This window comes from Globicephala melas, chromosome 2, assembly GCF_963455315.2.
Source record: "Globicephala melas chromosome 2, mGloMel1.2, whole genome shotgun sequence".
Lineage (NCBI taxonomy): Eukaryota > Metazoa > Chordata > Mammalia > Artiodactyla > Delphinidae > Globicephala > Globicephala melas.
Genome location: NC_083315.2, coordinates 103,642,615 through 103,702,750, shown reverse-complemented (window position 1 = coordinate 103,702,750; position 60,136 = coordinate 103,642,615). Strand labels below are relative to the sequence as shown.

At 55.7% G+C, this 60,136-nt stretch overlaps 4 protein-coding genes across 24 annotated transcripts; 3 read left to right on the top strand and 1 right to left on the bottom strand.

The window, feature by feature from the left end:
* The first annotated feature begins 3,384 nt into the window (after window positions 1-3,384).
* On the top strand, window positions 3,385-12,100 carry JPH4 (junctophilin 4). Of its 2 annotated transcripts, XM_030854600.2 has the most exons (6): window positions 3,400-4,087; window positions 4,617-5,167; window positions 5,910-6,681; window positions 9,755-9,873; window positions 10,229-10,761; window positions 11,691-12,100. In XM_030854600.2, the coding sequence occupies exons 2-6, from the start codon at window positions 4,789-4,791 to the stop codon at window positions 11,772-11,774; spliced, it is 1,887 nt and encodes a 628-aa protein (XP_030710460.1). In that variant the 5' UTR covers window positions 3,400-4,087; window positions 4,617-4,788; the 3' UTR covers window positions 11,775-12,100. The 2 variants fall into 2 exon arrangements, with proteins under 2 accessions (XP_060150615.1, XP_030710460.1); XM_060294632.1 differs by lacking the exon at window positions 11,691-12,100 and having other exon boundaries at window positions 3,385-4,087; window positions 10,229-11,081.
* A 143-nt stretch (window positions 12,101-12,243) lies between these two features.
* On the top strand, window positions 12,244-23,471 carry AP1G2 (adaptor related protein complex 1 subunit gamma 2). 9 transcript variants are annotated; one of them, XM_060294637.2, is made up of 22 exons: window positions 12,244-13,858; window positions 14,134-14,344; window positions 14,761-14,885; window positions 15,029-15,170; window positions 15,297-15,393; window positions 15,567-15,643; window positions 15,762-15,857; window positions 16,263-16,343; window positions 16,637-16,735; window positions 16,911-16,966; window positions 17,137-17,250; window positions 17,436-17,576; window positions 17,661-17,715; window positions 17,796-17,918; window positions 19,514-19,603; window positions 19,693-19,820; window positions 20,304-20,408; window positions 20,737-20,860; window positions 20,942-21,077; window positions 21,765-21,928; window positions 22,153-22,251; window positions 22,338-23,469. In XM_060294637.2, exons 2-22 carry the CDS (start codon window positions 14,135-14,137, stop codon window positions 22,437-22,439), a joined length of 2,364 nt encoding a protein of 787 aa, XP_060150620.1. In that variant the 5' UTR covers window positions 12,244-13,858; window position 14,134; the 3' UTR covers window positions 22,440-23,469. The 9 variants fall into 9 exon arrangements, with proteins under 9 accessions (XP_060150620.1, XP_069901049.1, XP_069901050.1 ...); XM_070044948.1 differs by lacking the exon at window positions 16,263-16,343 and having other exon boundaries at window positions 22,338-23,470; XM_070044949.1 differs by lacking the exons at window positions 12,244-13,858; window positions 14,761-14,885 and having other exon boundaries at window positions 14,217-14,344; window positions 22,338-23,470.
* On the bottom strand, window positions 19,956-25,849 carry THTPA (thiamine triphosphatase). Of its 3 annotated transcripts, none has more exons than XR_009563076.2 (4): window positions 25,489-25,849; window positions 24,569-25,120; window positions 21,723-23,456; window positions 19,956-20,601 (listed from the first exon to the last, which is right to left on the bottom strand). XR_009563076.2 is itself a non-coding variant. In XM_030854601.3 (3 exons), the coding sequence occupies exons 2-3, from the start codon at window positions 25,113-25,115 to the stop codon at window positions 23,344-23,346; spliced, it is 660 nt and encodes a 219-aa protein (XP_030710461.1). In that variant the 5' UTR covers window positions 25,116-25,120; window positions 25,489-25,849; the 3' UTR covers window positions 19,956-23,343. The 3 variants fall into 3 exon arrangements, 1 of the variants encoding a protein (XP_030710461.1); XR_009563075.2 differs by having other exon boundaries at window positions 19,956-21,967; window positions 22,101-23,456; XM_030854601.3 differs by having other exon boundaries at window positions 19,956-23,456.
* Window positions 25,850-28,208: 2,359 nt separating this feature from the next.
* Window positions 28,209-56,874, top strand: ZFHX2 (zinc finger homeobox 2). 10 transcript variants are annotated; one of them, XM_060294626.1, is made up of 12 exons: window positions 28,209-28,521; window positions 36,422-36,484; window positions 41,632-41,763; window positions 43,231-45,314; window positions 45,501-46,018; window positions 46,577-46,817; window positions 48,151-48,225; window positions 48,652-48,710; window positions 50,170-50,370; window positions 50,800-50,926; window positions 51,100-54,555; window positions 54,816-56,874. In XM_060294626.1, exons 4-12 carry the CDS (start codon window positions 43,280-43,282, stop codon window positions 55,793-55,795), a joined length of 7,692 nt encoding a protein of 2,563 aa, XP_060150609.1. In that variant the 5' UTR covers window positions 28,209-28,521; window positions 36,422-36,484; window positions 41,632-41,763; window positions 43,231-43,279; the 3' UTR covers window positions 55,796-56,874. The 10 variants fall into 10 exon arrangements, with proteins under 10 accessions (XP_060150609.1, XP_060150605.1, XP_060150610.1 ...); XM_060294622.1 differs by having other exon boundaries at window positions 36,422-40,007; window positions 40,401-41,763; XM_060294621.1 differs by lacking the exon at window positions 28,209-28,521 and adding an exon at window positions 40,401-40,614 and having other exon boundaries at window positions 35,103-40,007.
* Window positions 56,875-60,136: the final 3,262 nt, after the last annotated feature.

Below are 60,136 nucleotides of genomic sequence, written 5' to 3'. Positions count from 1 at the left end.
CAAGCCCTGCTGCGCAGCCCAAAAACAAAGATGTTAATTTTTAATAGCAAAAACTGTGCAAATGGCATAAAAGTGCTATGCTAGAATGGTTAAACAAATTATGCTGCATCCAAACAGTGGAATATTATGCGGCCATTAAAAATTCAAGGATGTTTTAATGACATGAAAAAATGCTTACAGTGTAATGCAAAGCAAATAAGTAGGATACAAAATTGTCTATGAATCATTTAGCTGATTATGTTAAATAAAAAATGCGTAGAAGAGAAGACGATATGAAAATACGCTCAAGTGTTTGTCAGGCGGTAAGACTATGCGTGATTTTTACCCTTGACATTGTGCTTTATTTTCCTATTTCTACAATCAGCATGTTTTACTTTTAGAAATAGGCCCCCAAATTGCATTTGTTAAAATAATACTCACTTGGGAGTCTGATAGATATTCAACTCCAAACGCTGCCATATATTAGCTGTGCAACATTGAGCAAATTAACCTCTGGGTCCCAGATTCCTCACCTATAAGACTGGCATAATGCCACCTATTTTTCAAGCCCCATTTACTGGGCATTTACTATGTACAAGGCACTAGACCAGGTGCTTTTCCCTCTGTATATAATCACACGTGCTATTCATACATGATCATTTCAATCCTCACCATAAGCTGGGGGATAGGTTAGGGTGTTCCCATTTTAGAGATACACAAACTGCAGCTTGGAAAAGTTAGGGAATGTGCTCAGGTTTACCCAGCTAGCAGGCAGTAGAGTCAGGATTCAGACTGAGGTCTGTCCATCTTTGCAAGCCCAGCTCTTGGCCTCCAGCCTGGGCTGCTCACCGCTAGGTTTTGTTGTGAGGATTGAATGAAGGAATGCAGGTGGAGGACCACCCACAGTGCAGCTCCAAGACCAGAGCTGCTTCACTTCATGTTGCTTTCCTTTTCTATGACCCCCAGGCATTGGTAAATTGTGGCAGAACAAACCAGTGCATCCTCCGAAAGGAAAAAAAAAAAAAAAGCATCTTTACCCTAAAAGAAGGGATTATAGGACCTGTAGGGACAGACCAGAGAGTGGTTGGAAAACTGCCTCTCTCAGGGCAATATGGGGGGGCTAAGACTTGTGAGCCCCACAAGTGCCAGGGTAGTTTTGCCAGTGACTTCTTCAGGGTGTCATCAGACCTATACCTTGATTTGCAGCTTAGAATTCAGTACCGACCCACCCTACCAACAAGCATCGCTCCCCACCCTCCACTTACTCTGCCATCCTTCTTCCCTAAAGAACAGGGCACACATCTCCTCAGGTCCATAGCTTTGTTTTTCTTTTCTCGTTTCCTCACAGCCCCCCCCACCCCCACTTTGTCTTTTTGGAGAAAAGGGGAATCTTAGGGTCTGAATAGTACAAGGCACTGTGTGGAGAAGAAAGGCCTGAATATCTAGGGGTGAGTGATGCGATGCAGCTGGGCCTGCCCCAGTACTCCTTCTGGATTCCTCTTCAATGCCTCTTTCCCTAGGGAGCCAGCCGAAGTTAGGTTCCACCCTATTCTCTATTTCTACCCCTGTCGTAACACAAACTACTCTAGCGTTGCTTGTTAGTTGTCTGTCTTCTCTACTAGACAGTGAGCTCCGTGAGAGCAGGCACTGCAGTGTTCACCGCTAGATCTGTAGCCCAGGGCAATGTGCCTGGTACACAGTAAACTATATAAATGTTTGATGAATGGAGAAAGGAAGGAAGGAAGGGAAGGAGGAAGGAAGAACCTCTCCACCACCACCCTTGTCCCAAGTAGACCCACAGTTGCCCTGTTCCACGCTAGGACATGTTCCATGTGCTGCGACCACATCCTTAGAAGATGTGGTCCCAGCCCTAAAGGCTTAAAATTTACATGTTTCTCAAACCTCATATCCACCTTTAGAAAAACAAAGTGCAAGGGAAATTCCTGTTTATTCCAAACCTCATGCTCTTTATTTTACCACCATAATCAAAAATAGATCTCCTGAGTTTAAGAGAGGTTCCCAAGTACAAGGAATTCTGGGAAGAATTACAGGGTTCAAAAGGTCTGAAGTCTGTTCTAATCCTAGCTCTGCCACCTCTACTGTGTGACCTCGGGTGAGTGATCTCCCCTCCTGGGCCTCAGTTCTCTTCCAGTAAAATGATGGGGTGGACCAGACCTGGTATGAAAATAAACACACTTCAGAGAATTCCTTGGCAGTCCAGTGGTTAGGACTCGGCACTCTCACTGCTGGGGCCCTGGGTTCAATCCCTGGTCTGGGAACTGAGATCCTGCCAGCGGCCAAAAAAGAAAGAAATAAAGAGAGAGAGAAAAAGAAACAAAGAAATGAAGAGGGGGAGAGAGAGAGAGAGAGAGAGAGAAAGAAAAGAAGGAAAGGAAGGAAGAAAGAAAGAAAAGGACCTGAGTGCATTTGACTACCTACCCTGTTGTAATTGGATGGTGTCCTCCTTCCTAAATGCTTAGGGGCAGGGTAGATGCAGCATCTAAGTAAGCTGAGGGGAGGGAAGACAGTATGTGCCTACTTCTGTCTGTAAACGGGAAGGCCCAGGATGTGCTGCCCCTCGGGTGAATGGTCAGGGAGCGGTGGAAGGCTGAAGAGGGCCTTGCCACGATAAGGCCCTCCCCAGATGTGTCTTTGCCTCTAGGTTTGCAAAAGAGACGACTCCAAAGCCCCAGCATCTTGATGGCGCTGCCAAACATGACCCCCTGTTCCCCATTCAAACCCAATACACCCCCTCATGTCTGCCCACCTCTGTCAGAGGGAGAACCCAGGGAGAAAGCGCTGGTGGGGGGCAGAAGGTGGTGCAGCCTGGAAAAGCACTGTGGGTCCGGGCTTCCTGGAAGGGTCCCATTTCAAGCTTGCTCAGAAAGCACAAGTGGGGAGCCTCCTGGTCCCCTGCAGCAGTTTCTTAGGGAGGACAGTGGACTTGGTGGACACAGGCGTCCAGGCCCAAAGGCTTCCTGGCTTCAGTCCAAGCAGCTGGCAGGTTCATCCTTCTCCCCAGGGCCCCGGAAACACCACTTCCGGCCCTCCAGCCCCTGCTTGGGCTCTTCCTGGCTAGATAGATGTCTCTGCCCAAGCCCGCCTTCCCTGTGCAGAGCTTTCTCCCTCCCTCACAACCCTTATTTTGCTCTCTCAGTCTCCATATCTATTTCTTCTCCCTCCTTCTCCTCCTCCCCTGCCTCTCTTCTCCTTGCCATCCCTCACCAGCCCCAGAATGGGTCTCCCTCCCTTTCTCCCTCTCCAACAGTATCTCCCCCTGCCTTAGCTCTCACCCCTGCACCTCTTTCTTTGTATTCCTCTCGCCCTCTCCCGGCCTCGCCAGCATCTCTCCTCCCCCCGCTGGCTTCGACCTCCCCCAGCCTCCCCATCTTCAGCTCAGTCTCCTCCCCCTGGCTCCTCTCCCCTCCCCTCAGCCTCACCCCACTCCCTGCCAGCATCCCAGGGTTTCTTTCCACCCTGGGGGTCTCTGTGCCTCTCATCCTCCTCTCTACTTGCCTCCTCCCTCATCGCAGGTTGAGCAGGCACCCATCCTTTTCTGCCCAGGCATCCCCGCCCCCCAACGCTGTCACCGCCACTGTCTCTTCTTCCTCGTCTTCTCCTCTCCCCACCCTCTCCTCTCCTCTCTTCTCCCTGCCCCTTTAAATCTGCCTGGCCCAGCCTCCCCCGTGATGCTGGGATGGAGCAAACATTGATTTGCGCTGGGATGGAATCAGAATTTTGATTTTTTTTTTCCTCTCCCAACCATAAGAAGAAGAAAATAATAAAAACACCCCCTCTTGATAGCCCCCTCTCTCTTCCCATCCAGCTCCCAGCTCCTCTTCCTGACCTCCATCCAAGGCAGATTTTTTTCCCCTACACTATTCTCATCTCCCCCTACCCCTGCCACCACCTCGCGCGCCCCCCACTGCCTGCTCCTCCGGCTGGGGAGAGAGGGGACTCTCTCCTGCGGCTCCCCCACCTGGGCTCTCCGGGTTGGAGCAGTCTCTCCGGAAGGGGAGGGGGCTTGTCTTGCCTGGGCGAGGTGGGAGTGGAGGTGTCCTGCCATGGATGCTGTGCCTGGGAGGCAGCCTGAGCCCCAGTCCACATGGTGAGTAACCTGCCCCCTCCCTTCTGCCCGTCTGCCCATCCGCACCCTCGCCTTTCCCCTGCAGAGCCTCCCCCATCCTTTCCCCCACCATATCCTCTGCCCACCTTGCTCCGATCTCCCCCCTATGTTTTCAACCCACCCACACCCCCGACCTTTGCCAGGGAAGCCAAAGAACCGGGGTAGAGGGGTCCTGACAGCAGCCAGGGAAGCGGGTGGCTTACGATTCTGCCCAGCCCCCTCCCAGGACACCCCCCCCCCCGCAACTGTCATCCTCACTCGATGCTTTGGGGTTCCAGGTTGGAGAAGTGGCACTCCTGCTTGGGGTTAGGACCCCAAGCCCTGGGAGGGGCCCTCTACAAGAACGGAGGATGGGGGAGCCCCGTGCCTCCAAAGCTTGGGAGCTGCTGGAAGATGCTGCTGAAGGGTGGGGGGTTGGGGGGCGGTGCTGAGGCTCCGGAGCCACTGGGCCAGGGAGCGACGGGCAAAGAGGAGGGGCCTCGCTCGCCACTTCCCCCCTCTTTCTCCGCAGCCACTCAGGATGAGGGTCCGGCCCTGCCTGCCCGCGCTGGGCGCCCCCTGCCTGGCCCCGGTCTAACTGCCCCCGCCCCCAGGCCTCGCCCGGCTCCCAGGCCCCCAGCCGGCTTCTCCAGCCCCAGGATGCGCTGAGCCACCGGGGGGCTGAGGCCGCGCCAACTACATGCATGTCCCCCGGGGGCAAGTTCGACTTTGACGACGGGGGCTGCTACGTGGGGGGCTGGGAGGCGGGGCGGGCACATGGCTACGGCGTGTGCACGGGGCCCGGCGCCCAGGGCGAGTACAGCGGCTGCTGGGCGCAGGGCTTCGAGTCACTGGGCGTCTTCACGGGGCCCGGCGGACACAGCTACCAGGGCCACTGGCAGCAGGGCAAGCGCGAAGGGCTGGGCGTGGAGCGCAAGAGCCGCTGGACGTACCGCGGCGAGTGGCTGGGCGGGCTGAAGGGGCGCAGCGGTGTGTGGGAGAGCGTGTCCGGCCTGCGCTACGCCGGGCTCTGGAAGGACGGCTTCCAGGACGGCTACGGCACCGAGACCTACTCCGACGGAGGTGCGGGGCCCTGCCCACTACTGTCTGTCTGCTCGTCCGCGTGCGCCTCCCCGCTGGCCTGCCCCGCGTATGCCTTCCCCAGCCATACAACCCCCGGTGCCCCGCTGTTATCCTACACGCCTCCCCTATCAATATGCGCCCCTGCGCCCATCTTTCTGCCCTCTCCTCCCATCATCACACACGCCTTCCTTATTTGTCTGTCCCCTGCCTGATTTTCCCTCTCCCCAATCTGCCTGCCCTCACCCCTTCCCTGTCTGCCTGAGCCTCACACCCCGCATCTACCTAACCCTCACACACACCCTGTCTGCCTGTCCCACACACCTCCCCTCTCCACCTGCCTGTCCCTAACACCTCTGCTCTGCCTGTCCCCTCACATTTCCTCAGTCAGCCCTTGACAATTCTCTTTGCTTGTCATATGCCATCTATACACCCCCGTCAACCTGTCCCTCACACCCTCTGGACTGTCTGTCCTTCACACACCCCAGCCTGTCTGTCCCTCCCCCTTTCCCCTGTCTACCTGCACGGCCCTAATCCACGGATCTCCCACTCCCTGCCTGTCTTCCCTCTGCTCTTCCACACCTTCCGACCCCACCTGGCCTGTCCCCGGCTCCTAGTGCCCTTCCCCGACCTCCACGCCAGTTGCTCCCACCCGACTCTTAGGCTTCCAGGGGCGCATGGGGCTGGGGGTGGCAAGGAGCGGCGGGTCCTGACTCTTTCTCTCCCTCCTACCCGCCCCGCGCAGGCACCTACCAGGGCCAGTGGCAGGCTGGGAAGCGCCACGGCTACGGGGTGCGCCAGAGTGTGCCCTACCATCAGGCGGCGCTGCTGCGCTCGCCCCGCCGCACCTCCCTGGACTCGGGCCACAGCGATCCCCCGACGCCGCCCCCGCCCCTGCCCCTGACCGGCGACGAAGGAGGCAGCCCGGCCTCCGGCTCCCGGGGAGGCTTCGTGCTGGCCGGGCCTGGGGATGCTGACAGCGCGGCCTGCCGAAAGCGCACCCCCGCGGCCGGCGGGTTCTTCCGCCGCTCGCTGCTGCTCAGCGGGCTTCGGGCGGGCGGGCGCCGAAGCTCCTTGGGCAGCAAGAGGGGCTCCCTGCGCAGCGAGGTGAGCAGCGAGGTGGGCAGCACGGGACCCCCAGGCTCCGAGGCCAGCGGGCCCCCGGCCCCGGCGCCGCCCGCCCTCATCGAGGGCTCGGCCACTGAGGTGTATGCGGGCGAATGGCGCGCCGACCGGCGCAGCGGCTACGGCGTGAGCCAGCGCTCCAACGGGCTGCGCTACGAGGGCGAGTGGCTGGGCAACCGGCGGCACGGCTACGGGCGCACCACCCGCCCCGACGGCTCCCGCGAGGAGGGCAAGTACAAGCGCAACCGGCTGGTGCACGGGGGGCGCGTGCGCAGCCTTCTTCCTCTGGCCCTTCGGCGGGGCAAAGTCAAGGAGAAGGTGGACAGGGCCGTCGAGGGCGCCCGTCGAGCCGTGAGCGCTGCCCGCCAGCGCCAGGAGATCGCCGCTGCCAGGTGGGCACCCGGTGCAGAGGCCGTAGCGGGGTTAAAGGGAGAAGGTACCCTGGGGATAAGGAAGGGGGCGATGCCTAAAGGAGGGAGGACCAAGACACAAGGCCTAGGGCCCGGTGGGGAAGAGCAGGCCTAGGGCCAGGCATTTGTAGCCCTGGGTATTTGAGGTGTTTATATCTGAGGCTACAGGTGGACGTGGGTGTAACTGTGGGTGGCTGGGTATTTGAGGAAAGCCCTGTTAGACTGTAAGCGTGTCTCAGTGTCTTTTGTGGGGATGTGTGTCGTTGTGTGTGGGAGTAGCAATGAGCGCTGCCTTGTGCCGGCCCAGGAAACCTCTTGGAACTCAGACATGTCGCTAGTCTTCCTCTTCTTGTAGCTGATCCGGCCTCCAGGACTCTGCTGCTGGGAGCAGCAGCCCCCAGCAGAGAGACAGGGAGCGTACATTAGTAACCACATCCAAGCCAGCCCACAGTCTGCTATCATTTCAGCCTTAGGCCTTGGGAAGGTCTAGTTTGTACAGCTGATCTATCCACCTGAAAAGATAGTCCCTCTCAGCTTTGTCTCTTCTGCCTCCCTTAACCCAACGGATAAAGGTTGAAGGGGAGGAGACTTGCCTATAAATGAAATTTTCTTTCTGCAAATCAGATTACATTTCATGCATCAGGAACCTCATTATCTAAAGCAGTGCAGTCCAGTAGGAATATAATGTAAGCCTAGTACATAATTTTGAATCTTCTAGTAGCTGTATGAAAAAATTACAAAGAAACAAATGAAATTAATTTAAATAATATATTTTTATTTAACCCGATATATCCAAAATATTATCATTTCAACCTAAAATCAATATGAAATAATTAAGGAGAGATTTTACATCCCCCCTCCCATTTTTCTTAAGTCTTTGAAATCTAATATGTATTTTGCACTTAGAGTACATCATTCAGTTTAGACTCGCCACATTTTAAGTGCTTAATAGCTGCATATGGCTTGTGACTAAAGAAAACCAAAAATCTATTTGTGAGGAGTTCGTAAGCCCCTGATTTATACAATTTACACATAGGAATTTTTAGATATTGGTTTTTCTTTAAAAGGGAGGGCACAGTTGAAGGATCTTGTTTGAATTTGAGAGTGTTTCAGAGGATGAAAAGTCAAGATACGTCCAAATATGCTTCAGTGAGTTTGTAAAATGGGTGACAAGGGGTGTGTGTGTGTGTGTGTGTGTGTGTGTATGTGAGTGAGTAAACAGGTCATATCCAGAGTAGATGCCTGAACCAGAGAATGTCTATCTGTAGATATATCCAAGTGTCTGGATGGTTAGAGTCCAGGGCCTTAAGCCAGGGAAGGGGGAGGGCAGAGCACCAGGGAGCACTTCAGGCTGGATGGAGAGTGGGCATGTGCAGGAAAAACTGATCTCAGTAGCCAGAAAGATCAGGCAGTGGGAGGAGGCTGGTTGGTCTCCCCAGCAACAGGCCTGGCAAACCTGATTGGCTGCTGGTTGCCATGGAAACAGCAGGGCCCCAGCAGTAGGTGCCTCTGCCAGGTAGCCTGAGCCTGGCCTGATGCCTGAGCACTGACTGGGTCTACTGGCTAGGATTTGATCAACCATACCCTCCAAAGTCAAAAATACAGGACCTTGTCAATGTTGCAGTTTCTTGGCTGCCAACAGAACTCAATGCAACCCAAAACTGTGATCCTCATCCCCTGCCTTAAGCTCTGAGACCAGCTCAGTTTCAGGACAGGGCTAGGCATATAGATCCTGAAAGCCCTAAGACAGAAGAGCAGGGTTATCTGAGATCCCTCCAAGCAGGTTCTAAAGGTCTTGACCCACCAGGTTTGAGGGGAGGAGGCTGACCATATCTCCCAAGGTATATAGAGAGGAAGTAGACCTAAGATGACAGGGGACACCATGACCCTTCTCCCTACCCCCATACGTAGATTGCTTTCTTAGACCAGATACAACAGGCCCAGGGCCAGAGGGAGTCATGGGTCTTGATGCATTCAAGCCCCTGGCAAGTATATCTGATTACCTCTACCTCTGATCCTTTACGCCCCACCTTCAGTCAAGATTACAGAACTAATTTAGTAATTACAAGGCATCGGGGTGGGATAGGGAGGGTTGGAGGGAGACGCAAGAGGGAGGAGATATGGGGATATGTATATGTATAGCTGATTCACTTTGTGATACAGCAGAAACTAACGCACCATTGTAAAGCAATTATACTCCAATAAAGATGTTAAATAATAATAGTAATTACAAGGCATCTATGATTAACAGCAGAAGGTAAAAGGGAAGGGAAAATTGAGGAAACATCTGACATCAGATGGAGAATTGAGAAAAACCAGAGGGGAAAGGATTGATAATGCTTCAAGGTTACCTGTAACTAAGGAGCAGAGCAGGGTTGAAGGGGGGTTGTGGAAGGGAGATGAAGAGCTCACCTCTTAGAAGGTGTAATCACAATGGTGAGAAAGCATGCATGTTAGCAGGGAGAGGGAATAGACAGTAGCAGAAAGGGCAGACCCACCCTTACTCCAGTTCCAGAGCTCAGAAATGAGGAAATGGGGCGGGGGGGCAGTGGCAGTGATCGGGGGCAGGGAGAACGATGTGATAACAGAAGTGGCTGAAGAAAACAAGATGTAAAATTCTCATAACAAGAGGTAGCAACACAGCAAAGAGGCATAGCTTGTGAGCACCAAGCAGGTGCAGCCGCAGAGAGATGTGCTAAGAGAGTGAGGCCTCATTTGTCACTGGGAGGGAGCAGGACAGGGATGGAATAACAGAGTTGAGGGCAGTGGGGAGGGCCTGGCCCTGCAGCTGGAGGAAGGGAAGTGTTACTACTGGATGGAATGGTGGAGGGAGTGAGAGAGGAGCAGGAAGGTGTGATGACAGCAAGCGTGGCCCAGATCTAGGGGAGGAAACCGAAGGCCGGCTGCCCTGCCGGGGAAGGGGAGCAGCTGGCAGAGTGTGAGCAAGGGTGAGGAGTCCAGAGGTGAGCTCAGATCTGGGGGGTGTGATGCAGTGGGGACCTGGGCCAAGGGACTGGAGTAGGTCTGTTAAGACAGTGTCCCTGGAACCCAACAGGGCAGCAGACGCCCTTCTAAAGGCAGTGGCAGCCAGCAGTGTCGCCGAGAAGGCTGTGGAGGCAGCTCGAATGGCCAAACTGATAGCCCAGGACCTGCAGCCCATGTTGGAGGCCCCAGGTGAGGCGTGGGCAGCCTGGGGCAGGGCCGGGGGAGGGGGTGGCTTCCTGGGGAGCTGGGGGGCCTGGGCATGGAGAAAGGGGAAGGGAATCCCTGCAGGGGACGGGGGCGGGAAAGGCCAGGGTATGAGGATCTACGGGGACAGGGGGTGGGGACCAGGCCCAGCTGTTTGAGGAGCGAAGTAGGAATTTATGAAATAGGGTCATAGGACTAGGGGGTTGGGGTCTGGCAATGAGAGGCTGTAAACCTGGGGGTACCAGAGTCCTGGGAGGCGCCCAGGCAGGGGGATACAGCTGTAGCTTCTGCAGCCCAAGGCCAGTTCATCCCCTCTGATTCTTAGCTATCCCTGCCCCAGGCCGCAGACCCAGGCAGGACTCAGAAGGTTCTGACACAGAGCCCTTGGATGAGGACAGCCCTGGGGTGTACGAGAATGGACTGACCCCCTCAGAGGGCTCCCCTGAACTGCCCAGCAGCCCTGCCTCCTCCCGCCAACCCTGGCGACCCCCTGCCTGCCGGAGCCCACTGCCTTCTGGAGGGGACCGAGGTCCCTTCTCCAGCCCCAAAGCTTGGCCTGAGGAGTGGGGGGGCCCCGGTGAGCAGGCAGAAGAACTAGCTGGCTATGAGGCAGAGGATGAGGCTGGGCTGCAGGGACCAGAGCCCAGAGATGGCTCCCCACTCCTCGGAGGCTGCAGCGACAGTTCCGGAAGTCTTCGAGAGGAGGAAGGGGAGGATGAAGAGCCCTTGCTCCAGATGAGGACCCCAGGGCGCTCGGAGCCGGAGCCCACAGCCTTGCCAGTCCTGAGGGGCCTGTCCTCGAGGGGTCCTGAAGCCGGGTGCCTGATGGAAGAGGCTGAGGAGGCTGCTGCGTCCGAGAGGCCCGCCCAGCCGGTGAGAGACCCTCCCCTCCCCGACTCTGCCCTGTGCCCTCTGAGTCTCCCATCCTTCCTGGTCCCTCTTCTCCTCAAAGCCTGGCCTCTCATCCTTTCCAGACTTCTCTCTGATCCCCTGAGGGGCTTTGATTTGCACTTAGCTTCCTTTTTGCCTGCCCCATCTTGGACTATATCCCACCTCAAAAAAATAGAGAATTTGCAAGCTGGAAGGAACCTTAGAGACCTTCACGTCCAACTCCCTCATTTGACACACGGGAGGACTGAGGCACTTACAGTAACTCACCAAGGTTACGAATAATTAACAGTACAGCCAGAACATCTTTGCCTGCTCTCCTTTCATATCATTTCCGGCTCCTGGTTTCCTACTCCACCTCCACCCCCACCTCCACACTTTCTCTCTTTGGTGCCCAGAAATAAAAAAGGAAAAGCTTGTTCCCTCCCTACCCTGACTCTCCCTCCCTCTCCTGGGAAGAAGAGAAATAGGGAAGAAGGCAGAAAACAGGGAGGGGTGGAGTTTCCCCAGTACCCTCCACTCTGATTGGACTCCAGGCCTTCTCCTGTCTCCTAGCAACCACATCCTCACCCCTTCATCCCCTCTCTGCTTCACTGCAGTAAAGGCTGCTGCTGCCAACGTCTGATACTAAGGCCAGGCACCTTCTGCCTGGGCCACGTGCTGCAGGGAGGGGAGTGGAAGGAGAAGGGAGGATGGGCTGACTTGAGGGAGCCAGAGGGAAGGTGGGGCCCTGCCTGGGAGCAGAGGAACGTTTTGCAATCCAAAGCAAAGGTTGGAGATTTCCCTGCTCTGGCCTCTGAGGAGAGGTGCCTGGGACCCTTCTGCTCTGCCACCTCAGCCAGGGCAGGAAGGTGGGACCCGTCGCTGGACCCGGTCCTCAGGCACTGAGACTGCATTTTCCCCCATCTCTCTAGGGAGCTGCCAACCCGTTGGTGGTGGGAGCCGTGGCCCTCCTGGACCTCAGCCTGGCATTCCTGTTCTCCCAGCTCCTCACCTGAGGCTCCTGCCTGGCCTAGTTCTGGCTTTGGTTTGCTGCCTCTTCACTCCTCTGACCTGCCTTTTTCTCTTTTCTTCCTCCTGGTTGTTTTTTCTCTTTTCTTTCTCTTCTCGCTTCCCTTTCTTTTCTGTCCCCCTCTGGTTTTCTCTCTTGTTTTTTCTTTCCCTCTCTCCTTTCAGATTCTCTCATCCCTCCTGGCTCTGTCTCCGTCCTCCTCACTCCCTTCCCCACCCACCTCTTCTCTCTCCCTTCTCTCCTCTCTCTAGATTGTTTACATATGAAGGGCTTTTCTCGCTCAGAGTCGCTCTCTTCTCTGAGACACACAATTCTAAGTCAGACCATTGCCCCACACCCTCCCTGCCTTTTCTTTAGACCTGAACTTGGATGAGGGTTGGGGTTTGGTGTCCTGAGGAGTCTCCCAGAAGCTGAGCAGAAAGGAAGGAGAAAATGGAGAAGGGGTATACTCTAGACGGGAGAAGACTGTATCCTGGGCGAGGCACTGGCCGTGCTGCTGTGACTCCCTGACCCAAGGGGCCTGGCGTCCCTCTGAGGCCTAGTGATAAAGCTGGAGGGGGTGCAGCCTCCATCTCTGACGTTGGAGGATCCTACCTCACCTCCAAGCACTGAGCTGGGTTCTTCCCGAGCTCCATCCTTCCCTGAAGGAGATGAGGGGAAGGAAAAGTAGGATGGCTCCCCAGCATCTTCTCCCTCTTTCTTTCCTCAACAGCCAGCCCCTCATCCAACCCCCTAGGGTGGCATGCCACGTCAAGAGCAACGTGTAAAGGAAAGAGAATGTCCAATGCGGCCAAGCCCACCCTCTCCCACCTTTCTCTCTCCCCCTAAAAGTTTGTTTGGTTGGTCTGGACTCACGTGTGGCCTTTGATTAAATTTCTAAGGGACCTGAAGGAGGCATTTCTACTGCAGAGGGTTAGAGGCACCTGAGCAAGGACCCCACTCCCCAACTCTGGCAGTAGTGGCTGGGAAGGCATTTCTGGAGAACAAACCAGACAAGCTAATAAGAAATCACAGGGCAGCAGAAGCTGTTTAGTAGTCCCTAAGTGGGTTATATCCCTTCCCCCATCATATCAGAATCTTGTGAAATGGGAAACCAACAGAAGGAGGGGATCAAAGGACTCCAGTCTCTCACACACTTTCCAGGCACAGCAGAGGTGAGAGTCAAACCCGGGCGAGAGGTGGGTGGAGAGCCCTGTTTGAGGTTGTGGCTGATCCCTGGTACTAGCTTTTCCCCTGGGGGCAGGAAGCCCTAGGAAGAGGGTACTGTAGGGTCCCCAGAGGATCTTTCCTCCCTCCCCTGCATGAGGCAGAGGCAAGCTGCCTGCCAACCCCCTCCCTCAAGGAATGGCCTTGCCTGGGAATGCCCACCACACACAAACTCTTCTTTTTTTCTAGTCAAACTCTGTTTACTCCTTGGCCTGCCTCCCTCTTCCTCCCCTCTCAACCTTTACTTCTAATTTGTATTTCATGGAATTTGGGATTGAAGTTAAACTACAACAGTGCCACCAACACCAAGTCTTGCAGGAAAAAAAATATACAAAGAAATTTAACAAAAAAAAATATATTAATAAAAAATTTCAAAAAAAGGGGGGGGAAATTGTCCTCTCCTTTGGGTGTGATGGCTTGAAACCAAGCTCTCAGAGGCTCTCCGGGTAAAGGAGCCCTCTTGGGGACCCCCAGGCCTGTTATTACACTCTCGCCGGCCCTAAATAATTAAGAGTTCTTTCCCCTCAACTCCAAACCAGGAAGGCCTGAGCTAGAGGATTCAAGATTGCTCTGCTGGTCGGCTCAGGAGGGGCGGGGTCCCGTGATGGGGGCGGGGAGAGGGAAGGACCAAACCAAGTGCCAACGCTCGACGGGGCTAGTACCAGGAAGCGCTGTGGGGAGAGGAGCGGAGTTGAGACTGAAGCCAGGTGAGGCTGGCGTTAGGGCTGGCGTCCTGGTGTGGGGAAGCTGAGGCCGCCTGAGAAGTGAACGGCGGTTCCGGAGGAAGAAAAAGCGCTGGGCTCTAGAAGGAAGGGAATGGCTAACCTAGAGATGGGAAACCAGGTGTACACGGAGGGAAAAGAGGTGGGGCGGGGGGGGGGGGAAATAGGCGGGGTTCCGGCGCATGCTCGGTAGCAACGGGCGTGGAGTGGGGCGGGGACGCATGCGTAGTGGAGGTCTCCTCCCGCGGTGAGGAGGGGGCGGAATTTGGGGACCCGCGTGGGGAAAGGGCTCAGTTTTAGGGTAGCGGTGGGACCCAAGCCCTCAGGAACTTGGTACAGGGCAAGCCTGTGCAGAAAGGCCAGACGCTTCCAGCCGGAGGGTTAAAGCCCTCTCCGCTCCCGGGCTTTGCCCCCCAGGATGGTGGCGTCCTCGTCCTTGCTGAAGCTTCAGGATCTAATCCAGGAGATTCGTGAGGCCAAGACCCAGGCCCAGGAGCGGGAGGTGATCCAAAAGGAGTGCGCCCACATCCGGGCCTCCTTCCGCGATGGGGACCCTCTGCACAGGCACCGCCAGCTGGCCAAACTGCTCTACGTCCACCTGTTAGGCTACCCCGCCCACTTTGGACAGGTACCGGGCAGGGACGCCTCCCTTCTAAGTTTGATGAGAGAAGCTAGTGGAGCACCGTCTCGGACCCCCCCACCTATTTGTGTCCCGATTTCTCTATTCTACAAAGCTTCTGAGCCCTCACAGTATGCACCGCAGACCTCCTTCCGCAGTATAACCCCAACTGGTCATCAGCTGGGCTGAACCCTTCATTCTCTGGCCAGCGCCATTTAGGGCACTTCCTCCTCTCTTCCCATCCTCCTGTTTCCTTGCAACTACCCACTAGCTGAATCTCCTAGACCTCTCTTCTTGTTGACAGGAGGGTCATGGGATATGCTGCCCTCACAGATTAATCTGGTGTAAAGGAGGAAGATGGAAAAGGGACGTTAGTGCCTCTGGTTTCACCCCTGCCCCTTCCTGGTCTGCCCCCTTCCCTGTAGATGGAGTGCCTGAAACTGATCGCCTCCCCCAGGTTCACAGACAAGAGGGTGGGCTACCTGGGGGCCATGCTTCTACTGGATGAGAGGCAGGATGCCCACCTGCTCATTACCAACAGCATCAAGAAGTGAGAGAGTTCTGGGAAGCGCTTGGAATCAGGGAGATGGGAGAGTGGGGAACTGGGAAATCCCAGGGGGTTGCCTGCTGTAGGTACTGGGAAGGGCTGGCTTTTTCAGAGGCTTGACTGACCATCCTCCCAAAACTGTGCAGTGACCTGAGCCAAGGGATTCAGGCTGTACAAGGCCTGGCCCTGTGCACTCTGAGTGCCACGGGCTCTGCTGAGATGTGCCGGGACTTGGCCACTGAGGTGGAGAAACTGCTCCTGCAGCCTAGCGCCTATGTGCGCAAGAAGGTGAGATGGCAGGTTCTAGGCACTTGCGCCTCCAGAAACTGTCCCCTGTCTGCCACGTGGCAGAGGTGTGGAGGGCAGTCCATCCCAGCAGACCCCTGCCCCTTCTGAGACCCCTGACCTCTGCAGGCTGTTCTGACTGCAGTGCATATGATCCGGAAGGTCCCTGAGCTCTCCAACATCTTCCTCCCACCCTGTGCCCAACTGCTTCATGAACACCACCACGGTAAGGCCATGGGGCTCCTCGTCCCCTGCCTCAGCTCTGGCTGTGGACAGAAGGGAAACGTGGGATGGGAACAGCAGCTCCTAGGAGAAGGGTAGCACGTGCACACAAACACACGCACGCAGTAGACTCCCCTGTACTCCGGCCCACCACTCACTTCCCCCGCCCTGACCCAGGCATCCTGCTGGGCACCATCACGCTGATCACAGAACTCTGCGAACGAAGCCCTGCGGCCCTCAAGCACTTTCGAAAGGTGGGCTGGCGAAGGGGTGGGCCCCGGGCCAGGAAGAAAAGGGCAGTAGGGTTGGAATGGGGCTGAAGATTGAGAGGATTAGGAAGAATCCTCAGACCAGGCACTGCCCTCTCTCCAGATGGTGCCCCAGCTGGTGCACATCCTCCGGACTCTGGTGACGACGGGATACTCCACAGAACACAGCATATCTGGAGTCAGCGACCCCTTCCTGCAGGTGGGCTGACCCTTCCCTGCTATATCCCTAGAACAAAGAGCTTAGTAAGCCCATGGCTAGTGGTCGCTTCCCAGAGAACACTTGGGCTCAGTCAGTGTCTTGGGCGGGAGGGTGGCAGGCACCAGGTTCTGCCAGGACCATTGTGGGGAGGGGGATGCCTGAAGGCCAGAAAATCCAGTTTGGTAACAATATGTTTAAAAAGCCTGTCCTCAAATCCCTTGGCCTCACACACCTCTGAACCCTTCCCAGGGCCCAAGGGACCAGTGGAGGTGGGGGAAGGGCCAGGGAGGTTCTCGGGAACCAGCCAAACCCCTCACAACGCTCTCCTCAGTGCTGGACTTTTCTCCTCAGCCCCACGACTCCTTCCCCTAAGAACCCCCCCCCCAACCTTTAACCCAATTTCAGGTCCAGATACTTCGTCTGCTTCGGATTCTGGGCCGGAACCACGAGGAGAGCAGTGAGACCATGAATGACTTGCTGGCCCAGGTGGGGGTGGGGTTGCCAGTTAAGTGTGTTGCTCTGTGATCCCACTGGCCCTGCGCATCCCTCACACGACCACTCACCATGCGGTGGCCATATGATAACGTCTCCATTTCCCTCTGGACCGGGATCTCCCTGAGGACAGGGACACAGTCTGTCTCAGTGCAGTAGCCCCTGGCACATAGCGGGAGCTCAGGGAACCTTGTTAGCTGTTTGAGGGGTGATATGATGGAGACCTTTCAGAGACCTGAGGAGAGGACGGAGCCCCTTAGAATGCATCTTCTCTCGCATCCACACAGGTAGCCACGAACACAGACACCAGCCGAAATGCGGGCAACGCGGTCCTGTTTGAGACGGTGCTCACCATCATGGACATTCGCTCTGCAGCAGGCCTGCGGGTACCCTTCCGTGTGCCCCTCCCCCCTGGGGCCCCTCCCACCCGCCCCAGCCAGGCAGAAAGGTCCTGTTCACTGGTTTCTCCTCCCCACCCTGGTCATCCTGTGCCACGCAGTCCCCACTCCTGAATGAGCAGGTTGCTCCTTCCCTGACTGTCCCCAACCTCTGCCTCCATAGGTTCTAGCTGTAAACATTCTTGGCCGCTTCCTGCTCAACAGTGACAGGAACATTAGGTAATAGGCCCAGGTGTCTGGCTGGGCTGTGTCACTGAGCCCTGGGTCCTCTGCCCTCCTTCTTCCAGAGTCTCCGGATTCACCAGCCTCTTATTCCTATACCCAGGGCAGGACGGGGTGGGGGAGGGCTGACGGCCATGGCATGACAGGGCCTCTCCTGCTCTGGCCAGGTACGTAGCCCTGACGTCCTTGCTGAGGCTGGTGCAGTCTGATCACAGTGCTGTGCAGCGGCACCGCCCCACCGTGGTGGAATGTCTACGGGAACCTGATGTGTCCCTCAGCCGGTGAGCAGGACAGAGGAACGAGAGGGCGGGGCAGAGGGCCCAGCACCTGGTGGCCAAGACCCAGGCCAGCTCAGAGCAGCTGGAGAAAGGGGACTAAGGAGACAGGTGCCTGGGGAAGCGGGGGCCTGAGGCATGTCATAGGGTGACCTGGGTTACCTTGTATAAACACACCTCTCTCCTGCCAGGCGGGCCTTGGAACTGAGCCTGGCTCTGGTGAATAGCTCCAACGTGCAAGCCATGACACAGGAGCTGCAGGGTTTTCTGGAGTCCTGCCCCCCTGATCTACAGGCCGACTGTGCCTCAGGCATCCTGCTGGCAGCAGAGAGGTGAGGGGATGGGTGCCCAGGAGGCAGAGAGGGTGGAATCCAGGGACCGTCAGCACCAGGACTGAAGAGCCATATGTCCCCTAGGTTTGCCCCAACCAAGCGGTGGCACATAGACACCACCCTACGTGTGCTGATGACGGTGAGGCGGGGGCTGGACTGAGAGCTGGGCGGGAGCATGCAGGGTTCACCACACTGACTCAGCCACGTTCACCCCTCCAGGCAGGCACCCATGTGCGCGATGACGCAGTGGCCAACCTGACCCAGCTGATTGGGGGCGCCCAGGAGCTCCATGCCTACTCTGTGCGCCGTCTCTACAGCGCCCTGGCTGAGGACATCTCCCAGGTACTGCTCCCACCACCAGGCCTGGGGCTGCCCAGCCCTTCCTGGGCCACCTGCTCCATATATCTGATTCCCAACTGTTTTTCCCTCAGGGTCACAGCTCTCTACTTAGCAGAGGAGACACTCAAAGACAGAGCCCTGTTTGTAGTTAGAACACCTGGACTTCTGTCCTGGCTCTGACACCTACTGTCTGTGCAACCACAGATGACTCATTTACCTTCATGCTAGGTCCACTCCGCATTCTACCCTGCCTATCTCCCGGAGCTGCCTTGATCAAATGAGATAGATAAAAGCTCTTTCTGCATGTATTAGGTTTTTTTTTTTTTTTTTTTAATGTGGGATCTTAGTTCCCAACCAGGGATCGAACCCGTGCCCCCTGCATTGGAAGCATGGCATCTTAACCACTGGACTGCCAGGGAAGTCCCCCATAGGTATTTTTTTGGCTGCGTTGGGTCTTTGTTGCTGCGCGTGGGCTTTCTCTCTAGTTGCAGCGAGCGGGGGCTACTCTTCGTTGCGGTGTGCGGCTTCTCATTGCAGTGGCTTCTCTTGTTGTGGAGCAGGGCTCTAGGGCACACAGGCTTCCGTAGTTGTGGCATGCGGGCTCAGTAGTTGTGGTTCATGGACTCTAGAGCGCAGGCTCAGTAGTTGTGGCGCACGGGCTCAGTTGCTCCGCGGCATGTGGGATCTTCCCGGGCCAGGGCTCGAGCCCATGTCCCCTACATTGGCATGCAGATTCTTAACCGGTGTGCCCCGGTTTTATTATTACCTTGAATGCTGAGTGAATTCACAGATGCCAACCAGTATAGCCCCCTTTCCATATTACTTTAGTAGGCTAGGCAGAAACCACCCACCCCTTTCTCAAGGGAGGACCCCCCGTCACTTCTCCCCATCCTTGCTGCACCCCTTGTGGTTAGGCCATGTAGGTTTGTTTTTGTTTTTGCATTACTTTCAGAATTTTATTCTAGGATACTTTTTTAAATTGAAATATAGTTGATTTACAATATTGTGTTAGTTTTAGGTGTACAACAAAGTGATTCAGTTATACATACATATTTTAAGATTACTTTCCATTATAGGTTATTACAAGATATTGAATATAGTTCCCTGTGCTATACAGTAAATCCTTGCTTATTTATTTTACATATAGTAGTTTGTATCTGTTAATCCCATACTCCTTATTTATCCTTCCCACTCCCCCTTCCCCTTTGGTAACCATAAGTTTGTTTTCTATGTCTGTGAGTCTGTTTCTGTTTTGTATATAGATTCATTTTTATTACTTTTTAGACTCCACATACAAGTGATATCATACAATGTTTGTCTTTCTATGTCTGGCTTAATTTAGTACGATAATCTGTAGGTCCATCCTAGGCCATGTAGTTCTGAAACTTGGCCACCAGAGGGCAGAGGAAGCCCAGGAGCCAGGACAGAGCTGGGAGCGAATTAACAAAACTGCTCATAACTGCTCCCTGTGCTGAGGCCCCTCCCTTTCCCCACCCCTCCAAACTCCACCATCTCTGCACTGCCTAAAGGATGTCATGGGGTCTGGAAGTGAGGAGGGGACATAGACACAGGCCCATCATGTTTCTCATCCCATGCAGCAACCGCTGGTGCAGGTGGCAACCTGGTGCATCGGGGAATATGGGGACCTCCTGCTGGAAGGGAGCTGTGAGGAAACTGAGCCCCTGCAGGTAGGTCCTGCATTGAGGATACACTGAGGAGGGACATACCAGGGGAGGCAGGGCTGGCCCCAGGGTCACTCCCTGTGTCCCCCTGGAAGGTGGAGGAAGAGGAGGTGTTGGCACTGCTGGAAAGGGTGCTGCAGTCCCATATGTCCCTGCCGGCCACCCGAGGATATGCCCTCACAGCCCTCGTGAAGCTCAGCACCCGGCTCCGTGGGGACAACAAGTAAGAGTGGGTCCCAACCCCTCCCACAGAGCCTCTTCTTGGTGCCTCCATTGAGAGATGTCCCTTCACTGTGCCCCCCAGTTTCTGAGTTTCTGTCCAGGCCCACACCCCGATCCCCACTCCTCCGTCCTTAGCTTCTTCCTTTTTTTTTTTCTTTTTGCAATATGCGGGCCTTTCACTGTTGTGGCCTTTCCCGCTGCGGAGCACAGGCTCCGGACGCGCAGGCCCAGCGGCCATGGCCCACGGGCCCAGCTGCTCCGCGGCATGCGGGATCCTCCCGGACCGGGGCACGAACCCGCGTCCCCTGCATTGGCAGGCGTACTCTCAACCACTGCGCCACCAGGGAAGCCCAGCTTCTTCCTTTTGAGCCAAGAATCATGGGTATCTCCGTGGTCTGTGGGGCCTCTTCCTTTCTTGCCGCATCCTGAAGGTGAAGGGCATGGCAGACGAGCCTTCCCACTCACGCACCACCCTGCGGCCCAGCCGCATCCGCCAGGTTGTGTCCATCTACAGCAGCTGCCTGGACGTGGAGTTGCAGCAGCGGGCGGTGGAGTATAACACCCTCTTCAGGAAGTATGACCACATGAGGTGTGTGCGCCACTCTGCCGCAGTGTGGGACCCAACCCCTGGCCCGCTCCCCACTGTCCCTTTCTGGGTGGAGGGGTCTCATCCTCACCTGTGTCCTTCCTCATCCAGTCAGAGCCTCCTACTCACAGTTCACTGAAGCTAAGTTGGCTTCCCACCATCCTTGTTCATCTGAAGGCCAGCAAGACTGTGCCACCTTAGGAAATCAGAGGGGCACTTCTGACCCACCATGTGCCCAGGACTCCCCGTGTTCTTACCCCTCCTCCCACGTGCCTCTTGCGCAAAGCCCAGGGTCTACCCAGAGGGATACACCTGCATTCCATCCTCCCAGGGCTGCCATCCTGGAAAAGATACCTCTTGTGGAGCGAGGTAGCTCTCAGGTTGATGAGGAAGCAAAGGAAAGCAAAGAAACAGCCCAGCTTTCGGAAGCAGCCCCTGTCCCCACAGAACCCGAGGTGAGGAGGCCGGGAGTCCCAGGGGGAAGAGCATGGTCCAGCTTCCATACCCAGCCCTGACACTTCTGCCCTCTCCCCTAGGCCTCAAAGCTCTTGGATCTGTTAGATCTCCTGGATGGCCCTTCTGGGGACGCCCAGCACCCTCCCCCTCTGGATCCCACCCCAGGAGGCACTTTGATACACCTCCTCAACCTTCCCTGTGCTCCCCCACCCCCTGGTAAGCCTCAGCAAAGGGGAGATGTCTTAAAGAAGGGGCGGTGGAAACAGGCTGCTTCCCCTTCTAAGCCAAGGACAGGTTGATACCCTCTTCCCTGCTGTGTACCCCCATCACATCCCCATCTTAGTAAAAGGCTTCATTACATCATGCCAGTCTCCTCCTGGACACCCTCCAGTATCTTCCCTTTGTTCCAGACTTCTTACCCTGGCCTGCGGGCCCTGCTTCCTCCCTGCCCACCTCACATGCTTTCCCACTACCCGCTCCACTGGCCCCCTCTCAGCTCCTCAGGCCCTCTCACCTCAAGCCCTTGGCGTTCCTATTCTTTTCACATGGAATGTCCTTTCCCCAGCACATCAATATGACTGGCTCATTCTCAACCTTCAGGCCTCAGCTAAACTGTCAGATGCCTTCCCCTACCTCTCCTATTTCAGTTAGTTCCCCCCAGTTATCCTGGCATAGTTTGCTTCCTTCAGAGCACCAATTACAGTCTGTGATTGTCTTTCTTGTTTATTGTTTCTCTCCCCCCGACTAGGCTGTTAGCTCCATCAGAGGCCGCATCTTCTCCACTCTGTCACTAGCATCTCGAGCAGGGCCCTGCACCCAATGGGTGCTCGTTCAATTTTTACTGAATGAGTGAACCGTTACCTTCAGCCCATACGCTGAGCCACTTCTTTCTCCCTGCTGTAGCTCCCATCCCACATCTCAGAGTGTTTGAGCGCGAAGGACTACAGCTGGATCTTTCTTTCGTTCGACCCCCTGGAACCCCTACTTTGCTGTTGATCACTGTCACTGCCACCAACACCTCAGGGGGTGATGTCACCCACTTCATCTGCCAGGCCGCTGTGCCCAAGGTTTGTAGAAGACTGGGATTCAGAGGTGGCCTTGGTACTCTAGGAGAAAAGGCCACTAAGTAGAGGAGGTGGATGGGGGAGAGGATGAGATGAGAAGGGAGTGACTTGCAGAGACAGGCACGTGGGGAGTTATGGGAAGAGGGTTGAAAACTGTTGGGTGTGGAGGGGTTACCTGAGCCCAGCCAGCTCCCTGCGGTGTGCTCCATCCAACCTCCTGTGTTCAGAGTTTCCAGCTGCAGCTACAGGCTCCCAGTGGGGACACAGTTCCAGCTCAGGGTGGCCTTCCGATGACCCAGCTCCTCAGAATCCTCAATCCTAAGAAGGTGAGCTCCAGGAGCCCCTCGAGGCTAAGACCCAGTGAAGGGGGAGTCACTGGCGCTTACCCTGGTCTCTGCTCTCCTATTCCTAGGCCCCCTTGCGGCTGAAGCTGCGCCTCACCTACAACCACTTTGGCCAGTCGGTGCAGGAAATCTTTGAGGTGAACAACTTGCCTGTGGAGACGTGGCAGTAACTCGGCCTCCACTCACAGCCTGAAACCCTCCTGCGTCCCCAAGCCCAGGGGAGCCGCTATCTGAGGACAGCCAGCAGGTGGCACTCTGGTCCTGTACTTGCCACTGGGGTGGGGGGGCTGCCCCCAACCCTACAAATAGTGAAAGCCCAATAAAGCCTGAGGGGGGAAGCCATATTTGAGGTAGAAAACGTGTGTGAAGCACAGCCAGGGAAGAGCCTTCTTACACAGGAAGTAGGTATCTTGCCCTAAGCCTTTGGAACTGGTTTCAACAAAGAAAGGTTTTCTTTTTACCCCTTTCCAGGCTGGGGGGCAAATGTGCCCCTAAACTTCCACAGGAGGCACTCTACCCTCTGGGCCAGAGCAGGGCACAGGGGCAACATCAAACCAGAATTTCTAGATTTCTAACAGGGACTCCCACCCATTTCCCCAGCCTTCTGCTATTCCCCGTACCCCAGGGCAGGGAAATCCCTGCTGCCTCCCCTCATCTCTAACTCAGCTGTAAGGCGGTTTAGGAGCCGCTGGCAGAATCAATGGCATCGACCAAGGGAGGGAGGGTGGCAAGGGATTTTCCTGTGCTTAACTACTGATCACGGCTAAGTGGAAATCCTATAAACACGAGCGGAAATCAATGGAGGCTGCTTAGCGGCCAGGGGAGAGGGGCGGCCCACAGATTGCATCTGACGGATGAGGGAGAGGGGGCAGCCAGGGAGGGCTCCAGGAAGGATAGCTGAGGGTAGGGGGAAGGAACAGGCGGAGCTGGAGAGAGAGGAGTCACCGCGGGAAGGGGAGCCAGAGAGGAAGAGGCACAGTGAGCCCAGGAATGAACCTCATTCGACCCGGAGCTTTCTTCCCCATCGGGCAAGTGACACCCTAGCCCAGTGTCACGTCTGGATCTTCCAGTCCCCTAAGGCTTCTCTGTGGAGCTGTACACTTCTAGCAGGCGCTGATAGTCCTGAGGCCGGAAGCGCTGTAGGTACACAATCAGCTTGGCAGGTGCCGTCTCCTGCGCCAGCACACCTACAGGCAAAAGGAGAATGAGCAGAGAACCAGACAGAGCCGAAAATGCTTTGACTCTCCCTGCCCACGCAGCTGGACCCCAAAGTTGTTTCCAAGGCAGCACTGGGATTCCGAACACCGTCCAACCAGCTTCTCTAACTTGCCAGCCCACTCCCTGATTAGCCTAGGGAAGCGGGGCCTAAGAGGGCCACTTGAGGCAGCAGTGGGCCTGGGAAGCCAAGCATGAGCCTCTCCTCCAGCAAGAAGTGGTGAAAGGCACTCAGGCACCATGAAGACAGAGGGTGCCTCAATAGCGACTCATTTCAATTACTGCGTCTGCCCCCCAATCAAGATTAAAGCCTATCCAGCCAGGCCAAAGCTCATTAGCTTGGTAATGAAGCACATGCAGAGATGCACACAGAGAGAGAAACCAAGGGATGTAGGAAGAAGAGACGCAGCTACAGCCATGGGCTGGGATTCACGGGGAATTCTAGCCTGTGTGCTGTGGAGTCACAATAAGCCAGTGTCTGAATGTTAGTGCCTGGCAGCATGCCGGGCAGATAGCAGGGAACTCGCTGTGGGTTTGCTGGGGAGGCAAGAGCAGCGTTCCAGGGGTGTAAGGCCCGACGGCATGCACGACACTATACTCCTGTGGATGAACTGTGTACAAGGGAGCTAAGCCTGGGAATGGAAAAACTAATCTGCTAACGTTTGCCCCACAGTCACATAGACACAACGTTCTCGCCTTTTACTCAAGCCAATAGGACAAATTAAATGAGGATTTAGTTGTAAAAGTGAGAGGACAGGAGTTGGGGGAAGGAAGGATGGATGGAAAGATGGAAGAGGAGAACTGACAAAGAGAACTGAAGGACACTTGCAGTGACTAGAGGTATGAGAACTACATGAGACAACGACTGGGATGGATTAGAGACACATGGAAGGATTCAATCCAGGTTAGACAACTACTGCAAAAGAGGAAACCGGATTTGATAGAGCCCTAAGCAAACCGGGTCCTCTAGAAAATTGCTGAAGTAATTCCCCAGAAATAGCCTCGAGACCCTCCCCACTAACTGGCCCAGCGGGTACACCCAGAAGAGGAGCAAGGGAAGCACAGAAGGGCCTGTCTCCCTCACCAAGCATGCTGCTGAGGCTGTGGATCTTCTCCAGGGCAGCTGGGACTTCGGCCTCCTCTTGCACCAGGGCCTCTACCTCACCCACAGCGTAGCCAAAGTCAGCTGTATCCAGGTCCACCCTGAGCGGCCGCTCCTCTTCATCAGCTCCGCGCGGCACCAGTTTCCAGGCACTACGCTTAGTCACAAAACTAGCTACTTCCTGCAGCCCCAGCGGGCCCAGCACATCAGCCACGCCTCCAGCCCCCGGGACTTCAGCCCTCAGCACCTCACAGAGCTGGGCCACAACTGCAGGCTCAGCTGTGAGTTCCATGTACTTAGTGTGGGGTCCTGAAACACTTGCTGCTCCGGGACATTTGAGCTCCCATCCACTGCCCTCTCGCTGTCGGAGCCAGTAGTCAGCCCGCATGAGGCCCAGCTCAGGGGTGTCATAGTAGCTGTCTCGGAAAGTGACTCGGCGCTCCAGGGTACCCCCCAATTCCTGCAGCCGCTCCTCTGTGCCAGGGCTGGGAACGAACTTTCGCTCCACTTCAATCAGGCCCTGGGCCATGCTACCTGCAATCAGTCAATCAACAAACATTGGCTGAGCTCCCAAAGACCCCTACCCCCGGAAGAAGTTAGGAAGCGCACACACTGTCACAGGGCTCTCTGTTGGGGGCCCTTCCTCCCTGCCTCTGTGACGGATGGCCCCTTCTTGTCTCTGATGTTCTAAGGTTCAGCAATAGGGATAAGTCTCCAGTTAGACCCCTTCCACTGCTGAAAATGCCCTCAATCCAAAGGGCTCTCTAGAAAGCATGTGTAGCGAGTGTCCTTTCAACGCGCCCGCTAGACACCATGCTACCCCGGGAGGACGGCGGCTCACTGCCGGTGGCGACCCCGCCCGATCCCCCCACAGCAACGGCCAGCGGAGCCTCGGGTCTCACCTCAAAGCCCCAGGATCTCCCTCTCGCGGGACCTGGAGAAGGGGGAAGGGAGCCCACGCCACGCCCGCGAGGAATGCCGGGAGCAGTTCCTGGCCCCGGACCTCGGCCCGGTTCTCTGCACACCCGGGAGATCCCGGCACAAGCGGCCATGTTAGGCCCGCTGTGGCGAAGCCGACGGCAGGCCGGGGCCCGACAAGCCTGCTAGCTTATGGGAGGCCGCAACCTCCGCGGTGGGCCGAGAGAGAGGCCATCTCCCTGCGCTCTGCTTCTCTTCCCAGACCCCTGCCGCTCTCGGGGGTGGGGGCGGCCCGGCTCTCAGGCCGCCGGCTGAGTCGGCACCCTGGGGCCCGGGTGCATGATGGGAGTTGTAGTTCCAAAGGGAGACTTTGCTTTCTTGCCCCACCCGTCGCTATGGTGACAGGAAAGCTGCGATTAACGCCAGCGGGACTCGACCTAAAGTTGAGAGAGTCGGATGGAAAAGGAGCTGAGGCCCCAGTCCTGTCTCCAACCCCCTCACCCCGTTGGCGGATGGGCCTGGAATACAAGCCACTCACTCAGACGCTGTCCAGCAAATATTTTATTAACTAGTATGGTGTCCCACTGAATGCAGGCCAGTGGGAATGAGCTAGGAAAAAAAAAAGAAGGATAACTAAGACCAGTACAGCTATTCTAGACTCTGGAGTTTTAAAGGGGAGTTAATACATCCCCATGAATGTTCAGGAGAAGGGTGGATGGGAGACTTTCTGTAAGAGGAGGAAGTGATATTTTGGATGAAAACTAAAGACATGATGGAATTTCAACGGTTGGAGACCAAGATGGTGACAGGAACAGCATGAGCAAAGGCTCAGAAGATGGAGAGCACCTGGCCCATGTGTAAGAGGAAAGAAATGAATCTAGAAATACACTTGAGGGCAGGCTGGAAAAGGTTTTGAGTGTCAGACTGAGGAGTTTGTCCAGCGGCCCCTGAGCAGGCTTTGTCAGGAATAGGAGAAATACTTATGTTCATTTAAAATATAGGAAGACATGAGAATGGCCCTTTGCTTTGGGAGACGAAATAGAGAAGGCTTCTTCTCCTTACTCCCTCCCAGGGCTATGATTAGCTGGAGGCATCAACTGCATGTCTGATTCTTTGAGTAAGGTAGCTTGCTGAAGAACAGTGGCTCTTGTCAGCTCCTGGGCCTGCTCCTAGGATGGGTGCGAAGTGCTAGGTTCTCAATACCTGTCCTCTCCCCAGTATGTTTCTGGAAACACGTGACCCATGGGAGGTACTGTGGAGAGGACACTGGTTTACAGACATGGCATCCTGAACTTGGGATCTCTTTAAGGCGTACCCCGCCACATCCTATGACAGGTACCAATGTGCAGAGAGGGGAGGGACCCCAGCCCCTAATTCCTTTCACTGGCCTGCTTTTCATCTGTCCTTTGCTTATCAGTTTTGTTGCCCAGAGGAAGAAGACTTAATCTCTTCTGTGAGTTATAAAGTCCAGTCCAGTAGGGCCAAGGCAGCAGTTTAAGGAAAAGGAAAGACCAGACTCCAAAGCTAGACAGACCTGGAGTTGAGTCCCATCTTCACTTTACTGGTGTTTGGCATTGGGCTAGCAACTCCACCTCCCTAAACCTCTGTTTTCTCTTTGGTAAAATGTGGACTGTCTCACAGTTAAGTGTGAGGAATTCAGTGACAAACTGTCACATCACAGAGATTCAAAATGTTAGTTTCTTTCTCCTTCCTTTTTTCCTGTGAACTCCAGGATTTTTTTCTTTTAAGAGAAGTAGGCTATAGCAGCTAGTGTGAGGTCTGCAGTCAGACTATCAGGATTTGAATCCTGGAGAGGTCACTTATTGGCCGTGTGACCTTGGGCCAGTTAATTAACTTGTTTGTGCCCTGGTTTCCTCAACTGTAAAATGAGACTAGTTGTGAGGATTAAATAAGTTAATATATGTAAAAGTGCTTGGAACTGTCCCTATGCGGTCAATTAATTTTAGCAGCTATTGTTATTAGAATATAGGAGAGCTTATAGGAGCTGATAAACTGAAGATGAGGATGGGGAGCCAGAACCTCCGCTCCCCCCACCCAACTCTGGGGACTCTGTGACCACGTGGAGGAGACAGAAGCTCCCAGGGACCAAGACTAATTGCTGTGGAAGATAAGGTTCTAGTGCCCAATTGGAAGGGACAGGAACTAATAAAGCAAGAAGAAGGGAGTGAAGAAAGAGAGATAGGCCTCGAGTGGCTCCGGGAAGCTGGCAGAAGCCAGGACTTGCTCTAGAGCTGATTTAAAACAAAATTACAAAACACGTGTGCGATTTCTGCAGGCAGAAGGAAGAGGAGGAGAAGACAGGAAAGTGTTTAAAGGAGCCTGCCCTCTTTGCAGGCACCGGCTTGGACCTGGCCCCACAGTCAAGCAGGTGGCCGGGACCGCTGTCCGCCTGTCCTCGGGCCTCGGGTCCCGCCCACAGTCCAGCCAAGCAGGCGGACACAAGCTCTAGAAACGGGGGGCCGGGGCGGGGGCGGGCGGACTACAACTCCCGGCATACTCCGCGGCGGGCGGGCCGCTGCACCTGCTCAGTGGGGCCGCCCCGGGCGCCTGGGTATTGATTATTCCATTGTGTGGGACGCCTCGGCTCCAGCCAGTGAATGAGGCGGAGGAGTGAGGGCGAGGAGGAGGAGGAGGAGGAGGAGGGCGAGGAGGAGGAGGAGGAGGAGGGCGAGGAGGAGGAGGAGGAGGCAGGGAGCGAGCGAGTGCCCAGGGTGAATCAATGGAAACCCCCTCACGAAGCCGGGAAAACACTTCAGCCGCAGCCAAATAGCATTGATTATTTTCCTTCACTTCCCTCACCGCCGTGAATTTATTTATTTATTTTTTCCATCTCCGTCCCCGACGCCCCGGAGTGAGCGCTGGAGGGAGGGAGGAGGAGGGGAAAAAAAGGAATCAACACATCGGAGAAGTCCCTTCCAAGAGCCACCCCCTCCCCTCCCCGCCTCGCGCTGCTGGGCGGCCGCGGTTCGACTCCCGTCCCTGCTTCCAGCTGAGGTGTAAGTGCATCGATTTCCGATGCTGCTGGGTTGGTTTTTTTTCTCCTCTCCCTCTCTCTTCTTCCCTTCCTTGCTCTTTGGAAGCTTGAGACGGAGGGGAGAGGAGGCGCTCGGAGACTGCCGCTGGAGGGCACGGAGAGGGACGGGAAGGGACTGGGGGAGGGGACCCGGACGGACAGACGGACACACCGAGAGCCTGAGGAGAAGGAGGGACAGGGGTATGGGAGGGAAGGAGAGGGCCTGCGAGCGAGAATGGGGCGAAGAGAGAGATGCCGGGGTGGAGGTAGAGACGGGGAAGGGAAAGGTTTCGAGGCTGGACCAGGAGCCAGCCGGACAGATGGAGGGTAACGAGAGCCTAGACGGGCCGCGCCGAGCTGTGCAGGGAGCGGGGGTCCCGGAGGGAAGGGGAGGCCGGGGAGTGCGGGGGCTCGGAGCTGTCAGTCTGGAGGCGCCTGGGTCTCGGTGGCCCCCCGCCGGCCGCAGGATGGGGGAGGAACGGCGGCTAGCAGGCAGGCAGATGGATGGGCAAGCGCGCTGGGGGGGTGGGAGGGTGGGAGAGGACGTGGATACCCTTAATCTTCGATCTTAGGTTTTGCCAGAAGTTGAGTTGTTTGTTGGTTTGGGGGGGTTGGGTTTTGTTTGTTTTGTTTTGTTTTGGAAAGGTGTGAGTAGTAGGTGAGGGGAGGCCTCTACTCCTATTCAAGGTGAAGTGTGTCTCTCCTGGCCCCCAGCTCTCCATCTGCTCTTGTCTGTCCCTCTCTCTGAATAGCCCTATCAACGAGAACTCGACCACGCGTTTTGCTGCTCCTGTTGCCCCGCTGGTCTCTGTCTATGTGTCCCTACCTCTGGATTTTGACATTCTACACCTCATTCATTCTCCCCACCCATCCATCTCCGAGTCTGTCTGTGTGTCACTATCTCCGGATGTGACCTCCTACCCGGGTGATCCTTTCCCTGTGTGTCCCTGTCACTGTGTGTTACACCTTGGCTGCCTGACTGTTCTACCCACCTAGGACTCCATGCCCTTTCCTTCAGGGTCTGAATGGATATCTCTGGCCTTTTCAGGCCGCTTTGGAGTTTGCTTATCAGTCATGACTGATGTTTGTGGTAGTCACTGGTCAGAGGCCTGGAAGAGTGGAGGGATGGAGCAGATGTGTCTCCCCCAAGGATTCGAGTGCCCTTTCAGCATGGCCAGGATGGCCTCCTCTTCCATCTTCACCCAGGGAGCTTTGGAACTTCCTAGCATTGTTGACTGTCCCCTTTGCCATGTGCCTGTGTCCCCCATCAGGACCTCACCTCTGGTCTCCTGTGTGTCATCTGCCTCTCCAGGAGCTTCCCACCACAAACCTTTTCCTTTCTGACTTGGTTTTCCTCCCTTCCCTCACTTTACCATTATATATCATTTCATTTCCCCATTTTGTTTCACCCCCTTTTTTCCCCATCCCTGTCTCCCATGATCTCCTTTGCCTCTTCTTCACCCTTGTTCCCACAATCTGCACTCCTCCTACCGTTTATCCTTGGTCACCCTAAGTTTCTTGTATTCCTTACCTTCTCACCCAGCATTTTAACTGCAGCAGCGAATGTACCAGAGAGCAAAGGGGCTGGGGGAGTTGGGAAGTATGGTTTGTGAAAGCACATAAACAGGCCAAGAAATCAACTTACTGGACTTCCAGGGGCATAGAACCCCTTCATCAGTCAGGGCCATTATGTTCATTCACTGCCAACTTTGATTTTGTAAAGGGACGTTCTCTGGGATTCTAAGCTCCACCCTGCTTGGTTGCCCCTTATCTTTCAGTTCATTCTAGACATCTGTGGCTCTTTCTCTACCTTCTAATTCATCTTTTTCCTGGGTCCTCACTCTTTATCATATTTGGATTCAGCATGATTCTTTACGAGGCAGTTTTCATTAGTGTGACGGAAGCGATTGATATCTTATGCAAGGGGCCAGGTTCATTCAGCCTGAAGAATGGGAAAGGTGGATAAAGAGTCTGGAGAGTTTACCTTGTTTTACGCCCATTATTGTTTTTCCAGACTTCAGGAGCTTGAAGGGTAAAAGGAGGAGGTAGATATGGGCAGAAAATGGAAAATTTCAGAGGTGAATAGAGTGACAGAAAGGAAGGGGAGGCCGGGTGCAATAAATGCATGGGGTAGAGAAATGCATGACGTGAGGAACGCGCAAAGGACGGGATGAAAATACATGTGGAATGGGGGGGCAGGGGAGGAACCAAGGGGTGATTAATGAAAAATTGGGAGAATGAAATAAAACATGAATTAATAGTGATACAGAAGGAGAGAGGGAGAGAAAGGATAGATTATTCCTCAAGAGGAAGGTCATCAGAAAAAGCAATATGAACTAAATAAATACAGTGGTAAAATGGGGGAAAGGAGGAATGGAAGAATAAGATGAGGTGGGAAAAGAGTATGGTACAAAGAAGGGACATGGAAGGCAAAGGGAGGAGTGCTGAAGCAGATCAGAGCTGCACAGAGCTTGGTAGGGGGAGAGAGGAGAGATGAGATATCAAAGGAAACAAATGCCTCTGGTGTGAGAAGGACACAGCATGATGGATGCAAAGAGAGCACAGCAGGAGGGGCGATTTGGAAAAAAGGCAGAGCAGAAATACCACTGGGCAAAGCCCCAAAAGAGGGAGATGCCAAAGGAGAAGCGAGAGAGCGCAGAGATATCTGGTGAAGAGAAGGAGAGATTTGGCTCATTCCATTGGCCAAATCCCTCACTACCCCCCCCCCCCGGAGGCCTTTGCTTTTCAACCCCAAGCCAGGGCAACGTGAGCAAAGACATGAAAAAGTAGAATTCCCATTTACTTTAGCTGATAGGAACTGGAATCTTTCTAGCCCCCTGAGCACCAAAGACCTCCAGCCTCTGACGTCATAAACTGCTGGTGTTGCCTTGGCAACCTGACAGGGGTCCTCCCTCCATGATGTCAGAGCAGCCGGTGTTACCTTAAGACCCATAGAGGAGCAACTTGCTGCTTTGCTGGGGAGCTGCACACATATGGGGCCGGGGCCAGAGTCAAATCTGTAGGATTCCTGCATCTGGTAGCTTGACCTTGCCGCCCTGGAGCTGTTCTTAGCTCCAAATGAAGTCTTGTTTGTGAGCACCTGAGGTTCACTAGAGCCTGCAGGAGCAAGGGAAAGGGACCTCAGGAGACAGGGGCATTGAGGACAGGATGGTGGGACTGAAAAGCAGGAAAGAAGGAAGAGAGCTGGAAATGGCATTTACAGAATGTGAAAGGAGAAGGGCTCTGTGAGCAGGGAGGGGAGTCCCTGAAAATGTAAGATGAACCTTGCTTTGGGTTTAGGAATGGAGCCGGAAGGTGGAAATGCAGATTAGAGGGGATAGGAGCTGTGTGAGAGCTGTGTGAAGCAGGGATACAGAATAGGGAAGGATTCTGAAATGCCAGAGGGCATGGTGGAACTTGGCTGTGGAGGGAGGGGAAAAAAAAGGGGGACTCTGAGAGAAGCTGTCGGGTGAGAGATCCAGGGTGAGTCCTGATGGCCATATGAGCAGGGGCTGCATCTGTCTAGTTTCCCATCGTTTTCCAGGACCTAGCACAATGTCTGTCACACAGAGGATGCTTAATATCTATTGATCAAGAGGTCAAATTAATAGGGAGAGGCTAAAGAAAAGACTTGCCCACCTTCCTTTCACCCTGCCCCTCAGGCCTAAGTCTGCATAAATGGGCAAGCTGGGAAAGCAGACACTGAAGGAAAAGGCTGGAGGGGAGCAACTGTGAGATCTGAGGCAGAGAGAGGAGAGACTGGGTTAGGGGCCCACTTGGAAGCATCCAGGGCTGACTCTAGGGGCTGATCTGGGGAGTCTTTGCAGAGATAATGGGAGGAAAACATGAATGAACAGTCTTAGGCGCCCAGAAGGAAGATATGGAGGAGGCTAGAGAAAGGAGGTGGTTTCCAGAAAAGGTTGAGAGTTGTTTCTAAAGATAGAGTCGGAGATTTTGAATTGGAAGTAGCATCCTTACCCCACCCCATTCCCAATCGTGAAACCACAATTGAATCTGCCATATATAAATTAAGTACACACACACACACACACACACACACACACACACACGCACGTGCTGATCACAAAGAGTTCATAAATCAATTCCAGGCCCATCCTAAACACCCTGTCCAAATCCAGACACTTACAAGGAAGTCAGCATTGGCCAAGTGGGCCAAAAGGCAGAAAGAGGCACAGACTTGGATGTAAGAAACCCTGTGAGGGATGGCCTTGACATCTGACTACGCAATGCGTTGCTGGAGTCGAGAGACATAAAGTAAAAGAGGGAGAGGCAGGAGATGCGGAGCTCATCACAGCTCTGAGGTCTGAAGGGCGGGGAGTCTAAACACGGAAGCCATAGAGGAGAAAGATGCACCCAATCAGGAATTATAACTTAACCTGTTCCTGTGGCAAATGGATCAAAGGAATCTAGGAAAGAAGCTCGGGATGAGAGGAAGCGAGCTGGGAGCCCTGGGGGAGAGTCTAGCTATAATAAGAAAGGCCAGGGCAGCTGGAGAAGGGGCCAGTGGGCGGGGGCCTGCAGGGAGGACAGCGGCGGCTGGATGCACTGTCAGCCACCGCCATGGACTTGGGCAGCACATATTTTGCAGCAGGCGACAGGCTGTCGACACGGCGGTCCTTTACCTCACTGTTAGAAACTCATTTCATTGATTTTTCCATCTTTCTTCTCTGGCTTCTCAGTCATCCCACCCCTCACTTTTCTAGAGCCCCTTGCCTCACTGTGGAAAGCCCCAGGGGACTGCCTGCCCACCCGTCCTCCCCCCCGCCAGGCTGGTGAGACAGGGTGAAGGATTTAGAGGTGCCTTTCAGCACCCTGAGGTAATCCCATTGGCTCTCAGTATCCCCCTCTTATAAGCACTCGTGCAGACCAGGGCCTCTGTGTCCAGTTGTCTAGGGTGCCCAGTTAAGGGGTAACAGGGCTGAGATCCACCTGCTCTCCTGTCACCAAGCTGTACCACTGCCGTGCACCTGGAAGAAGACACCTTTTCCTAATCCCTCCCAAGACAGCTCGGCACCCCTCAAAATCTCTCTTTCAAAGTCAAATGAGAGAACAGGAGCTGCCTCTGTATTGGGGCAGGAATATGGTATTACACTGAAGCCAGGGTTCCAGCCTTGGAATCACAGCAGGGCCACCCAGTGGTACAGTGTTGGCACAGGGGCCTGTGAAATTAGAGGGCCATAAGTAGCAAGCACTCTCTGTGGAGAGAAGAGGGCATTCATATGCTGTGTCTGGTCCTCTGTGGCATTTTGATGTGCACAGTAGGTGGGACAGGGGTGGGTGAAGAAACGTTTACTTCACGTGTGGACATTTCCCTGGTGCCTCCTCCAGTTACAGCCAACTACCCTCAGCCTCTCCCTTTGGGGCTGGCATTGGGCTAAAGGTCAAGAGTCAGTTGCCAATCATTTGGCTTCTCAGTGAAGGAGGGCAGAGGGTGGGACAGGAGTGTTAGGTTGTGTTTCTCTGAGGAACTGATGGGGTAAACGCCATTTCCATCCTCAGATTTTTCACTCCTTGTTTTGTGGGTGATGCACCCCTACCCCACCCCAGCCCCCAGTCTCAAGCCCAAGGCCCTCTGGCCCACCCTCCTTTTTCTCTGGTCTTGGCAAGGTTGTTTCTCTGGGGCCCAGTGTGTCTTGAGTCTCAAGTGTCTGAGTCTAGATTCTGCTGCTTGCTTTGACTCGTGTGCCTGTCACGCCCCCCCCCCCCATCACAGTTGTCTTCCTTTCTATCCAGCCATTTCCACGTTCTGTACCACTTTTCCTGCTTGGACCACAAACTGCTCCTTCCTCCCATCCCCAGCTTCATCAGGCTATGTGGTTTTCAAAACCTAGAGATAAATCCCGGTGATTTAGGGAAAGGAGTGTGCTTGAGGTTAGGAAGAGGGAAGACCAAGATACTGGTTCAGGATGGACGGGGCAGGGAGGAGTGGGAAAAGCGGAAGCAGGCTGAATAGGACGAGAAAGAGGGAGTCAAAGGTAAAAACCATGTGACTTGGAGCCGGGAGAGAGGTGGAGAGAAGGCCACGGTTTAAATGAAAAAGGAAGGAAGGCGGTAGGCTGAGGCTGCGAGGACTAAGAAACGGAAGAGAAAAAACCCGGAGCCTGACCCCCTGCAGAGAAATGACGGCCGAGAGGAGGAGGGAGGCCGAGCGGTTGTGGAAGAGGCTTAAGGCGGAAAAGGCAGGCGGCCGGCTCAGCCTCCGCGTCAGTCCTGAGTTCAAGCCGTGCCGGCTTTGACCCTTGTGGGAGGAACTGAAGTGGCAAATTAACGACGATAATGAAGTCACTGCACCTTGTTTGTCTTTGCTGGTTTCCCCTTGAGATTTGTCCTTTGGCCAGACGGGGCACCGTGGGGGAGGGGAGGGCCAGCAGCAGGGAAGGGCGGGGGAGGGGCGCGGAGAAGAGGGCGCGGAGGACAGACGGACCCGGGGAAAAAAGAGGGAGGGGGATGAGGAAAGGAGAGAGGAAGCCAGGAATGGAGGAGAGGAGGGACGGGGGACGAGGGAAGAGGAGGGCAGGGGAGAGAGGCGCGGAAAGACGGGAAGGGAAGAGAACAATGGGGAACGGGAGAGGGAAGCCTGGAAGGAGGAGCAGAGGACCGGGAGGGAGAGGAGCGGTGGCACGGGGAAATGGCGAGCCGGAGGGAAAGGACGTGGCCGGGGTGCGGGAGCTGCAGCTGGCGGGGCCGGGGGCGGGGCCTCATCTCCATCTCTAACGGCTGTGAAATGAGGTTAGCTCCATTAGAGGCGGTGAGAGTGTAACGAGATCACACTCATTAGGGCTGGGCCATCCCAGTAATTACCACCACCCCAAACACGCCCGCGCCAGCCGGGCCACCGAGCACAAACAGGCACGCCAGGCACGTGGCAGCACACCCGCACAGGACACCACTTCTCGCTGAACGCGAAGCCCAGGGCCCACGCGGGTGTAACCGAGAGCCTCGGGGAGACCCTTCACTAACCCCGAAGAGGTGCCGGGACAGGGCTACACCCAGGCCCTCAGCCACACACACAATAAAAAGCAATAAACATACACGTACACCCGAACTCGGGGAATAAGACACGTGGACGCGCAATTATCGTTTCCATTTATTGATCACATGCAAAGTGCCAGTCTCAGTAATGATCGTCTCAACGGGCACAACTCCAGGAGGAACTATTCCCCATTCTACTTATGAAGCAACAAGCTTTAAGCAACCCACCCGAGGACATTTACATCATAGGGAATAGAACTAGAATTTGATTCCAGGTGTCTGACCTTAAAGGCTATGTTTTAAAATAATACCATACCGTTTTTTCTTAAGTTCATATGCTATTAAGAATACACATGTGTAGACTTCCAACTTTCAGAGAGGTTATCAGAAATCTGATACCCACCACAACCCCGCCCCCAGCAGAGAGAGAGAGAGAGAGAGAGAGAGAGAGAGAGAGACACACACACACGCGCGCGCGCACGCGCGCGCACACACACACAGAATGGCCAGGGCCCGTGCATAGACTGCAATGCGAATAGCGCCCCCTGGAGTCGCACAAAGCAGTGGCCTGTTCTGGCCCATCTTAACACTAACTGGGAGAAGGCCATCTAACACTTTCAAGCTCAAAGGAGAGCATGACAGCACATATGCTCAAAGCAACACACATAAGAGCAGAGTAACACACTCAGACTCAAGGATCTCATTCAGAATGCTTACCAGCCAGAGCTCAGAAGCTTACAAATTAACTTGAGAGCAGAGCACTGGGGTCAGGCTACCTGAGGCCAATCTCAACTCTATTTTCCAAGTGTTAGACCTTAAAAATTACATAACCCATCTAACTCTTTCTATGTTTGTAAAATGGGAATGAGTAGCTGTATGTATTTTATCAGACTGTAGTGGAGGATTCAGTGATGTGATGCTTCCAGAGGGCTCAGCACAGTGCCTGACACAAGGTAAACATTTAAAGATACTATTATTATTATTATTATTAGTTGTTGTTGTTGTTTTAATAGTATTTAAACAGAGTCATTACCATCACAAGGGTTCATGCAGAATCAGAGAACCAGGATTTATGTATATACACAGACACTTACAATGGTATCCTTCCAAGTAATTCTAGAAGAATCGCACGTAATTCTTTTCAAGCTCAGGGAGATCAAAGGTCTTCCGCAGAGGTCCCCCATGCCAGGATCAGATAGGATCCTGAATCTAAGTTCAAGGGCACAGCTCCCTGTCCCCTGGCTCTGGAGTGCTCATACAGAAGAAGGGTTCAGAGCTGGCTTTGCGTGGTTATCTAAGCCTGGGTCTCTCCAGTGCACCTACAAGATCACACAGCTCCACACTGCTGTCCTAACACTTGTGGCATCATTGAGGGAGATGCACTGGCAAGAGGCTCCACTCCTCTCCACAACATCCTCTCCTCCAGCAGCAGACATACTGCAGCACATCTCAACAAAGCCACACAAACGTGGATGGATGTTCTCTGGTTGTGGTTTTAATGCACAGCTTCCCTTTTAGCCCTGTCTACTCCCTCCCACCCCCATCTTCTTCCTCTCAGCCTCTCCTTTCTCCTCACACCCCACCCAGTTCCCCCCCCACCCACCTTAAGCATCTCGCTTGCTCCATCCCTCTCACTGGGGACAGGCCACCTGCCCAATCTGCTGCCAAAACTGGGAGCCCTCAACGAGATTCAAGATTCTCCAAGATTCGGTATTTACATGTACAGATCGAGATCCAGCTCCCCGCTCCTTCCCTCCCTCTCCCTCCCTTCTTCCTCCATCCTCTTCTCTGCCTTGGCTGTCTTTCTTTACCCTCTATGATACTCCTTTTCCTGCCTGTCTCATTTCCTGCCATTCTTATTTTCTCTCTTTAGGACAAAAATTCTCTTGCACAAAGTAAACACTCCCCAAGTATTGGGGTGCCAGGGAGATGTCTAGGAGAGATAGGTAGAATTAAAATGGAGGAATAGGAGTACCTTTTTTTGTTTTCTTTTTAAATACAGAAGGTAAGCTTTAGAGACAGAGAAAGTGATAGTTTTAATGCAAGGAGAGGCCATAATAGTTCTGATGCAAGTGTGAGCCTGGGCAAAGCTTCCAGTCTCTGGTTTGGGATAATGGGATGTCTCTAGACGCAGCAATCAAGAGGGCCTGGTGAGAAATGAAGTCTGCTGCTGGGCAGACTAGATTTAAATCCTGCCCGCCAAAGAATCTGCCCTCAGTCGAAAAGGGCAGAGATGAGAGGATGAGTCCAGGTCAAGAAGAGGCAAGACAGAAGGAAAGCGTCAGCCTAGCTGCACATACCTTGCTCCCCTCTTGGGGTGGCGAGGGTGGAGAGCCAGAGAGAAGGAAAGAAACTGACCTGATAGACACCAGTATGGGCCCTTTTCACATGTTACCTGTACTAGTCTTCACAACAGCTGGGTAAGGACAGCGGTGGCAGCTATGTGATCTTGTAGGTGTACTGGAGAGACCCAGGCTCAGATAACAGCACAAAGCCAGCTGTAAACCCTTGTCCTGTAAGAGCACTTGGGAGTGAGGGCCAGGGAGTTTCCAGGTGAGAAAACAGAGTGGATAAGTAACTTACCAAGGCTGCACAGCTGGTGAGTGGCGGGGAGCCAGGACTGAACCTGGGTCTAAGTGAATCCATAGCCCATGTTCTTCCACTGCCTTAGAAAAGAAATCTCACCTGGTTAGAGTTTATTTGCTGTTGGTGCCGACTGATTCCCCCTAATGTGGGCACACACACTCCATCTTTCCTGCTTCTCTTCCCCTCCCCTCTGTGGCTGCCTCTTAAAAGCAACAGGTTGAAACCGAAAGGGGAGAAGGGCAGGGCAAAGTTAGTGTGGAAGAGGGCAGGCTGGAGGCAGGGATTTCAGAGAGAAGAAAGAAAAGGTCCCTAAAATGGGCTCCAAGGAAAGAGGATAGATGGAACAATTGGAAAAGTGAAAGGCAAAAATGTCTGGAGGGCTGGGACTTGGAAATCACTGTATGCAAATTGTAAGCAAATGTGCCAGTGCCCTCTGGCCGACTTTCTGGGGTTTGAAGAAAAGAAAGGAGAGGGGTTTTTGTTTTTTATTTTAAGGAGGGGAGTTGGGAGGAGAAAGCCAGTCTGTCCCTGCAGGCCTGTCCTCTCCTCGGTGATGGTCCCTCCATAACCACTAGGGGGCAGTCGTGTCACTTTTCCACTCCAGCTCTGCCAGAGGTGGGAGGGGGCTCCAGCCCAGGGGAGTCCTGGTCTTGCTGGGGCTCCAGCTCCAGAGGAAGTGCCCCTGGCCAGCTTTGCCTCCAGTTCTACAGGCCCCACGGCCTGGCGCCTCCTCGGTGAGGGGCACATTCTTCCTTTGCTCAGGCCTCACTTCTTTGGTCCTTCCTTTGCCCTTGCTCCTTTGGCTCCTGTAATTCTCGGGTTCTGAAGTCTCAGAGTGTTGTCTTTTGCGGTCTCAGAGCCCGCCTTTGCAGCTTTCCACTTCACATCCAAGCCTTTCTGTCCCTCTCATAACGTCTTTCTTTGTAGCTCTCTGGGTCCTACTGTCTGTCCTGAAGCCTCCTGGTTCCCTGGCGTCTTCCTGTTCTAAGTACGGTACATTTCAAGAAGTAGGAATTCTTGTCCAGCTACTTACAGGGTGCTTTTCTGCCCACCTCCCATGGAAGAATATCTCAGTTCAGGGATTATGTTGATGGGGCAACAAGTCCCTAGCTGAGCTTTGAAAGAAGTAGCACTGCCATCCTTTCCTTCTCTCCTTGAGGAATAGCAAGGGACCTGGGTCTGGACAGAGGAAGAGGGCAATACCCCCCAAAAATCTCGTTTCCCCATAGCTTTCTCTCCATTTTCCCTTTCGCCTCACGCTGTGAGGGAAGGAAGCATTAGGGAGGGTGATGGAATGAAGGGGCAGCAAGGGAGCTCTGGAGGCTGAGGGCCATTTTGGAGCCAGATGATTCATCTTAGGGGATGACTACACCCTCAGAACTCTCCACCCTCCCCTGGCTCCAGGCCTGCCTCCTCCCATCCCCCTCGGTGGCAGCAGCCTTGTAATTTAAAGCTCTTTCTGTCGCCTCTAATGTGATCCTCTCGTTTTATTGACTCTCTCTGCCGTCTGTGGCGCCCCTTCACATCAATCTCCGCTCTAATCACACCGCCACCACTGCCTGCTCTGTCTCCCCTAACCCCTCTCCTCGCGGGCCCCCGGCCCTCGCCTCTACCCAGGTCCTTCCTTTTGACTATCCCCCCACCTCCACCCTACACCCGATCCGCCCTCTTCCTCCTTCCCTCCTCCACACGCAGGAATGCCAGGGCCTTTAAGGGCTTGCCTTCTCCCTTTCCCCACGTCTAAGGTGTACCCTGAGGGAGAGGAGATGCCCTTAAGGAAAGCCTGGAACCACAGGAAGAATGACAGTGGTCTGAGGGAGAATATGACTCTGGGCCTGGTCGTGGTGCGTGGGAACCTGTCTCCAGAAAGAGATGAAAACTGAGGTCAAGGTAGGAAGGGCAGAGAAAGGGACACAGATTCAGAGAGGGACAGAAGAAAAGACTGAGGCGGAGGAAAATGGAAGGAGGGGGGGAAAGTGAAAAAATAATTGCTGCAGTTCAAGGTTTGTAATAAATAGTGGGTGATGAGAGAAGCACAGAGAAGAGGGGAGGGGAGTTGGTGGCCGTGGGGGGAGCGGGAAGAGAGGCACTGAGGCAGAGATAAATTTGCAATTGAAATTCTTTCCTGTAGAGGGGGAGGGGAGGGGGAGGGGGGGAAAGAGATTTGCAATTTTAAACAGCTTCAGACCTACCCTCCCTCCGCTGATCCAGGTCTCACCCACTAGCTAGCCCAAAGCTAAGCTCCTTTGGTTTCTAGCTAGGAATCAGCTGTCTTTTTTCCAGTCCTGGGAAGTAAAAGCTTTGGAGAGAGGATTTGGGGCTTAGGTCTTCCTAGCCCTCCTCTGCAGTTTGATCTACAGTTGTGATGCGGGAGCCAGAGAGAAGTTGCTGACGGATGTGAGGTGGGCCAGCACGGGGAGAGCACCCACCAGGTTCAGCCCTCAGTGTCAGGGCCCAGGAGGGGCCGCTCTTGCCCGGTCTCAGTTCTTCCTACCAGGTGAGCCCCCATTATGGGGGTGACAGTGGAATGTCAGGCCCTCACACTCTAGCACATGTATCTCCCCACTTCCCCCGGCACCCCAAGGATTCCATAGGAAGAATACCTTTATCCCACAACTTCAGGGCTTCTGCTTTCTGATTATGTAAGATAACTGCCTCCCCCCCCCCGCCCCGCCCCCCGTCCAATTCCTTTACTTCCCTGTTAGTTCTCCACCCACCTCGGCCCAGGTGCTGATTTGCATTTTCATTAGCATGCAGAGCCAGCCCCTCGCGGAGCGCCTTAATGGCTCCTCCTTCGACTTCACGCCTGGCTGGCCCCCCAGGAGGAGGAGGGAAGTGGGAATGGGGGCCTCCAGGCTGAGTGCGGCCAGACCAAGGACCCATTCCAAATCAGGGAATCTGAAGGTGAGGGTTAGAGGCTGCCCAAGGCGGGAGAGGCCACACCACTTCCTGGCAGCACTCTGGCCTGAGCGCTAAAGGTTTAATCGTTCGATATCTGCTGATAATTGAGAACTGAAGAGGAGTCAGGCCACCTGGGACACTGGGAGAAGCATGGGATGGTGAGGCATGGGGGAACTGGTGAGTTTGAGGGGAGACCAAGGTAAAAAAGCGGGTGGGGCTCGGTAATCCTGGTCAGCTGGAGGCAGCTCGGGAATCCTGACTTCTAGACTTCGGGAGGCTCATTTCGCCAGTACTGTGTCTGCGGGGCAGTCCGGGTAGATGGAGGAGCCCAGGCCACAGCTTTGGGGTCCAGCTCTGTGGCCGCCAGTCCTTTTCTAGTCTCACCGCCTTGGAGCTTGTGACAATCAGCTAATTCAGCCTCTCTTTCTTGGGTGCCTCACCCATAAAATAAGGTTGTCGTGAGATTAAATGAGATAATTGATTAAAGCAGTTAACACAGTGCCAGGGCCATGCTATACGTACCTTAATGTTATTACTGTTACTTTTTTTAATCCCTGGGGAGGAGGAGGGGTGCGGCTCATCTCACACAAGCCATTGTCTTTCAATTGGCCAGAAGCTCTTCCACCTGTGATGAGAGATGGCTATGGAACGCATCTGAGAGCAGCATGGTGTCTGCAGGCCAGAGGAAAGTCACTGTGGCCTCTCTGGCAAGAGGACCTTGACTTTGGGAAACTAACTCTTCAGGGTATGGAAAATCTGAGGGTCTTTCCCAGAGCTGATTTATTCAACAGACATGTATGGGTATGTGGCAAGCATCTTTCTCGGTACCAATGATAGGGCAACCAATAAAGCAGAGTTCCTGCGCCCATGGAACTTAGTTTCTAGAAGGGAGAAATAAGGAAACCAGGAAATATCAGGTAGTGATGAATCTCTGAAGAAAATACCCCTCCCCACCCCCCATCCCCCACCACCCCCCCCCGCCCCCGCCCGCCGCCGGTTGTGTTAGCTTCTGTAGAGAGGCGAGGCCTGTTGGAAGAGGTGCTATCTAAGCAGACACCGAATGACAAGGAGCCACTGGGCAGAAGTCTGGGGGAAGAGCACTGCAGGCAGAGTAAACAGCTCAGGCAAGCTGCTAAGGTGGGAATGAACTTGGTGTGTTTGAGGAACCAAGAAGGTCAGTGGGCTGGAGTTAGCCAGCCAGGTGTGGTGGAGAGTATTAAAGATGTGTCAGAAGTAGGCAGGTGCCAGATCAAATAGGCCTTTTTTGTAGATCAGGGAGCAGAGTTTGGATTTTATTTACAGTGCAGTGAACTCACTGATGGGTTCTCAGCAGAATATAGTATGGTTTACATTTTGAAAGGTGATTATGATGCCTGAAATTTGCTTTAAAACAATACAGGAAAAGGGGAAGTGGGTGAGGATATAGATGAAACAAGATTGGCCATGAGTTAACAGCAAGGTCCTACTGTATAGTACAGGGAACTATATTCAATATCCCGTGATACACCATAATGGAAAAGAATATAAAGAAGAATGTCTCTGTGTGTGTAACTGAGTCACTTTGCTGTAAGCAGAGATTGCCACAAACTGCACTTCAATTAAAGAAAAAAAAAGATTGGCCCTGAGTTTGGAGACTGTTGAAGCTGGGTGATGAGTACAAACGGGTTCCTCATATTGTTTGGTCTATCTTTATGTATGTTTGGCATTTCTCATAATTGAGAATTAAATAAAAGATCATTCTGAGCGGAAGGAGGGGCAGTGGTGGAAGTGGAGGCCAACGTGGAGTCTGTTGCACTCGTTCAGGCAAGCGACAGTAATGGCTTGGGCCAGGCTGGTGCTGACGGAGACGTGGATGAATGGAAGGCGGAGATGCTCGCTTGAGAGAGTGCTGTCGAATTGCCTGCCTGTGGGTGAGAGGGAGGACACTTTGGGTTTCTAGCCTAAGCAACCAGATAAATGGTGGTACCAAGTTTTGAGATCGGGAAGATGGGAAGAAACAAGTTCAGGGCAGAAATAAAGAGTTCTGATTCTGGACATGTTCACTTTGAAGTCTGTTAGACGCTAAGGTAATGAAGCTTCAAGCTGGCAAATGGGTGCTTGAATCCGGCGCTCAGGGAGGAGGGTGGGGCCGGAGGATCCGGAGAATCTACTGCCTGACTGGGTGTCTCCGCTGCCACCTCACAGCTCCGCTCTCTCCGTGTCTCCCCCACAGGGTCCTGGCTGTCACGCTGAAATGAACCCCCAGCTCTCCTCCGTCTGCCATGGCCACCCTTAACTCGTCCTCTACCGCTGGCACCACCCCCTCCCCTGGGCACAATGCCCCGTCCCCGCCTCCGGACACCTCCTCCCCCCGCACCCCCTCTGATCCTGTCACCAAAGATCCCCCTGCGGCCCCCTCCGCCTCTGAGAGCATGAGGTCCTCAGAGCCCGGGGGGCAGCCCCTGGAGCCAGGCTGTGGCCTCGTCCCACCAAAGGAGATAGGGGAGCCCCAAGAGGAGCCTGGCCGTGGTGGCTCCCCGCCAAAGGGCCTGGGGGCGGAAGAGGGGGAGGGAGGAGGAGGGCTCCCTCCTGTGGACCTGAGCGACCACTTAGTCTTCACGGCTGGCGGTGAGGCCTGCCTAGTGGCCAAGCTGTCCCTGCCAGGTGGCAGCGAACTCCCGTTACCAAAGGGCTTCCCCTGGGGTGAGGCAGGCATCAAGGAAGAGCCCAGCCTGCCCCTCCTTGCCCACCCGCCCCCTGTACACCTCACTGCCCTTCACATCCAACATGGCTTTGACCCAATCCAAGGCTTTAGCTCTTCTGACCAAATTCTGTCCCACGATACCTCAGCGCCATCTCCGGCCACCTGTGAGGGAAGGGATGGAGCCTTCTGGAGCTACCAGCTGGCTCCAAACCCACCTGGAGATCCCAAAGATGGCCCCATGGGGAGCAGGGGAGGAGACCCCAGGGCACTCTTCTGGCTCTGCCTCCCGTGCCGCCTGGGTTTCGGCAGGCCCCAGGCCTTTGTGGGTCACACACAGTCTCACGGGGTGAAGCTAACCGCTGCTCAACACCAGGGCCTGCCAGGCAACCCAGCCGTGCTCCGGGAGGGGGACGAGGGCTGCGTGGCCCTCCTGAGCTTCCTGGAACCACAGCTGCCTGCTCACGCCCCTTTAGAAATACCCCTCGACAACAGCAGCACCGTGAACATGGAGACCCACGCGGCTCAGACCGAGGATGGCCCCGCCGCGGCCGAAGCCCAGGCCCCTGTCCTGCCCGTGGAAGAAGACATGGCCCTCAGCCCGCCCTCCCCGCTGACAACCCCAGCCGCCTGGAACCCCAGCCCAAGCCAAGCCAAAGAATCGCCGACGCTGGCAGGCGAGGCAGGGCCAGGTTGGTTCCCCGAGGGGCAAGAGGAGGATGGAGGGCTCTGCCCCTCGCTCAACCAAAGCTCACCCACCTCCAAGGACGGGGGCGTTCTCCCTGCCCCAGTGGGCTCCCCCGAAGACCCCGGTGACCCGCCCCAGCCCTATCGCCCAGCCGACGACTACACCCCGGCCCCTGCGGCCTTCCAGGGCCTCAGCCTGTCCAGCCACATGGCTCTGCTACACTCGCGCAACTCCTGCAAGACGCTCAAGTGTCCCAAGTGCAATTGGCACTACAAGTACCAGCAGACCCTGGATGTGCACATGCGGGAGAAGCACCCTGAGAGCAACAGTCACTGCAGCTACTGCAGCGCTGGGGGCGCCCACCCCCGCCTCGCCCGGGGGGAGAGCTACAACTGTGGCTACAAGCCCTACCGCTGCGACGTCTGCAACTACTCCACTACCACCAAGGGCAACCTCAGCATCCACATGCAGTCTGACAAGCACCTGGCCAACCTGCAGGGCTTCCAGGCGGGGCCGGTGGGGCAGGGGAGCCCCCAAGAGGCAGCGCTCCCGCCCCCCGCGGGGGACAAGGAGCCCAAGACCAAAGCGTCCTGGCAGTGCAAGGTGTGCAGCTACGAGACCAACATCTCCCGCAATCTGCGCATCCACATGACCTCCGAGAAGCACATGCAGAACGTCCTCATGCTGCACCAGGGGCTGCCGCTGGGGCTGCCGCCGGGGATGGTGGGGCCAGGCCCCCCTCCCCCAGCAGGGGCTGCCCCTGCCACCTCCCCTGACCTCTTCCAGTACTTCGGACCGCAGGCCCTAGGGCAGCCTCAGGCTCCCTTGCCTGGCCCCGGGCTGAGGCCAGACAAGCCCCTGGAAGCCCAGCTGCTTCTCAATGGCTTCCACCACCTCGGAGCACCTGCCCGCAAGTTCCCCACAGCTGGTAAGCTCCCTGGGTGTTCTCTTTTCCCTTCCTCGGGGCCAAACTCGTTCCCTGCTTTCTCCCCAGGGCCAGCCCCGCCGCTTAAATAACCCCAGCTCCCTCAGCATCCACCCCTCCCATTCCCACACAGCAAGCTGACCCTTCCCTGTTCCTTCCGGGGGCTACTAACCTGTCTCTGTCCTGTAGCCCCCGGCAGCCCCTCCCCGGATGCCCACCTGCCTCAAAGTCAGCTTCTGGGCCCCTTGTCCGACGGGCTGCCTGCCTCGCCGCCCCCAGATGACAGCCCATCCCTGAAGGTGTTCCGATGCCTCGTGTGCCAGGCCTTCAGCACAGACAGCCTGGAGCTGCTGCTCTACCACTGCAGCGTGGGCCGGAGCCTCCCGGAGGCCGAGTGGAAGGAGGTAGCTGGTGACACCCACCGCTGCAAGCTCTGCTGCTATGGCACCCAGCTCAAGGCCAACTTCCAGCTCCACCTCAAGACCGACAAACATGCTCAGAAGTACCAGCTGGCGGCCCACCTGAGGGAGGGGGGCGGGGCCATGGGCACCCCCTCCCCAGTGCCCCTGGGAGACGGGGCTCCTTATGGGTCTGTCCCCACCCTGCACCTGCGCTGCAACATCTGTGACTTTGAGTCCAACAGCAAGGAGAAGATGCAGCTGCACGCCCGGGGTGCGGCCCACGAAGAGAACATCCAGATCTATAAGGTGAGAGCAGGGCAGGAAGGGTCTGGGATTTGAAGGGCACAGCACAGAGCCTGAGGGGGAGAGGAGAAGGGGATGGGGCTGGAGCAAGGAGATGCAGAGTGGGAAGGTGATGCGAAAACCCAGGGGGGCGGGATTGGAGAAAAAAGGCCAGGGCACCAGGGGAAAAACTATTTGGAGACAGACGTGGAGAAAGACCAAAGGATGGTGGATTCTGACCAAGTGACTCCGGTACTTTATTCAACTTTTCTGGCGTTTGGGACTAGCGGGAGGGTTCTGTGTCTGCTCAGTCCATCTTGTCCCCAGAAGTTCAAGAGGATGGAACCAGATTCCATTCATATACTAGGAGGGAGTCCAGGATTGGTAGTAGGAAGAGGAGGAGACGGTGGAGAAAAGGCAGTCACACTCAGGTGGCCAAAGGAAGGAAGAGGAGAGTCCAAGAGGGAGGAAGGGGTGTCGGGGTGCTGCTGGTCAGGCCCCCCGGGGAGGCAAAGGGGCCCCCAGGACCTGGGGGCGTCCATCTGTCCTTCTGTGCCTGAGCAGCCTCCCTCCCGTTTCCAGTTTCTGCTGGAGATGGAGGGGGCAGCGGCGGGGACGGAGCTGGGGCTGTTCTGCTGCCTGCTGTGCGCCTGGGAGACGCCCTCCCGCCTGGCTGTGCTGCAGCACCTGCGCGCCCCTGCCCACCGCGATGCCCAGGCCCAGCGGCGCCTGCAGCTGCTACAGAGCGGCCCCGCAGCCGACGAGGGGCTCTCAGCTCTTCAGAGCATCCTGAGCTTCAGCCACGGGCAGCTCCGGCCTCCCGGTGAGGAAGAGGGGACTGGAGAAGAAGAGGTGGGCGGGGAGGGCAGCGAGGGCGGGAGCTGGGGGCCCAGGAGAAAGTGGCACGGGGACGAGAAATGGGGCCGTGCACAGTCCAGAGCAAGCGGAAAGGCGCTGGGAAGGCTGCTGAAACTGGCTTTTAGGAACACTGGGGCAGCCGAGGGAAGTGGGGGACAAGAGGCTGTTGGAGGAGGAGGCAGAGAAGAGCAGGGATTTTGCTGGGTGGAGAGGTAGAGCAGGAAGGGAGGTGAGAAGGAACCACCCAGTTTTTCCGAGTGGTGACTGTGTGCTGGCAAAGCTTGGGGTGGGCGGGAGGCGGGGCGTGTGTGGGGTGTGGCAGCAGCTGGTCAGAAGGAGAGGAAGGGAGAAAAACAGAGATAGAATCAGCTTTGGGCTGGGCCAGGACTTGTCAGAAGGAGGTGGGAGCTGGGGGCATGGCCCGAAGGCAGCAGGATGGGAAGCCCTTGATGAGCTCCCCAGCCTCTTCCTGTCTCCTAGGAGGTCTTCAGTCCGAAGGCTGGGCTTAGGGTCCCCCTTAGGCAGCTGAGGTTGTACGAGAGAGACTGGGCAGAGCCCGCCAGGCACCATTGACCCAGAGGGTGCAGAAGAGCCTGGAAGGGGCTGTGAGAGCTGGGCACGGGTGTCCGGGCTTTGCAGAGGCTGGCGGTGGGCAAGGGTGAGGGCAGGGGCAGCAGGAACCAGGAACAGGCAGCATTGACTGGTGCTAATTGAATTGCCAATACACTGGCTGGAGTTAAGTGCCGGAGGGGCCCAGATCAATAGCTAACGATCCTGGAGCAGGACTGAATGGAGTTAAGGAACTTTAGCACTTTAATTAGGCCGCCACTGAAAATAAATTCCTACACATCTGTCAATTCTTGCTTGAGTGGTAATCTCCTCTCCCAGCTAGACCTGCCGCCTCCTGCTCGCTGCAGCGGCTTCCCTTCAACCTCACCTGCCCTCTTCAGCGCCCCTCACTGTACATTTCTGGGCTCCCTTCTTCCAGGATCAGTCAAGACAAGGAGCTGAGTTTGGTCCTGTTTCTATCGCCTGCTGCTGGACCTGTTCCCTCATCTTTAATGACGGGGCTAGACTCACAGAGATGATTTCTTAGGCTCTACCAGTTCCAACACTGTAATTTCCCCCCTCATCCTCTGTATTTCTTTTTGGCGGCTTTTTGTCCTCTCCTGCCTATTGACTCATCTATCCATCTTCTCCCTTTACTGCCTGGCTGCTTGTCCTGCTTCTTCTGCCCTATGTCCTCCCTCCTCTGATGCTTCATCCTTTTAAATTGACTCTCTCTTCATCCTACACAGGGAAGGCTCCTGTCACCCCCTTAGCTGAGCCACCCACCCCTGAGAAAGAGGCCCAGAATAAGACAGAACAATTGGGTGAGTTGCTCATCTGATCCATTTCTTTCTCCATCCCTTGCCCTCCTCACCCCCCAGTCCTAATATTATACATTCTGAGATGCTCATGGGACCTTGCGGTAATCCAGACACCCAGCAAGGCCTCCTGTGCAGAAGGAGCTAAAGGGATCAAAAGAAAGGGCTCATCAGAGGGAAGGGAGGCGGAGCCACAGAAAGCTGGGTGCTTTTGCCCTCTGGCCATCGCGCTAACCCGGGCTCAGCCCTGCCAAGCTCCACTCCCTGTACTGAGCGCAGTTCTGTGCTTCCCTGCCCTTTCTCCCTTTCCCCAGAGCCCACCCCTACCTTGGAAGCCCTCTGCTACAAATCAGGTCATCTTAAGGGCCGGGGGTCTGCGAAAGGAAGAGGGAGGGGCTGTCAGAGTCTCTTAATCTCTCCTTTCATCTTCAGCTTCTGAAGAGGCAGAGAACAAGACTGGCCCTCCTGGAGACAGTGCCGGCCAGACCACGGTCAGAACCGGGGTAACTGGGAAGATCTTGGGGGAGGGTGTCTAATTTTACTGAGATCTGCTCATATCCTAAAGGCTGAACTTCTAATTAGTAGGTCTTTACAGACAAGAGATTTCAGACCAAAGGCAGATCTAATTTTATCATGCTTGTGACTTACGTCACTCCAAATACATTTCAGAAATTGCACCTAGGTCCAGTTACCGGATGTGAGCACCAGCTGAGCCGGCCCTGAGGGGTGGAGCACAGAGGGAGACAGAATGAAAAGAGAAAGGCAAAAATAAAACACTAGCTGCTGCCCAGCTCTTTATTCCTGTTGGGAGCAGAAAGATGTGAAGTTCATCTTCTACAGAGAACCCCGAGCCTGGGTGGAACTGCCCTGGCACCTCCTTCCTCAGGCTAGAGGAACTGACCCAGATGATCCACGCAGACAGGAAGCTCTGCAAGTCTCCGAGTGGCTGACCTAGGCAGGGCCCAAGAGTAGCTTAGCTCTGTGGCCTGAAAGGGTTCATTCTGAGGGGATTCCCAGCCTTTGGTCTTGAGGTGCCACCCTGTGCCTCCCAGCTCTCCAAACCGGACTGCAGTATGCCGTGTGTATCACGACTGCAAACTGCTGAAGTGACGGCTTATGTCCTCAGCTCCCCTGCCTCCTAACTCCTGTTCCAGCTATCTGCTCCCAGGGCTCCGGGTGCGTTAGGATGAGTGTCCGAATACCTTTCCTTTACGGCCACCCCCTCCCTGACATGCGGGCCTGGACCAGTGGCACAGGCGACAGGAGAGGAAGTGCAGGCTGACAGAAATGCAGGCTGCAGGTCAGGCAGTCAGGTGACTGAGGCGGAAGTAGGGGGGCCTTCACGCCCCACCCTCTGGAGGTACGGGCGGGAATGCGCCAACAGCGCCAGGCCAGAATTTTCCAGGGCCACTGGGGGAGCTGTGGTGTTTGTTTACATTAAAAAGGGAAGGGGAGAAAAAGGCAGGCAAAGAAAGTGGGAAGGAGGGAGAAAGAGCCGGCTTCCGAGCAGACAGGTAGGGAGCGTCCCGCTTAGTCCAGGGACCTTGGAGAAGCAGAGTGGCAGGGATTCAGGAGCCTCTGGGTCCAGGAAGTGCCAGAAGCAAGGGGAGCTATTTCACGGAGGAGCACAGGCAGGGTGGGGGCAGGTAAGAAAAGAAAACTAAATCAGAGGAGGTAGGTACAGGGCCGTCCTGTCGGCTGGAGAACGGAGTAGGGCAGCAGCGACAGGGGAAGAGAGAGGCCAGGATGGAGGGAGAGGGCAGGACAGAGAAGGCGGGCCAGCCGGGGCAGCCCAGCCTAGGCCTTTGTCCCCGTCCAAGTGAAGCGAGGGAGGAGCCAGCTTTCAGGACTGGGACTCCTCCTCCAGCAGGGGTAGGACCAGGCTGTGTCCGGGTGAGTGGTGAGTCCCGCCCCTCCCTGACACCTCCCCCCACCGCCTGTGTGCCCCAGGTGTTCTGCTGTCCATACTGCAGTTTCCTGAGCCCAGAGTCCGAGCAGGTGAGGGCGCACGCGCTCTCCCAGCACGCAGTGCAGCCCAAGTACCGGTGCCCTCTGTGCCAGGAGCAGCTGGTGGGCCGGCCTGCCCTGCACTTCCACCTCAGCCACCTGCACAACGTGGTGCCCGAGTGCGTTGAGAGGCTGCTGCTCGCGGTGAGTACGGGCTGGGGGGCAAGGCAGGAGGGGAGGCAGAGGCCGCGGTGTCCGGGCAGCTGTGTGTGCTGAGGGGAGCGGCTCTGCGTGGATCTGAAGGTGGAGTTTAGAGCTGGAGGGAACCTCAGAGCCAAAACCTGTCCAGAGCCTCTACTCGCTGGGGAGGAAGCGCCCTTGGGTCCTGAGAGGAGCTGTTCCACAGCAGGCACGGCTGCCGGACAGGACAGGCAGCAGCCCAGGCCCTCCCCTCCGTGGGGAAGGCAGAAGTTAGGTGGGAGGTTTGTCCACAGAGGAGGCTGGAGCTGGGCAGGTGGGAGGTTTGTCCACAGAGGAGGCTGGAGCTGGGCTGCGCACAGACACAGGTGCAGAGCTGGGGGGTCTGGGGTAGCGGGACGGTGGGGGAAGTCACTGGGATCTCTTCCATCGCAGGCCACAACTGTAGAGATGACCTTGACGACCAAAGTGCTGCCTAGGCCCACTCTAAGCCCTCTGGGGGACGGCCCAGAGCCCCCCGCTCCCGGGCCAGAGTCTGTGCCCAGCAGAGACCAAGCAGCAGGTAAGGAAGGGAGGGCAGACCTCCCAAGGTGGCAGGAAAGGGGACCTGGATTCCTCGGACCAAGAAGGTCTAAAGACAACTGAGGCAAGGATGAGTTGCCCTAGATATTGAGTGGGTGGGGTCTGACTTAGACAAGGTTCCCTTCTCACTGCGCCCCCTTCTCTCTCCCCTAGAAGGCCCTCACCTGACCCCGGAAGCCAGTCCCGAGCCTCTTCCTGAGCCTCCCCTGCCCTCAGCCGAGGCCCCAGACAAGCCCATGGGAAGCCCTGACCAGCCCCCTTCTCCAGCCCCGTCTCCAGCCCCTCGGCCCGATGCCCAAGCTGACGAGGTAGCTCCTCCACCCACCACGGCTGAGGAGGAAGAGGGGGCTGGCGGGGAGCCCCGCCTGGCAGAGCCAGCTCCGGCTGACTCTCGCCACCCTCTGACCTATCGGAAGACCACCAACTTTGCCCTGGACAAGTTTCTCGACCCTGCCCGGCCCTACAAGTGCACTGTGTGTAAGGAGTCCTTCACGCAGAAGAACATCCTCCTGGTCCATTATAACTCGGTCTCCCACCTGCACAAGATGAAGAAGGCTGCCATTGACCCCTCCGGGCCTGCCCGCGGGGAAGCCGGGGCCGCGCCCGCCCCCGCTGCTGCCACAGACAAGCCCTTTAAGTGCACGGTCTGCCGCGTCTCGTACAACCAGAGCTCCACCCTGGAGATCCACATGCGCTCCGTCCTGCACCAGACTCGCTCGAGGGGAGCCAAGACGGATGCCAAGGCCGAGGGGCCAGAGCGCGGCCCAGAAGAGCCCAAGGAAGGCGAGACTGAGGGGGAGGTGGGCACTGAGAAGAAGGGCCCTGACCCTGGTGGCTTCGTGTCTGGTGGACTGCCCTTCCTGTCCCCTCCCCCACCTCCCCTGGACCTGCACCGATTCCCAGCCCCACTCTTCGCCCCACCAGTCCTGCCCTCCTTCCCTCTGGTGCCCGAGTCCCTGCTTAAGCTCCAGCAGCAGCAGCTGCTCCTGCCCTTCTACCTCCATGACCTCAAGGTAGGGCCCAAACTGGCACTGGCTGGGCCCGCGCCCCTGCTGTCCCTGCCGGCCGCCACCCCTCCTCCCCCGCCCCCTAAGGCCGAGCTGGCTGAGCGAGAGTGGGAGCGGCCACCGGCGGCAGAAGAGGGGAACGAGACGGCGCCCAGCTCACCCCCCCAGCCAACACCCAACGAGGCAGCCCGCACTGCAGCCAAAGCCCTTCTAGAAAACTTTGGCTTTGAGCTGGTGATCCAGTACAATGAGGGGAAGCAGGCTGTGCCCCCTCCCCCAACACCACCCCCACCCGAGGCCCTGGGGGGTGGGGACAAGCTGGCCTGCGGGGCCTGTGGGAAACTCTTCTCCAACATGCTCATCCTCAAGACACACGAGGAGCACGTGCACCGCCGCTTTCTGCCCTTTGAGGCCCTGAGCCGATATGCCGCTCAGTTTCGAAAGAGCTATGATAGCCTCTACCCACCCCCGGCAGGGTCCCCCAAGCCTCCCGATGGGCCTCTGGATTCACCTGCTCCCCACCTGGTCCCAGAGCCCGAGTCAGGGGGGGCCCGCCCCCCTGAGGAGCGAGGCCGGGCAGCAGGACGCTGGCCCCCAGAGGAGGAGGAAAGCTCCAGAGGGAATCTTCCTCCCCTGGTGCCTGCAGGCCGCCGCTTCTCCAGAACCAAGTTCACAGAGTTCCAGACCCAAGCCCTGCAGTCTTTCTTTGAGACCAGCGCCTACCCCAAGGACGGAGAGGTGGAGCGGCTCGCGAGTCTCTTGGGCCTGGCTAGCCGCGTGGTGGTGGTGTGGTTCCAGAACGCCCGCCAGAAGGCTCGCAGAAGCGCCGGCGACGGCGGGCCTGTGCCCAGCGGGGGAGGCACTGGGGGAGCCTCTGGCTGCCGGCGCTGCCGCGCCACCTTCTCCTGTGTGTTTGACTTGGTGCGGCACCTCAAGAAATGCTATGATGACCAGCATCCGGAAGAGGAGGAAGAGGCAGAGAGAGGGGAGGAGGAGGAAGACGCAGAGGAGGAAGATGCAGAGGAGGAACAGGGCCCAGAACCCCCAGCCGGGCCTGAGGGCCCATCACCAGAACCTCCAGACAGGGAAGAGCTGGGCCAAGCAGAGGCCACAAAGCCAGGAGGCAAAGAGCCTGAAGGGAGGGCCCCTCCCTCGCCCTCCCCCGTCCACGCCTGTGACCAGTGCGCCATGTCTTTCCCCAGCCAGGACCTCCTGACCAGTCACCGCCGGCTCCACTTCCTGCCACCTGTGCAGCCCAGCACTGCCCCCCCCCTCCTAGAGCTGCCCTTGCTGGTGTTCGGGGAGCGAAACCCTCCGGTGCCAGGCACTCCACCAGTGCCAGGACCACCCCTCAAACGGAAGCACGAGGACGGTAGCCTGTCACCCACGGGCAGCGAAGCAGGGGTGGGTGGGGAGGGTGAGCCCCCCAGGGATAAGCGCCTGCGCACCACCATCCTGCCCGAGCAGCTGGAGATCCTGTACCGCTGGTACATGCAGGACTCCAACCCGACGCGCAAGATGCTCGACTGCATCTCCGAGGAGGTGGGGCTCAAGAAGCGAGTGGTGCAGGTCTGGTTCCAGAACACCAGGGCCCGGGAGAGGAAGGGCCAGTTCCGAAGCACCCCCGGGGCAGTGCCCAGTCCGGCAGTCAAGGTCCCCATCACACCCAGCCCCGCACCCTTCCCCAAGTTCAACCACTTGCTGGGCAAGGTGGATGATGGGGCTGGGAGGGAGGCCCCAAAGAGGGAAACACCCGCTTTTCCCTACCCCACGGTCACCCCTGCTGCTGGGCCTCTGCCTTTCCTGCCACCTGGGAAAGAGGCCCCCACTCTGACACCAGAGCCACCTCTACCTCTCCCACCGCCCCCTCCACCCAATGAGGATGAGGGCCCGGAGGAACCGTCTAAAGCTTCTCCAGAGAGTGAGGCTTGCAGTCCATCTGCAGGGGACTTAAGTGATTCGTCAGCTTCCAGCCTGGCTGAACCAGAGTCCCCTGGGACTGGAGGGACCAATGGGGGCCCAGGAGGTGGGGCTGGGGTCCCAGACGGAATGGGGCAGCGGCGCTACAGGACCCAGATGAGCAGTCTGCAGCTAAAGATCATGAAAGCCTGCTATGAAGCCTACCGCACCCCTACCATGCAGGAGTGTGAGGTGCTGGGGGAGGAGATTGGGCTGCCCAAGAGAGTCATCCAGGTCTGGTTCCAGAATGCTCGTGCCAAGGAGAAGAAGGCCAAGCTGCAGGGGGCAGCAGTCGGTGGGGCTGGGGGCAGCAGTGAGGGCCCCTCGGGAGCCCAGCGCACCGACTGCCCCTACTGTGACGTCAAGTATGACTTCTATGTCTCCTGCCGAGGCCACCTCTTTTCCCGCCAGCACCTGGCCAAGCTCAAGGAGGCAGTCCGAGCCCAGCTGAAGAGTGAAAGCAAGTGCTACGACTTGGCCCCAGCACCCGAGGCACCCCCCGCTCCCAAGGCTCCACCTGCCACCACACCTGCCTCTGTGCCCCTCGGGGCTGCCCCGGCTCTGCCTCGCCTGGCCCCGGTCCTCTTGTCCGGCCCAGCTCTGGCCCAGCCCCCGCTGGGCAGCTTAGCTCCTTTCAGCGCAGGTGAGTGAGAGGTTGGGAGAAGCTGGACCTCAGAGGGCATCTCCCTCTAATGAGGTGCCCTTCCTTTTCCTTCTTGACTCCTCCCATCTCCAGTCTCCTCCCTGGCCTCCCTGTGTTTCCAGCTGGTGGGGTAGAGAAGGGAGGAGAGGGAGCATGGAGGCCAGGCGGTGGGGACGCATGAGTACGTGGCTGGAGGTGGCCTCCAGCAGGAAGGATGGCAGCACCAGGAGGTGGCTAATCCGCACTCTTCATCTTCCTAGGCCCTGCAGCCTCCTCAGGCCTCCTTGGCCTCGCCACTTCGGTCCTGCCTGCTACCACAGTGGTCCAGACTGCTGGCCCAGGCTGCCCCTTACCTCAGAGACCTATGCCCGACCACACCAACACCTCCACAGTAGGCACCACTGACCCTGCCCCAGGCCCGCCTACTGAACCCTCTGGGGACAAGGTCTCCGGTGAGCGAAAGCCAGCTGCAGCCCCCGCCAACTCCTCTACCGATGCCCTCAAGAACCTCAAAGCATTGAAGGCCACTGTCCCAGCCCTGTTGGGGGGCCAGTTCCTGCCCTTCCCGTTGCCCTCTGCAGGGGGGGCCACGCCGCCAGCTGTCTTTGGCCCCCAGTTACAGGGGGCCTACTTCCAACAGCTCTATGGCATGAAGAAGGGACTGTTTCCCATGAACCCCGTGATACCTCAGACCCTCATCGGACTGCTCCCCAACGCCCTCCTCCAGCCACCGCCCCAGGCCCCCGAGCCCATAGCCACAGCGCCTCCGAAGCCGCCTGAACTGCCCGCTCCGGGGGAGGGGGAGGCCGGCGAGGCCGATGAGCTGCTGACAGGCAGCACGGGCATCTCCACCGTGGACGTGACCCACCGCTACCTTTGCCGCCAGTGCAAGATGGCATTTGACGGGGAGGCCCTGGCCACTGCTCACCAGAGATCCTTCTGCTTCTTTGGGCAGGGCTCTGGGGGTTCCATGCCCCCCCCACTGCGGGTGCCCATCTGCACCTACCACTGCCTGGCATGTGAGGTGCTGCTGAGTGGGCGAGAAGCCCTGGCCTCGCACCTGCGCTCCTCGGCCCACAGGCGCAAGGCGGCCCTGCCCCCAGGGGGCCCACCTGGCGCCGCCACCAACGCCGCCACTGCCGCCACGGCTGCTGTGGCTTTTGCCAAAGAGGAAGCAAGATTACCTCACACGGACTCCAACCCAAAAACTACTACTACCTCTACACTTCTAGCTTTATAAACAGATAAACCAAGACACGGGGGCAGGGAGGGCCTCGGGGCTCCTCTTACCCCAAGGGGTGTCTGGTGGGAGCTCAAATCCCTAACCCTACCCTTGGCCCTGCCCACCCCCCTGGGAATCTCTCAGTTCCCACCCTCAGTGGGCTTCACACACCCCACCTCCAGCAGAGTCCTGCCTCCTCCTCCACCCCCAGACACACCGATCCTTCACAAATCCTTGCCCCTTGGTCTTCACGGCCAACACATCCATCTTGCCATCTCGATTATTCATTCACATCCACCCTGCCCACCAGACACAAAATCTATCCTTGGTTTCATCTTCCTACAGCCTCTTTCCTACTGAATTCCCAGTCACCCTTCCAACTCCTATAAACACACAAATATGTTATCCCATGCTGTTCCACTGACTGAGAAAACACCAAAAAAAAAAAAAAAAAAAAGAAGAAGAAGAAAGGAAAAAGAAAACCCAAGACAAGGAAGGGGGAAGGAAAATAAACTTTGCCACTCCCCCTTCTCCTTCCTACCCCCCTCGTCTAGAGCGCCATACCGCTCACAAACTCCTTCCAAATACTCAGTTGGCTCCCAAGGTTGGAGCCTGGGATGGGCAGGGAGCCCACGAAACTCTAACCAAACTGGAGGTCAGCGGGGAGAAGTGCTCCCAGCTCACTCTCCTCACACCCCTCCCTCCTCACCTGACAGGGGAGCCCCTGTGGCCTGAACTCTAGGGGAAGCCGCGGCCAGGAACCCCTCTGCCAGCCCCGACCCTGCACCCTGGAAACTGCAGTAACTTATTCTCAAAGGCTTTAAACACAGAGATCCTCTCAGCAGCCGTCGGCCTGCCCCTTGTCCCAGCCCTGCCACGTGGCGGTCCAGCCTCCAGGACCGGCGCTGCCCACCAACGGCAAATCCAAAGTTCTTTAAAGAAAAACTGAAACACACAACCAAAAAAAACAAAACCACGAGTGCGAGAGAGAGCACACACACACGTGCGGGAGAGAGAGATGGAGAGACCAGAGGAATGAACTAATGAAAAACAAACTTGGAAAACACAGGAAAAAAAAAAAGAAAAAAGCCTGAAAACTCTCTCATCAAACAAGTGGTTTTTTTCCTGTTTGTGTCACTCCCCACCCCACCCCATTTTAAGGGTTCAAGCGTCTTTGAACCACCTTGTCTCTGGAAGATCAAATGGCTTTAAGTCCTTGCTTGGGTTCAGTGGTCCACAAGACTAACGGGAGTGCAGCCCTGCCCTGGCTGTGCCCGGCCTCAGAAGCAGGAGCTGGTAATGGGGAGAAGAGCCTGGAGGCTGGGGAGAGAACCCCATCCTTGCCCCCTGAATTGAGTATTTATCAGGACAGGTAACAAACATCCCCTCATTCTCAGCTGTGAGTTACAAAAGTCAGTGTCACTGAGAGTAGCTTGGCTGTCTCAGGAGGAAAGGGGTGGATTAGGCCGGGCAGTCTGGTTTCTGAATCTTGGGTATGCTTCCCTTTCATGTAGCTGCCACCGTCTCCTCTCATTCACTTCTTTCACAAACCTCTCCTCCCATTCCCTTCCTGGCACCCCCTTCAGATTTCTGGCACTTCTTGAACCTTTTTGCCTTTGTGGGGACCCTTATTCCCTGTCTGTGTTCTTCCCACACCACCCCATCCTCTCCCCCTGCTTCCTCCGGCCTGGCCCATCTCCTCCAGGAAGCAGCAGCTGCTGCTGGAGGTACCCCCGCAACACACACACACAAAGGAGTCAGGGCCTCCCTATGAAGCTCACGGGGTCTCAAGCTGATGACAGCTAAGGGGATGGGTGGGCAAGGAGATGACCGAAGCACAAGGTGAACCTTTGATAGAATGAGATCACCAAGGGAACCAACAGATGAGGAATGTGCTAGAAGAGGGTTCCCCACCTCTAACCTCGTTGTCTCTGTAAGCATCAAGTAACTGTGGCAACTCCAAAGCCCAGCCACAGTGGCACTGGGTGGAGACGCAGGTGTTTTAGCAAAGAAAAGCCTGCAAAAATTTCCCAATCCTACAGGTAGTCTCTCCTACGACCCTTGCCCCTAAGACCTCCCCCTTCTAGGTAGTCTCCTTCCAAACTCTCCCTGCAGGCTGCTTCTACTACCAGGATCCATTTCATACACGCAAACACACAAATTCAGCCAGCCCTGGGATTTAGGTTTCCTGGCCTGTCACTCTGTTCCTTGAACATGTTAATACTGAAGCAGTGGCTTATGTGCAGAAAAGACAGGAGGAGAGAAAAGGGGAGGGAAAACTTAGCTCAGTTCCTAGTCTCCATATGCTCTGTGAATCTCACTTCTGGTCCCATTCATTTCTAAAATGAAAAGCTCCTAACCTAGCACATCAGGGGTGGGGTGGATTACTTATTCTGATGATGCCAAAAATGCCAGTTACAAATACAAGCAAGAAGAGTGAAATTGCCCAACCATGGGCTTGCTGTTGCTGCTCCCACCTTTCCCCCACCTCAGCATCTCTCGTGCACCCCTCCCTCCCTCCCTCTCTATCCTTTTCTCTCTCCTGTTGAAATTCTGTGTATAAAACTATTTTCTTAGCAGCATGTGTATGAGGAAAGAAGCTTTTTCACTCTGTGCTTTCTGGGAATGTGATATGTGTATAAAAGTTGAAAACAAACAAAGAAAAATTAGAGAAAAAAAAACAGGAGAAAAAGAGGGAACGTTTTAAAGAAAACCTTGGCAAACTCCTTGCATGGGATGATTAGAGGTGTGGTTTCATGCATTTTAGGGATTTACAGCCAGGGTAGGTTGGCTTTAGTTTGAACTATGAATATCTTCATCAGGAGTTAATAATCTCTTACACCCAGATTCCCTGGCGTGGAAAATCCCATGTACATTCACAGTTGTGGACTAGAGCTGACTGAGTAGCTGTCCTTACCAGGAACCCTATAACCTGGGGGACAGAAGAGCCTGGCCAACTGCTGACCTAGGTCAGTCAACGTGCTTCTGGAGGGTGTGCCGTTCCATGTTCCCAGTGGCTGGAGCATTCCTCCCTGACCCCTTCCTGAGACCACAATCCTCAGCAGCAGCACTTCTGCACTGGAGATTCAGTGAGTGGGTGGCTCCTGTGGACAGAGGCTGAGTCGGCACAGCCCCGCGCAGAATGCTAGAGGTGAATGCCAAGCCGCCCAGGTTAAACTGTGTTCCTTCTGTGCAGCAGTAAACCAACTCGAGCGCATGGCACATCCATACCTATCTTGTGGTACCCTCCCCTCCCCGCCAGCTCTAAAGTGAGCCTGAATCAAGGGCTCATAAGACTGGTCTTCCATGGCTCGGGGCAAAGGCTTAGGATTTCTGACATACCCAGGTCCTAAAGCATCCAAATTCTGGTCCACCCTACTTACTGTCAGGGTCAGTACCAGGAGGAGGAGGTGGAAATAATCTTGGCTGTCTTTGCTCTAAACCAGAGCCTGTATGGGGATGGCTTAAGGTACCCAGTTCTCAACTAGGAACAAAAATCAAAGTCTGTGGAAGAAAATGAGAAAATCTGAAGCCGTAGTGGCCAAATGGGGCAGAGTCCGCAATAGGACCACAGAAAGAGACCTGTTCTTCCCCCCGACCCTCTAGCCCCTGGAGTAGACACATTCGCTCCTCTAATCATTCATCCCTGTATAGATACTCACATCTGAAATACAGAGCTCTGTGTATACGACTGCACCAACGAAGCAAGCAAGCACACCATCAGAAACAGCAGCAGAACCATGTATAGAGAGAGCTACACAGATACACACAAATGCCAGAAAGAACGGGCCCCACGGGCATACAGGCACAAGGGCCGTGCCCCAGAGTCATCAACTTCACTCCCGTTAAGTAAAAACACCCTCCAATACGTAGTAATTTTCTTCACACAACAGGAAGTAGGAAAAGCTTATAAACAGAGAAATGTAACCAGTGTCAAGAAGGGTGACCAAATGTTGACCATTAATCCATGGGAAAGGACCTTAAATTCCTCTGGTGTGGAGACACCATGTACATTCACAGTCGTGGACTGGAGCTGACTGAGTAGCTGTCCTTACCAGGAACCCTGTAATCTGGGGGACAGAAGAGCCTGGCTAGGGAAGGGAGGGAGGTAGAAGAGAAACCAGGAAGAAGCTCTGAGGAAAATTTATATGAAACACAGGGATAAACTGTGCTGGGACCCTGTGTTACATGAAGGGCCAGGTATTGGGGAGCAACTAATGAGAAACCTGTAAGCCCTGAGGATGTCATTCTCAGTGAATTGAGTAAGGAAGAAATGACCCAATTCCAACAAAGTTCTGGCTACAATAAGAAAGGCTATAGGCCCATCCTCAGGGGTTTACAGCATTACAGCGTGGATAC

Coding starts and splice junctions, on each gene's coding strand:
- JPH4 (XM_060294632.1), top strand. CDS start 4,789: ATGTCCCCCGGGGGCAAGTTCGACTTTGACGACGGGGGCTGCTACGTG. Junction 6,682..9,754: donor CAGGAGATCGCCGCTGCCAG/GTGGGCACCCGG, acceptor GGAACCCAACAG/GGCAGCAGACGCCCTTCTAA. Junction 9,874..10,228: donor GCCCATGTTGGAGGCCCCAG/GTGAGGCGTGGG, acceptor TCCCTGCCCCAG/GCCGCAGACCCAGGCAGGAC.
- ZFHX2 (XM_060294629.1), top strand. CDS start 43,280: ATGGCCACCCTTAACTCGTCCTCTACCGCTGGCACCACCCCCTCCCCT. Junction 48,226..48,651: donor GAATAAGACAGAACAATTGG/GTGAGTTGCTCA, acceptor TTTCATCTTCAG/CTTCTGAAGAGGCAGAGAAC. Junction 50,371..50,799: donor TTGAGAGGCTGCTGCTCGCG/GTGAGTACGGGC, acceptor CTTCCATCGCAG/GCCACAACTGTAGAGATGAC.
- THTPA (XM_030854601.3), bottom strand. CDS start 25,115: ATGGCCCAGGGCCTGATTGAAGTGGAGCGAAAGTTCGTTCCCAGCCCT. Junction 23,457..24,568: donor CAGCCTCAGCAGCATGCTTG/GTGAGGGAGACA, acceptor TTTTGCCTGTAG/GTGTGCTGGCGCAGGAGACG.
- AP1G2 (XM_060294637.2), top strand. CDS start 14,135: ATGGTGGCGTCCTCGTCCTTGCTGAAGCTTCAGGATCTAATCCAGGAG. Junction 15,394..15,566: donor GCTTCATGAACACCACCACG/GTAAGGCCATGG, acceptor GCCCTGACCCAG/GCATCCTGCTGGGCACCATC. Junction 20,409..20,736: donor AGGAAGTATGACCACATGAG/GTGTGTGCGCCA, acceptor CCATCCTCCCAG/GGCTGCCATCCTGGAAAAGA.